This window comes from Haliotis rubra, unplaced genomic scaffold (assembly GCF_003918875.1).
Source record: "Haliotis rubra isolate DU_JTF1 unplaced genomic scaffold, ASM391887v1 Scf28, whole genome shotgun sequence".
NCBI classification, from domain to species: domain Eukaryota; kingdom Metazoa; phylum Mollusca; class Gastropoda; order Lepetellida; family Haliotidae; genus Haliotis; species Haliotis rubra.
In genome coordinates this window covers 1,390,347-1,462,435 of record NW_025766891.1, presented here as the reverse complement: position 1 = coordinate 1,462,435, position 72,089 = coordinate 1,390,347, and the positions used below count along the sequence as shown (strand labels likewise).

Here is a 72,089-nt window from a genome sequence, read left to right as displayed (position 1 = left end):
TGACTGCTATTGAGAGAATACCCACACGACTTAACAACGACATAATCTGCTTCTCAGCAGTATGTACCTCTCCGACTGCGTAAGTAACGGAATAAAACAATAAACACGTTGACTGAAAACTGGTTTCCAAACAAACCATTTCATTGACGTAGTTAAATCTTCTGGTCGAAGGGTATATAAAGTCTGTGAACACTTTGATCTATCGGTAATGAAATACAATGTACCTTGATGTCGATGCATTGCTGTGACTGATTAACGTTGGCGGAAAGGGCATTACAGGAGGCGGAATATGTTGGTAGTGATGTCCTGTTGTGAGATTCAAGCGTCTGTCAGTACTTGAGGGGGGGTTTTCTTAGAAATCCCTTTTCTGCTAATGGGGCAAGTTTGGGGGCCAGGAAGTTGTTCTAGGCATTCACTTATGACCTACACTATGAACATCGAAGGGGGTGTTGTATTTGAGATAATGAGTGATTTATACCACTTTCATTTCATTCTTAGACCTTGGTCGTATCATTTGGTGTATGAAGTTTCCACTTACAGTATCATCAAGACGAGGGAACAGTATAGAGTAGTTATGTTGTTCGTTTGCTGTTGACCGAGGCACTCGGCATTTGGTCGGTGGACTGTAAATAATCAATGCTGGACCAGAAAATCCAGTGACTGACATCATGAGCATCGATCTATGCAATTGGGATACAGAGACATGCATCATCTGAATAGTAGTCCTGATCAAACGATCCCGCTGGTGGCCTCTTATACAAGCGGGTTGCTGAGGATAAATTTTAAGACTCACCTTTACAGGTCTACATGAACATGTCAATTAGTAATATGGTTAGCGACGAACATAAAATTTAACTTCAAATCGCAAATCATGTGAAAATACTAAACATAGATAGAAAAATCCGAGGAAAACCCAGGTATATAAAAACGAAACAATGACACTACATGACCCGACCCGTGAAGATCTGGGGTAGCATAGGTCTTCAGCAACCCATGCTTGCCACAAAAGGCGACTATGCTTGTCGTAAGAGGCGACTAACGGGATCGGGTGGTCAGGCTCGCTGCACATTCATCAGTTCCCAATTGCGCAGATCGATGCTCATGCTGTTGATCACTGGATTGTCTGGTCCAGACTCGATTATTTCCAGACCGCCGCCATATAGCTGGAATAATGCTGAGTGCAGAGTAAAACTAAACTCACTCACTCACTACATGACCTATAGAATGATGTTATGTGTAACTTGTCGACTTTTAGACGTGTACATTGTAGCCACAGTGCTGATCGTTCTTTCGAAGAAATTGTTGATGTCAGTACGATATAACGTCATCCATTGTTGATGTCAGTACGATATAACGTCATCCATTGTTGATGTCAGTACGATATAACGTCATCTAATGTTGATGGCATCAAAATTTCATTGGAACAGAAAGTTGCCGTCCGTGAAATTCCCCACAGGCTTTACATTTCATTAGCTTTTGCTCGTTGTCTCTCCTATCATGTCAGTGTCTAGTACAGAACAATCCACTCGTAGCTTTGATTTAAGGAATGTCATCCCCGCGTGTATAAATATGGAAGTCTGTTGCCATTCACAATAGACCGATAATCCTTAATTCTTCCTTGCTCATTGGCTAGTTTCGTGTCTTCGTTTTTTTGAGGGGCCATATCCAACATCTTCTCCGGTAGTGGCATGTCTTTGCCTATTAGCTCAGCCATACACAGTTAGAGCTCCTTACAGCAATATGATGTATCTGACATACTGTTGAAAACTGCGTAAACTCAAGCTCACTAACTTAAAATAGACTCACATTAAGAAATCTGAACCGCGTTGTTTTCCACTTATACAACTTTTATAAATCTATTTTCCTGATTTCAAACTTACAACAGAAATTTCATATTGTATCTGTTTCACGTGTAGGCAGAATGCCAATTTGAAACTACCGTCATAGAATATATAAGCATGCTCTTCTAACAATCAGAAACAACTGAAGGTGACGTCAGTATGTTCAGCTTGAGAAATAGTCGAAAGCAGACCACCCATCATAAAATTACACATGTCTTGAAAATATCAGAAAATGAGGATTTAGTTCATGTTCAGTAAATAATTACAATCATAATTACATATCATACTATGCTGACTGAACGAGTAGCAATGATAAGAACGACGACCAAACCCGTTGAGGTGAATAATTGCCTTGATTTTCAAGCTTTTATCTATTTTGTTCGCAGATTAGTGTCAAATTTGTCCTTTTGTTCGGTACGCCCGTGGGGAAAGATTCCAGTCACCAATATTAAAGGAAATCAACTTTCAACCACGATTAAATTGAACAAAATGGATCAAACCAATGACATTTTTAAAATTCTAATATGCAAGTATGTCCTTATATTGTAATGATGATATATTAAAGCAATAGGGACAATTTAAATCTAATTCTATCTATTTTTTTATATATCCCATGGCCCTGTAATAAGATGATCAATTAGACAGCTGCAGCACTCCACTTAAGGTCCATGTGTTACATACATATCCGATGCCAATTGAAATGCATTAATGAAAATGTCTTCACCTACAAAACAAAGGTGAAAATAATAATTGTACACATTATGATCATTAACAATTATTGCACTACAGTATTAATGACCCGGACAAGTCAACAACTACATGCTCAGATTCCTAACAAGTAATTACGTGTGTGTTATGGATAACATTATCCACCCTCACATCATCCTTAAATAATAAACAGGTGGCGCTGCCTATGTGGTACTTATCTTGGTAAATGTATACGATGGTTGCATGCCAGAGGGCCCGGAGTCTCCGAGTCCTGCTGAGAGACATAAGGTAGATTTAGCTCAAGAATCCTCTGTAAGGTGTTTTGATCCTTGTGATTCCGTTTCCGTTCCAAGTTCAAAAGAGACAAGGCAGCAGTTAATAGGCTGTTTAATCTCATCTCCTTCGTGAAAGTTGAAACAGTTTCAGGATATGGTTGCCTCGGCAGCCGTAGTTCCTGTATAATGTTACACGTTCCTCTTCTCGTATCAAAGTCACAATTACACGTAATAAAACGAGTAGCTGGTAATATTTTTATATTTATGTGTTCGTTAATCAGTCATACCAGTTTAGTCTTCACGTCTTTCTGACAGCAATTCTGACGTCATTTGTGACGTAAGGTCGTCAATATGACGTCAAACTTGAAACGTCATACCTGTAGATTGGTGACGTTATTTTGGATGTTTCACATACGTTGGTCGTGCTCGTTACATGTTTCCAAAGGGATCTTCGAATTTCGAAATACGGAAGAAAGAAGTATTGAAACTCTCTATAAGATTTTACGAAGAATGCTTAAGAAATTCATGCATTAATCTCCCTTTCGCTCGGAAACTGAACGAAATCGGTTCTCTAAGTTTTGATGGTGGAGTTTAGCGTACGAATAACATTTCAAGCAATGTAACCATGATTCCAACTATCCTTCTCATACACGTGAAAGAGTGAGTGAGTTATTATTTAACGTCACATCGGCAATATTGCAGCCATATCGTGAGGAGAACATATTTAATTTTGAAGTGGTACACGTGAAAGAGATGTCGACCTTGATTCTGCAGTGCCTGAATGTATTATATGATCACAGTCGACTCTGCTAGACACAAGGAACAACAAGTCACAAGGCAATTTGTAGGAACACCTCGAAGGCGCCTCCACACGAATGCTATATATGAACCTGAGACATGTCTAGTACGTTGGCAAAAAACCTTGTTTACCATTAGTGGCGTCAGGATCAGTTCAAATGGCTTCACAACCATGCACATGTCAAATGAAATAAGAGCGACAAATATATTTATTTAGTCACATTCGGGAAGTCGGGAAGAAGTACATTGTGACCCAAATAGTGCTGTTTTTTCCAAGGTAGGATAGAAGAGTACGTCATACATAAGACAATGCCCATAGATTCAGCGTCCAAAATATCCTTTTTCTAAATGATACATCCTCAAATTGAGTAAAATAGCAAGCCATAGCTTATCGATACAAAACTATTAACAGCAATAATCTGTAGCTGCCAAATATATTAAACTTCACCTGAGCCATACTATCATTGAACAGAAAACGGTGTCGTGAAAACGATTGTTTCACTTGTGTAACAACATGTAAGCGGCTGGTGGCCACACTTGAACATTCTGCGGTATTGTAGTGCTGGCCCAGTGGGACAGCATTCCGCATTCTGACATTTAAAGCTCCCAGACACACAATTCTGACTCATCGACATGATAATAACAAGAACCATTTACTTCCTATGGCGCTGATGGGGAATTCAGCCTCCGACTCTTCGCACGCTGGACAGACGTTCGATCCACTAGATCATGGATGCTGTTAACTGAACAATAAAAAAAAGTCAAAACCCTTTTAAAGTTCATTTGGGACTTAAAATACCTGGATTGTTTATCAAGATGACAAGAATGGAGTCCTGGACAGACAAACACGTGGCAGAAAGCATGAGCAAGTATACATGTACCAGCACCCACGTCATGTAGTGAGACCATGCGACAATTCTTGTAGTCAGGGCACATTGACATCGGTAAATATATATTGTACAATGACTCATGCGATTAAATGAAGCAAAGAGTATACCAAAGATGCTCATTGTCAACTGGTATGATCAAGAAGTAATTCATGTACGATCACTAACTGAAAATCCACACATCACCACGTGTAAGGTCAGGGACTGGAAACTGTCAACAAGCGTTTGAATTTAATTCTGTAAAAAAAATAGCTCTCGTTACTATATCTTTGTCGCTAACAAAGCATCAAATGTAACAATTAAGGTACATAATAATACATCTGTGCCATCACATTTGTTAAATTGCCAGCAATAAGGATAAAAATTAGGAAGAAATATAACACCCGGGAAATGCCAGTTCCTTTCCACCGTAATTGCACGTGGCTTGGTACAACGAAAGAGACATCGCAAGCTTCAAACAAATATATGATATTTTTTTTCTGTGAAAACCCTGGAATTCCAATCGACATTTGCCATGAAGCTACAGCTTCAAGGTGCTCTGACAAAATCCCATATATCACTTGCAGATATAAAACTTAGATGCCGCCCACGTGGTTGGTCGTATCCGGCCTTCTCCTATCGACTGATATGTATCTGATTTTTTTTTTTTCAAACTTTCAACATTTTTGCCGTCGTCATTGGATGGTTACTTGATATTTTCTTAATTAGTTTCCTTCCAGAAATAATCATGTAGACAGAATCGACCCATACCAGCGGTTCAATACGTTTGCTACAGTAATAGAATAACGTGATTCCAAGTTTAGGAATTCATTACAGGGGGAGGTTATTAATAGGACACTGCTGTACCAGAATAGGTGCCGATGAACGTTGTCGCTCTTTTATCGAAATCCTTGCGTCATCAATGATCATTTTGTCGGTGCTGGTATTAGTTCATGAAGTCAGTTTCATTTTGTTTGGGCTTTGTAATAATACGTCTTTGAATATGGTTTTAAGAAGTGATTGGCGTAAAGACAAAGGTCTTCTTTATAGCAAAGATGTTGACATCCATAAATCTCTCCTGAATGTAATCATATGCACGTTTGTGAAGGTTATATATACATGGATACAGATATCATACTGGTCAAGAGAACCTGTGAAGATCAAGGGTAAAGTTGGTCAGCAACAACTCATGCTTAAGAGGCGCTTAACAGAATAGGGTGCCGAGTTGGTTGATATGTTGTGCTGTCGTCGTATCCCTACTGCGTTCATCGTCAATGACTGGATTGGACTGGACTCGATTATTTACACACTGCCATCAGCATCAAGGATGATCCTGTTTACAATGTACACGTATATGCTTTTATATTGGCAATCGGAATTATTCGTGTATTTAGGGTTTTCAATCTGAGTGGTATAAAGAGATCACGATAAAATAAACCATGTCAAATAAAGTGAGTGAGTGAGTTTAGTTTTACGCCGCACTCAGCAATATTCAACCTATATGGCTGTGGTCTATAAATAATCGAATCTGGACCAGACAATCCAGTGATCAACAGCATGAGCATCGATCTGCGAAATTGGGAGCCGATGACATGTGTCAACCATGTCAGCGAGCCTGACCACCCGATCCCGTTAGTCGCCTCTTACGACAAGCATAATCGCCTTTTGTGGCAAGCATGGGTTACTGAAGACCTATTCCACCCCGGATCTTCACGGGTCCCATGTCAAATAAAGAAGAACGGACACTGATTAAGTTTAATAATTTCACACATATAAGAATTTTTCAGCTGATCCTTCGAGATTAGCTTCTGGTGTTGTAGGCTTCACATCATGATTGTTATTGACGCATTGCGTGAGTGAACATGTAGACAAGTCCCAAACAGCACAATCTACATTTAACTATCAGTACCTGTCGGACGTTGTTAGCAATGAAATAAAACAATATAGACGTAGACTGGAAATTGGGTCCCTAAGAGAGCCATTTCATTTACGTCGTTAATTCCTCTGGTAAAAGGAAATCGACAGTCCGTGTGGACATTTTGATCTGTTGTAATGGTGGTGATGTCATGTTGTGAGGTTATAGCTGGTGAGAGTCTGTCTCCCAGTGCCTGGCAGCCTCAGTGTTTATTTGATGCTTATATGGTTCCTGCATCATGGCTCGGACCACGCGTGTTTACAATACAGACGGTGTTGTACACATAGTTGTATGGGCATTGGCACACCAATGGTGTTTATTCGTTGTGGGTAATTTCCCAGCAATGCCTATTTTGCTTGTGGGTCTTGCGTTGGTGGTCAGGAGAGTTCTTGACATTCGCTAGGGACCCACCATGTGAAAATGTGTGAGCAGTGTACGTGACGAGATATAAGTATCAATATATTTTCCATCTTGTTCCACTGATATAATCCTGGACATGAGTTTCTACTTAAACAGATACATGCAGTCCTGTGTTACTAGTACCAAAATGGGATAATTACATCTAATGTCGGTTTTGGAAGGCTGTACATACATGGATACAGATATCATGCTGGTCAAGAAAACCCGCCAAGATCAAAGATGGTGGTCAGCAACGACACATGTTTGTCGTAAGCGGTGCTTAAGGTGATCCGACGCGATGAAGCAATCTATAGCCTGTTTTTATATTGTATTGTCATGTATAGTTGAATTATTTTAGATTTAAGTACTACTTTTAAATGCATATATATGATAATCTTGTTGCTTTACTGTCCTTCGTTGACAGAATTTTATAATTTACCTATAATTGTTAACATATTTATAACTTGATTTAGTCCTGATATGGCTGAAATACTGCCGATGTGACTTAAAATCGTAACTCACTCACTCACTCACTCAGACGCGCTGACATTGCTGATACATTGTATTTGATTCTGTAACATATGGTTCCTTCTTCACGGCTCGGACCACGTGTGTTTACAATACAGGCGGTGATGTATACGTAGTTGTATCGGCACTGGCACACAAATGGTCTTTATTCGTAGTGGTTAATTTCCCATCAATGCTTATGTCGCTTGGAGAGCTTGTTTTGGAGGTCGTAAGGGCACCTTTGTTGCCATTCACAAGAGACCATCATGTGAACATGTGAGTGCAGTGTGCGTGAGGAGATAGTCAGTGTCGATATCAATATCTTTTCGATCTTGCTCCAGTTATAGAGTCCTAGGCATGAGTTTCTACTTTTACTTAGAACATCTAGATCAGTAAACAGTTACATGTGTTTTACTAGTGCCGAAATGGGATAATTACAAAGAATACCTGTCCCAATTTTCCACCCATGTCAAATTTAGCAATTGAAAATTTTGGTTGGTCAACTGAACCGAAGAGACACCAATCTTCTACCTGGATAGGATAATTTTGTACATGGCTACATTACAATATTAACACGAGCGAACAATTATATGTTGTCATATCTTTTTGGCGTTGTTAAAAGGCGCACTCGGCAATATTCCAGCCATATAACGTAATTTTGTAAATAATCGAGTCTGGATCAGACAACCCAGTCATTAACCACCCGATCCTGTTAGTCGCCTTATACACGCATGGTTTGATGTTGGACTAAGTTTAACACGGGTATTCACAGCTTTTCACAATCAATCAATTACTATGACTATTGTGGAAAGGATAGACATAAAGATTAAGGTCAAAACAAAGAAAACACAATTTGACAATACCACATATATACACAAAATGCCTAATGTTCAAAGACTAATAAAAATCATTACCACTACCTATTACCAATGCAGGTACAGATATGGTGTGTAATAACTTCCCGACACTTGAATATAGGCATTTTAGCGACTTGATCGTTCGTTGAAGCAATTGCTGAGAAAATATGTTATATGACGTCATCTGTTGTTCAAAACATCAAAGCTAGATGACATTACATAACCTGGACAGAAGGTTGCCTTTAATGTCATTTAACGAAAGAGCTGACATTTCATACTTTTATGTCTTCGCTTGTTCTCTGAAACTCTTAATGACACACACATACATTCTCTAATTGATGTTAATGAATTGAGAACCCAATGAGTTGTTTTCTAGTTGTGGCGAGATTTGCCAAATACGTAATTTGTTCGTGAACTGCTCTTTTAACCTACATAATCAAGATCCATGAAAAGTTAAAATGCAGTTATGTGTTCCCACTCCAAGACAAAAGTGATCTTGTGTAATTACTTTCAGATGTTAACTTCAGTGCCTTTTAGCTTTTCGCAACACTGATTGGTCAATTGAAGCCACGTGATTCATTGTTGATAAAAAGATATTTCATGACGTCAAAATGTTATTACCTTACCTTTAATGGCAGATGGCTGTCCCCAGTTCACATTTCTGTATGGCTATTTAACGCATTCTTTTTCATTTTATTTTTCTCCCAAAGAGCAATAAAAGGTTCCACTCGGAGCACGGATTTACGGAATAATTATCCCTTGTGAATGAATTCCATTCGCCCCCTGCCATTCACTCGGGGCAGATAATTCGTAATTCCCTGAAACTCGTTGGTTATTCTTTAATTGGCATGCCAATATATTAACGACTCCGTGGGTCTTCTTCTATTTCTGACGCCGTACCCAACATCCAACAACTGTATCAGTCGTGACCTGGCTTTCCTCGTTCATTATGTGAAGTTCAGTTGAACGCTCTCGGAAGTGGCAGGTAACAGGTTATAGAAGTTTTCGTCAAACCAGCGATTACGTTAAGAAAGCTGATAGTGCTGAATCCTCGATTCGAACCCAAGTTCAGATCGATCCTGAACAGAAAAGGAGAGTTACACGATTGGAAACAGACATTCTAATGTACCCACAAATCACGCTTAATCGATTAACCCATCTACAGACAGCAAGACTGTCCAGGACGAGTCTCTCTCACTCTCTCCCTCCTGAACCCGAACCTCCGCCCCCCTAATGATGTACCTGCAAGAGATAAAAGGTATTGCGATAAGTAGATTTAGTGGTCCATGGGTCCATGGTAACTTCTATAATAGAATCCAGTGATGATTTTCCCTGGTAAAGGGTTTCGGGTGGAGAGGGTTACAGGACATAGCCGTGTTGGTCATGCTTTTCTGTCACTTTATCTTCTTAGAAATTTAAGCTTTTGTGCACGACAGCGTGACATAAAAAAAGCTTCCAGCTGAAGCGGGTAAACATGTCCTTGCCTTACTTGCATGTTATCTAATGCCGCTCTTCAATATTCTAACGCAGTGGGGTGGCCTTAATGGCCATGAATGGTCACTCATCATGAGTTCGATTCCCCAGATTGATACAATGTATGAAGCCCATTTCTGGTGTCCCCTGGCCGTGCTATTGCTGGAATATTGCTGAAGGTGGCGTGAAACTAAACTCACTCACGCTTCAATATTCTAAAAGATCCCGGTTTTTAATTTATTGTGTCTGGTCCAGTCAATACAGGAGATGGCACAATTCCTAATATTAGTAACCTTGTCTGACAATCCGATCTATTTAGGCGTTTCATACTACAAGTTGAGGCAGCTGGTGACCTACAATATTGTTATCCTGGATGTAAAAATTTTAGGTGTAGTAATTTTAAAATAGCTGTGGAAACTGGGCGTTATAACAACACTGATTATAATCAAATATTTTGTATATCATGCAAATCTAAAGGTCTTACCTATATTGAAGATGAATTCCATGTACTGTTCATTTGTGAGTCCTATTCACACCTAAGAGAGAGGTTTATTACCAAATGTGTTAAAAAGCCTTATACTGTATATTCTTTAGCAAATCTTTTCAAGAATACTAATGTAGACACTGTAAAATCTGTTGCCTTGTATCTATTTTATGTTAAAAGGATTATTATAAACACACATGAAAGCACATTGTGCCCCTGACTACACTGACATTTCCTTTGAATGTATTTTGGGCCTATGGCCTTTTACTGCAAATAAACTCTGTCTGTCTGTCTGTCTGTCTGTTATCCTGGATGCCCGTGGGTGTCACACTCCCCACATTCATACGGGCTGTGTTCATCCATTTGGTTCATGTGGATCACACAGAACCAACGGTAATTAACCACGAAATAGTCTTCAGTTTCCTTGATAATTAAGTATCCCACTGATATTAACAACAGAATCTCTTGATGCCAGTACGACTCGCTAACTCATGAACAAATTCAATAACGTTCTGATTTTATCTTTAGCCAAGAGCTTTGTCAAATGGCAAAGGAAATACCACTTAATCTCCAGGTATAAAAAGCTGACTCCACGGATCTGGAGAACTAGAATTTGTCATATTTCGTGAACATCAAATGGAACCCACCTTCATGTTAGCGTCTAATTGCCGATAAAGAGAGATGCTTCCAGCGCGTTCATTGTGAGGCACCAGGATTTCTTTCAGGGGAATCAGTTATTGGCCAATTATTGACGACGGTAATGAGGGAAGCGGAGGCAACCCGTAGGCTTTCAGCAGGGGAACTCGAACTCAGTCAGTATCCTTCTCAGTCTATTTTGGTGTGTATATTTTCGTCATCTGGGTAACTAACCTACTGAACCTGTGATCTTCAAGGCAACACCTGTGATTTCAACGAATGTAGCAGCAAGTCGATACCTGTTTTTCTGCGACCTTTGTAATGTCTGCGGTATTTCTGGCAGAGAATCTCTGACATTTTCTGTGTGTCTCTCCTGTCTTTTGCATGCTGATTACATTCGACAGATAACAAACAGTCATGCTGGTGTCAGGGAATACTCATGTGGTATGTGTCAGCCTCGGTCTTTTGCTTGTTCCTTATGTGATAAGGGTTAACTATAGCTTTCTGATTTGCAACTGTCTTGATTGGGGAAAATTGAAAAAAAAAATGTTTACGTAAAGCGTTTGCGGAAAGGGTAAAAGAAAGAGAAGTACCAAATGATAGGCTGCCAGAGTCATATGATCAGAAAATCGAATAACTACATCGACGTAAATATTATTTGTCAGCACCATACCCGTGCCCTTTGGCTTACCAATGGTGATAAAGGTCAAGAGCCTATCTTACATCGGGCTTCCCTCCCACATTATACATGTAAGCTACACGCAGTGAAGTACTGATGTAATGTAGAGTGCAACCCTTCATTCAACAACACTCATCTAATCCTATTTCTTATCTGGTTGATAACAGTATTGTAACAAGCACAAACAGAATTCCTGGCTCCGCTTGTGTCCAAATGAGAACGATGAATTGCAAATGAACTCAGAATCGGGAATAGTGCAGTAAATGTCAATAACTGGCATAGCAATGAATATTCTGTACTAGTGTTTGTTATTTCCATACATAATAGTGGAAAAAGAGTTGTTTAAGAAATTATCGTGTTGTTATGTGTACAATTTGACACCTGGGCACCGGTAGGAGCAACACGTCCTGCACGTGTACATATAGTATACGCCTTTGACGACAACATGCTCCACTCAGCTGATGTGAAACAGTGGATTTTTTAAGGTGGATGCTTTCTTTCCATCTGAAAAGTGTAAGTCTCCTACAAGCTTGAAAATGATGTCCTGCGACAGGACTCTTGTAGTTACTGTTGCGAAAGCAGACAGGGACCTTTTAAAATCATGTAGGGTTGATAAATTAGACAGTTTTCGAAAAAATCAAGTCAGACGTGCCTTGGTTAAAGACCATTCTGCAAATAAAGACTTATATTGTTCAATGTCAATCAGGTGTTTGCTTGGATAGACGTGTCCAGTAAGGTCCGGGTTGTACATATTACTTGGTTAAACCTCTCCAGAGATCATCAGGCGTCTGTTTGATAAAACCAAACGAGTCAGTGAGGGGGCGTGCACATTGTGTGTTTTGCATCCCACCCCTCAAGTAATGCCGGTTTGGGTTGCGCTTTGCTAAACCTCTCGGGTTATATAGGACCAGAGAAATCCAAGGAGAAAAGTCACACAGTTACAGCCGGAACGAACTGGCGTCAATTTGAGCCTTTCCTGAATTACTGAAAATGAAACAGCAGAAAAAAAGTCCTGATGGAGCCAAATCTTGTCCGATTTGCCATACGTTACCAGATAATTCAACATTCCCGCCAAATGTCAGGAAATCCCTATAGTGTTAAACAGACCCGAGGCTGTCTCTGATGCTGTTATTAGGAAATAACTGCCCCTCAAGGCAAAGAATTACGCAAAGAATCTAATACTTCATGTACGGATATAGCCATACTGTTTCCTGTAAGGTCTTCAGTTCCTGTGCAGTCAGATGGGATGTCCATTAAATAACCTGTCATTTGGAACATGCAGATGTTATAGAACAATGAGTTTGTCTGATGCTGTTGGAGGCTTTCAGAGTACCATGTTGAAACTGTCTCACTCGCTAGTAGCAGCATGACTCCCCGACATCAAATATGGTTCCATCCAAATGGCAACATCGGAATTCGCAAGTACATTAGTCATTACTTGAGACAATGTGATAAAGGCTGAGTGTTGCTTTACAAAATGGTAACAGCCATCATCCTTTAAATATTTTCTTGTTGTATGTTAGCATAATGTATTTTGACCGTGTGTGTTAACCTGTCACAACAATGTTCTTGGAGTTCCAATCTTCCAACGATTAACGTTTCCCTGGCGGTCCTTCGGTGACTTCACTTTGATAATTCATCCATCAATAACCACGTAATTACGATAGATAATAATCGTTTGGTTTTGGGGCCAAGTTGGTGCTTCACTTATGAAACAAACCTTGCTCATCACGTACTGTAACATACAAATGCATGTCATAAAAACATACACATGTAGAGTGAACTACGTTTATTACAAACGTTTGTACTCATAAAAGCTTTAGACAAACTGCGTCCGTTGTCCGGGCCATTTGCTATATATATTAGTCGACATTCGTACTGAAATTCGGTTATAACGACCTGAAATCAGTGGCTCCTCTGAGTTGGTAGTTTACTGCATATTATGAGAGGCGTATTTGCTCGGGGATTCAGATGTAGTATTTTACAGACACGAATTTTCAACAACCACCACTTGTGGTTCCGAAATAGACAAGGTTCCATATACTCCATGTGGTTTCAATGTGTGATTTACTGATTGTGTGTCGTCGTCCCGGTCGGTGTTCATCGGTTTTAATTCATTTGATTATTGATCTTCCACACCAAGGCTCTACCAGTACGGAAGGCCATTTCTGAGAACATCTGGCCCCGATTTCTCGAAACAAACTCAAGTCTGAGTTTTGACTTAAGTCAGAGTTTTTAATGATCCCGTCAAATAATTGTCACAGCCATCTATTGGCCATGTGGTTGTCCAGTTCCCTTCAATGTACTTCTACAAACTGGTTATTTCAGGAACATAGTCCCAGTCTTAAAATCAACATATACTCCTCACAAAAAAATAAGCAACAAGTATTTTTAGTGTAACATCCTTATCAATCTCGATAGCGATTTTTGCCGACATTCAAAGAATACATAACCTTGAGTGACTGTCAAATTGATTTATCGGATAACATTGACAACATCACCGGAACACTACCACCCTCAGAAACAACATGCGAAATGTGTGGCATGAATGTGCTCCACTCTTCACACATGCACCCTGATCGGTGTAAACCTACCTGTAATCATTCTTCTGGTACAACAAGAGGGTCCTAACTTCATTTTTATGGATAATAATGTCCGCCGATGGATGATAATGCCCGAGAAAGAGTTATTAACGATGTTGTTTAGATCAACAACATCACACATATGGACTGGCCTGCAAGGTCACTTGATCTTAATCCCATTGAACATGCTTTGGACATTATTGGAAGTCGTGTTTACGGTCTCCATGTTCACCCTCATGCTCGGGATGACCTTGGGCAGGCGTTACAGAGATAATGGCAGAACATTCCACAAGAGCAACTTTAAAGGCCCATTTGGTCAATGCAAAGACGTGTAGAAGCTTGCATTTGTGCTCATGGTGGTCATACGCGTTACTGAACACTGCTTCACTGTTCACAACTGACTTGAAACTTAACGTTAACATTTTGCTCCATCAATGCAGCACATTTTGCACGACTGTTTCGCGGGTACATGCTTTTGATGATTTGTAAGTCTATTATTGCTCAATGACATTTCATTTCATTTTGTTAATCCTGTGTACATATGTTTCACCTTTCTATTGCATCATTCCATGATTTGCAATGTCTATTAATGAAAATGTTATGAGACTACAAATATGTGTTGCTTTACTTTTTGTGAAGAGTATATTTTAACCTTAAGTAGATGCATGTTCACTTTCATATAGTTGTCGGTAAAAGCAAGCCGCAGTCCAATGATACTTGTCAATATGGCCCAGTCCAAGTCGCCCAGTACTAGCTGTCAATAAAGGTGGGTCACCAGTCCCATACTAGCTGTCAACAAATCAATAAAGGTGCGTCACCAGTCCCATACTAGCTGTCACCAGTCCCATACTAGCTGTCAACAAATCAATAAAGGTGGGTCACCAGTCCCATACTAGCTGTCAACAAATCAATAAAAGTGGGTCACCAGTCCCATACTAGCTGTCAACAAATCAATAAAGGTGCGTCACCAGTCCCATACTAGCTGTCAACAAATCAATAAAGGTGCGTCACCAGTCCCATACTAGCTGCCAACAAAATAATAAAGGTGCGTCACCAGTCCCATACTAGCTGTCAACAAATCCGATACTGTTGTCAGCAAAGACGAGTCCCAGTCCCATACTAGTTGCCAATAAAGGTGAATCCCAGTCACAAACAGGCTCAACTGGCTCAGTATCTATCGACGAAATCCTTCACTCTGCATCGGTTGTATATTGAGTGAGTGAGTGAGTTTATTCCAGCAATATTCCAGCAATATCACCAGGGGGACACCATTCACTGGAACATGAACATGAAATCTTTCTGAGCACTAATTATTTCGTGCGTGGACTAATGGCAAATTCCAGGAAGTTGACGATTCAAATGAATCCAAGATTAAATTAGCTTACAAAATGGTGCCCTTGCACGAACAGTACGCATGTGTTTAACGGGGACGATTGGTTTCCTCGGATCATTTTAGAAGTAAGGTTGTTCTTCTGTTATGTGACACCTGATTAAATGCACTTAATCAACCTATATTTCATCTGTGGAATCATGGAGTCACGAACTGGCTTGAAATACCCTTGGTGTGTGTCAATGAAAGTCTACGCCATGTTTGTATTGTTTCCTGGGTAATCAGTGCAGGTGTTTCAGAGACAACTCATTCCTCCACGGCAGATGTGATGCTCTTTTAACAAATATAAGTAAGACTATTTTTAACAAATATAAGTGGATGAGGGGCACCTTTCGACTTTCAAACCAGACAAGAAATCTGCGCAGCATGCCATATAATTTTACTGGCAGGAGCTGACCTTTTATGATTCAAACGACTGCACGAGTACATTCCATGCCGTGAATCACTGTCGGCTGCGAATAAAGAATGATCAGAAGTCCATACAACAATCTACATAAGATATTAAACCTTGAAAGCTGCAATTTCATCTACCTCTTGGACTGATTTATTTACTCCAACTATTCTGCGTATAGATCTGATAACACCTTTATAGAAAGTTGCGTCATGTCGAGTTTCTGCTCGACGTCAAGAAAAACTCACACAAGTATAGCTTATTTCATTATCTCGAGGACGAATATAATCATTGGGATCGGAATGCAATAAACAAAGAAAGGCGCACTACATGATGTCGTTTCTGACAGTCCAGACCCGCGAAGATCCGGGTTAGAATTGATCTTCAGTAACCCATGCTTGTCTACCCGTGAAGGTCCGGGTTAGAACTGGTCTTCAGTAACCCATGCTTGTCGTAAGAGGCGACTAACATGATCGGGTTGTCAGGCCCGCTGACTTGGTTGACACATGTCACCGGTTCCCAATTGCGTAGATCGATGCTCATGATGTTGATCACTGGTTGTTTGGTCCAGACTCGATTATTTACAGACCACCGCCTTGTTGCTGGTGTATTGCTGAGTGCGTCGTTAAACAACTAACAGAGTTGACAGATCTGACAGTCTCTCTCGACCATAACAACAATCTACATGAACATGAGATTCATCATCACCACATGCCACCTGATCAGAAACAAATCTGTTTCGGATGGTACTGCCACGTGTCCCCCCGACTAGCGCAACATTAGTATCTATCTCGTCTGTCACAACTTTCGCCATGTCCTTCCACAGACTGACATCAAATTCCATATGCTGACGGGAAACCTACAACAACTAAACATTGAACAAGACATCAAACATCAATTCTGTGTTTTTAGCTTCTTCACCAATTACCACGTGGGTGGATGCATGGGCTCCGAAAAGTGGGTTTATATCATTTGAATGCAGAGGACCAACTAAATGGGACAAAATGTTCACAACACACATCCATAATACATATTTACTTATGTTGTACAAAACGTACGACCCGTGAAGATGCGTGTTAGAACTGGTCTTCAGCAACCCATGCTTGTCGACATGTCATCATATCCCACAATGTACCAGTTCCTGTTCTCTGCAATATCGGGTACCTCATAAGTCCTTCATTATTCAAAATTTTAGGGACCTTCAACAGTTTCATTTACCTTCACCAACTTCATTTCATCTAATTTGTTCAATTATTAAAAATGTTGAGTAACGTTGACTTGACAACCAAACTCGTGATGTTCATTCCACTACTTGTGTTTGCAAAAGGCTCCCCATATGACCACCAACACAATCACAGATGACGTCACTATGTATTGTTGACAACTGCAACCTTAGTCAGTTATTTAGATACGGATCCAAAAGTAGAACATGCCTGCTGCAAATTGGGACCAAATATATTATGAATGCTTTAGAAGCGTAGGGGATAATGGATGAATGGAGAAGGTGAACCTGCTGAATGTCGTTTACTTCAGTATGTTATGTTATTATTGGCTTAGTGAACAGAATTAAAAACAAAGAAACAGAATGGGTTTTTTAGTTGTATCTACTACGCTTTAAACATTACCATTATATATAAAACTAACGGTAATACTGGTATACTGGCCCCGGAATCATGAAAGTGTCTTAAGTCCATATTTTGTCTTAAGTCTTAAAATTTGGACTTAAGACTAAATTTAGTCTTAAATTTGGGATCACGAAGCTCGATCTTTAAGAAAATCTAAAGTCTAAGACCAGATTTGATCTTAAGTCCTAAGACTGCCCCTGAGTAGACTTAAGACAATATTTGTAACAGTAAAGATGGCTGAAGTGATCCGCCTCGTTCGTAGGATTCGTTCTAAGAGAAATAGACGGCATATTCAGAGGACTTTTCGGGATCGTTTCAACCCTATGGAAATGTATAGCGACGATCAACTCTTTCAAAGATACAGATTTCGTCGTTCTGCCATTTTTTCCATTGTTGATTTAATCAGCCATGAACTTGCACATCCCACCCAGCGTTCTCACAGTCTCCCACCCATCATTCAAGTACTGATATTCCTTCAGTTCGTTGCAACTGGTGCTTTTCACCTATTAGTGGCCCAGTCGTTCTCTGTCAGCAAGGCCACAGCAGGCAGGTGTGTCCGAAGAGTGGCAGATTCACTCTGCAGACTCTCAACCCGATCAAACGCGCTTTCCATGCTATTGCCGAAAAGTAATACGTCCAATAATCACATCTGAGCATTAACATGATAATCTAAATAAACATATGCACGATAAGGATACATATGGTGCTTTCCCGAGTCAACGGAGGCAGCCATTTTGATCTAAAATTAGCACACGACACTGATGCCCCCTATAAATAAACATACCGTAAATAATCTACATTGAAACTAAAACCTTACCGAAACCTGTCGGCATTCATCTCAAAACAATGAGAGTACAAAACTGGTCATGTATTTAATCACGTCACTGAACTGAAAGTGACATTTTTCACACATTTATGTATCTACAGATCGGTGTACAACTTGTCACTCTAGATATAACCATATTACATCCGCTTCAAAAACCATATTTGACAAATGAAATGAGCATAAAACAGAAACAGCTGATGATAGTTATCCGAATGTAGTCACAACTGCTGACCACTATCCATTGGTAACCAAAGGAAACAGTCACTACTGCTTACATGAGCGTTGGTTGTGTCCAACAAGTTGGCACTTGCCACATTTCTTATCACACACACTTCTTTTTGACTTTGTCAGGTATTCAAGTCTGTTTTGTTTCAGCATTATCTGTTTAAAAGCTTCTCTACCCCTGTGTGAGGTAGAGCGAAAGTACCACTTGGTAGCATAGTCATTCAGTTTCTCAAAACCTTGCTGAGAGAAAGTAATAAGATTACCATGGAGTTTGATCATTTCAGGAGCATGAAAAGCTAAGATATGCATGTACGGAGTAACATACTTACTTTGATACACATACGAAAACGTTCTGACCCAGTTCCTCCATTTGTCACCTAATACTTGATATTGACTTGCGTGAAATGATTCTTTTGAGAGAAGCTGAGATATTTGTGACAACTTGGACCACAAAAAGTAATATCATATATCTTAGGGTGATCCGGTATGAACTCTGACACCTTAAGGCTTTCAGAAATCTTTCTATGCTCTGGTCCAGTAAAGTCCCAGAAAGTAAACCTTACAGTTTCTTTATCATTTCTGAAACGAAATTCAATCCCTAAAGTTTGTACAAAATTCTCGAACTTAAACACATTTCCACACTTTGACCTGTCATATTTTCCATTGCACCTTTGAATGGTGTCCCTCGTTCTAAGCTCAGTGATGAGATGTTTCACCAGCTGGTCAGATACTCGAAGATATAAATGTAGCAAATCTGGTACTACTCTGGTTAAGGCAATAAAACTGAATAGAGGTGGATGAAGACAGTTGAAATTCTTATTTTTTTTGTTAGACATTGTTGAAATTTCCTCTACTGTCCTGGCGCCTTTCTGAACATCAACAAGTGACCACTCTCTACTCATATCATGTCTGTCAAAGTTAGGACATTTGCACCAAACACAGCTGTAAGTGCAGGAACATGAAGCAAGACCACACACCATGTTTAGAAACTTTAAGTCTCCACCTAGGAAATATGTAACATGAACCAGGGTACCTCCAATGTTCAAAGTGTTTAATGCCTTTGCTTCTGTGACTATATCTTCTAGGGCTTTTCTGATATTATCATAAGTTTCATTACCTGTAAACATGGCTAACAAATAGTTTCCTCTGACTGAAGTACATAGGTCTTCATCCAATATAGTAAAACCAAAATTTATTACCTTTTTTCTCCTGCCTAGTTCAGTGCCATCACCCGTGAGTTTAACATTGACAGATTGCTTCGAAAGTATAGCCTGACCCTTCCCCGATGCAACAATGTTAGATACACAGTTAGTAAGTCGATCTCGCAGAGATTGCTGAACACCAACAGTATCATTTGGTGTGTCCCTGATCTTTACATCAACATTGATTTCCTTAGCTCTTTTGACAACTGAATGTAACCGTGGCATGTCTGGTACAACCATTGATAATTCATGATAAGCTTTGTTCGATATGTTTTCAGAATCCTTAACATACAATAGTGCATCTAAATCCGTGACAGAGCCATTCTCTTCTTTAACGTCTGAAACTGAATTCTTATCCAGAGATAAACGTAACCGTTTGCCATCTTCCTGTCTAACGTCTACAGAGACTGCTTCCATGTTGTACCTCCCAACAAATGCCAAAGACTTCCTACAGTCACCCAATAACATCTTTTTTCTTTTATGTATCTGAGATCTAGACAAACATGTATTAGGTTCTAAAACCCTCAAAGGTCTGACTGATTTACTGTTTTGATTTTGCAATAACATGCAATATAATTTTTGAATCTTTTTACGCAACACATTTTTTGAGTCTGGAGTTTCTTTGCCTGGTGAACAACTGAACGGTATCTTTTGAACATAATCGTCCTCAATTTTCTTTCCTGTAACAACTGCTTCTGCATAGCCGGACGATATGCCTCAGAGACATCAACTGTCAAAATATACTTTTCAACTTTCCAGTCTTCAAATAATTGCCTATACTGCATGCCCCCCTTTCTTTTGGTTTTATCATGCTTTGAAATGAGTTTTTTCAAATAACTTATAAATTTGGGTAAACATTTGTCTAAAATGACATGCTGAAAGTCAATGTTGTTATTTTGACATACAGTCGACAAGACTGCCTGGCATATATTTGGCTTAAATGTGTTAACTTTGGTTTGTTTTCTAAACTCTTCATACAATCTTGATTTTGTGATGCTGACAGATATTTCAAAATCACCAGACATACCCAGATGAAAAGGGGATAACAGAATAAGTATCGAAGTGAGCAGAAGGTTAAACAATATCATCATAATTGAAACAAAAGCAAAAGCTGAAAGTCAGCTGTCAGAACAGAGGACATCACATCTTAGTGCCTTAGGGTAACCCTGAGAAGGTTGAGATCGAACCTGTTTCCCTTTTCTCGAACAAATTTGATTTTGAACATGAAACCTCTATGACAAAGTTTCTTTCTCATGTCTAGAGTATATTCCTCTCGTGGCTTTCTTTCGTAGTACCTGAAAATGATGGTCTCGCGGTTAATGTATACAAAGTCTCCAGTCTGGTTTATTATCCTGACCCACCATTCATCACCGAACAAAATATCCGGACTGTGTACATCAAGGAACTTAAACTCTGCTCCTGGGGTGGACCCATTCCATGACCTAACCTCTCTTGACAGATCTAGAATGTCCCTAGCTATCTCAGGCGAAGATATTGGGATCTTTATAGTAACCAGAGAGTCTACCCCTCTCCAACAGTGCAGCTGATCTCTTAAAGATGATAACAGCTGAAATTTGAAGATGTCATTTGGACAAGAACTAGACAGACATGACCTTGTAACGATACTACTATCACTGACCCATTGGTCATATTCCTTGGCCCACCCTACATAATGTACCAGGCTTTGCTGTACCCCATCTACCACCCTAGTTTCCAACACTTCCACGTCAAACAACTGCTGGTCATTCCAACTGGGCGATCTAGTCCGCAGCTGTGCGCTGAACGTTTGTCCAGGAGGTCTGTAATCTGGCCTATGTCCACTGCTACTGCAGCTGCTGCGTAAAGTAGGTGGCATCCTGTCTAAACATAAGAAACTCTATGAATAAAAGAGCACTATCAATAACACTATCAATTATATTATCTATTTATATGAAGAGACAACTCATCTAAACTTGAGTTTCTTAACTATAGCTTTATTGTTAGCTGATCAGGGTGAGGGTTGTTGGGAGTGGGGGACGTAGGTGGTTGTTTGGTGGGGTTGGATAAGAAATAAGACTTTGCTTTTTTCAGTCATGCAGATGTTTATGTCACTTATGGATTTGGGGTTGCATTTTCTATGATATGCGTTTTGAGCAATTGTGCGGTAGAATACTAAAACTGTGTCAACATACCTTGACCAATATGGTTTGTAAATTGTAAAATTGATAATGGTCCAACCCGTAATATACACCCCAAGGGCAATGCATTAAACCCCCTATATATGGCCATGTTGATAAAATCTTGCAGAAATATTACAATTGATTAAAGCTGAAGACAGTTGGATCATAATAAACAATCCTATAAGAAGGTAATCAACATATAATTTATTTAGTGCTTTTATACACAGTACACCTTTGACTGAGCTTCCTCTCAGTGTTCTAACTTATCCAATCCAAAGGTAATTTTCAATTCTAGCAATAAAAGTGTTCAAGCTCTAGAGTGAAAATCGTACATATATTTTAAAGAATTTTATCAAATTAATACAAACCCACCAATATGAAAAGCCTAATGTGAAGGGTGGTTCAAATAAAGTTCAGCTATCAATGGTAGTGATACTGAAATGATGAACGAAATATGATTATTGCATTATTACAAGAATAAATAATAACAAGTTGACATTATAATCGAATAGAACTGACTATCTTTACATCACAGTGGAGAACCCTGTCATGAAAGGTATGTAAATTATATCTTAAAATATAGATAGACTGATTTAATTCAAAACTATCAAAATCAGAGGTTAATTAAACATTAATCAAAAACACATAGCAATCTGTAGGGCAGAAAGTTTTGATTTCAGGTGCCCAGAAGCAAAACACTAGCTCGAGTTTAAACTAAACTTTAGACTACAATGTACAAGCAAGTTGAAAGTCTGTTAAAAGACAGGTTATCCTAATAATTATTCAGAAATTCACATTGCTGTTGGTCAAAAATAGAAAACTCTACTAATGTTTGGTTATAGTCAGGAATTCCTTACAGGCCCCCAGGGCTAGCAGTCTCCGAATTTCATTAGCCCTAGATAATTTTGACTACCCTCAGGGCTACGGTCTAGTATATTAATTTCTAGCCATGAAACTATTCAATGAACACACTTTAGAGTTTTCTGTATAAGTTCAACTTTTTCAATCACAAATAACTTTCAAATTTTATTTTTGGCATTAATTCTATTCAAAATTTCAAAGGGATAATTATGTATATTTCAAGTAAATATATTCAATAAGAATATACCAATTTGAAGAGTCGTTTTTTCAATACAATAAAGTACAAAAGTATTTTGATACTATTTATTATTATGATATTATTATGAATCTTCTGAAAACAAAAATAAAATATAATATCATGAATGTATCTTGATGGAAAGTATTATGTTTTGATTACTTTAGTAAATTTGCTATTGATGAAAACATACCACTTGTAGCAAAAACTGTACAGTACGACGCTGCACTAGTCAGACTTCAACAAGACAGCAAGCTGAAACAAACAGTATAACTCAATCTGTCTTCTGCAGAGTATACAAGCCTAACAGTTTATAAATCATAATTTGGAAGGGCCCATTCGAGAATGTCATTTGAATTCGAAAATAATATTTTAGGTATATTGTTGAGCTTTTTGAAGAATGTAAATAAAATCATTTAGAGTAATCTCCCTTTGCATCACCCCTTCTAGTAAAATAGACGAGTCCCACGTTTTGAGAGATAATTACTTGCTTATATTTGTGATTCCTATCATTGTAAACATGTTTAAAAGTTCATATTTGTATTCTAGACCTTTTATTTAACAACAATTCAATAACTTTATACTCTTAACGTACCTTTTAGTGTCGTTCTTGTCGACAGAACGTCGAGTCGCTGTTGACGTGTGGCGTGCTTGGGATAACGTCATAGAAAGGGGCTTGAGAAAGCTTCAATTTGATTAGCAAAATTCGTATTACGGCGCCAATAATTGACCAATCAAACAGTGCCTTATATATTACGATCGGAAACGATGTCGGAAACGTGAATCAAGTTTATCCAGACAACCACGACATACTGTGGTATTTTAAGAGCGCTTCGAAGTGAGCAGTCGAGGCCTCGTAGCCTATGACACATCACAATTGCACCAAAGCTATTTACGACACCAATGTTAGTTTGTTTTATCCAGTGTAACTAAATAAAACACCAAAACGTTATTTTAAATCAGTTTTCAGTTGAACCAGTAACCAAATATATGTTGCAAGTTTTAAATAGAGAGGATAATATGAGATTCGTGAAAGTAGGTCACGCTTCCAATATGGCCAATGAAACATGTGATTTGGTTTGCAACATGTCATTCACCTTCCTAAACGAACAATATGGTATTGTGCACAGGATACAGGTAAGACATGTCAATACATGTACGACATTTTGATAATTTTCTTCCGCTTGATCTGCTCCCTGTCAGTAAACACAAATTTGAAAGCTGGAAGGTTCGTTCAAAGACGAAACGAAATAATTTGTAAATGGGTATTTTTTAAAGAAGTGAATGAAAAATTAAAGCAAACAGTTCATTCAGAGAGCAATATATTTACGACATACTTCGCCATAAAGAATTCGTTTCGAATGAACCCACCGAAACTGGAGAGTTGTTCGGGGGGACAACTCTGTCAAATTTCCCTGACATTTTCTAAAGGGTGCTATTAGTCTTGTCTCACAGTCCCTGAACTACATTATTTTCTCTTCCACCCAGTCCTTCTAGCAATGCTAACGCCCTAAATAAAGTACGTCTAGATCTCCCCAGGTTCTCCCAAATCACTGGGGCTCCTTTTCCATTTGAATGGAATTACTTTTTTCGATCGAAATTACACACTAGTATATTCTGAGATTAAGCATGAGTCTAGGGGCTATTTCCACCAATATGTGAAGCTTCATTACGTCACCATTCGAGGTTTCAATAGATTCATACTTCGGGCGTTTAATTACCACAAGTACAGTAGTTCACGGAATGTGCTGTTTCTACCCTTACTTTCTTTCGGTCTAGCAATATCTAAAGTGCAATGAGTTTCTAAACAATGTTACAATTGAACAGTTTACTGACTCAGACTGAAATGGCGACTGAAAAGATCTAACTTCGCCTACTAAAGTAGTTCATGCCGTGCGGGGTTCTCTAAATGTTAAATTGCCTCAGACAAAAGTCATGAAATGAAAAAAGACTGCACACAACCCAGACGTTGCAGCCTTATGCCTGGCTGAACTACATAAGATCCTACCATAAACCTTTAAACACGAAGATACAATTAAACAGTCGGGCAGAGATGGATTCTCCTTTATTACACTTGCCGGTGGCCATACACCCACGCCAAGACACTGATAATAACGTCCTGTTATAAGTACAGTTTAAATACACAAACTTCGACCTGTTAAGATATGAGTTGCAATTGTCTTCACTTTGCTTGTAGTTTACAAGAGGCGACTAACGGGATCGGATGGTCAGACTCGCCGACTCGGTTGACACATGTCATCGTATCACGATTGGGTTTATCGATTTCCGAATTGCTTAGGTAGGTGCAGATGACGGCAATCACTGGATTGTGTGGTCCAGAACCGATTATTTACAGACCTCTGTCACATACCTGTAATATTGTTGAGTCTGATCTAAAACGACAATACTAAGATGCTTCGGTGAAAGATCAAAGGCGCCGACAGTACTTTATCAGACGATAATGTACACTTTTTGCAATAAGTTACAATGTATTGGCGTCACTGCGCCATTCTAGTCTGCCCCCCTCGTAATTGAACAATTTTGCATTACATCACAATGTAAGCGACGTCACGAGGCATGTCAGTTGTCATCGCCTCGTACAGCCTCCCACAGTAAATTTCTCCGTTGCATCCCGTTTCTTGGTTTGCAGTTGCTTCATGCAGCTAACATCACTGGTGGATTCATTAAGTTTATGTTTTTCGACGGTTAAAATGTCTCAATTCGACTCACAAGTTTTCAGCGACGCGGTAACGTTCGCAATGTTTGCATTCCCACTACGCAATCGTGGAATGTCGCTTGACTATTCAGCTTCATCTGGATGTACTGATCTAAACTTAATTTGGTAGTAGAAATGCGACATTCATAGTGCCCCATATGGTTTACGTTAATCACAGATGTAATTAAAATAATTTAGAGAAGATATCTAATCCGAACGTAAACCGTCATCAAACTGTTTATCATTTGTTTTTCTCTGGTAACGTTCGTCTTAATGTAGGGGGACAGACACATCAATAGAACAGCACGCCAGTTAGCCCTGTTTGAGGATTCTGAATTTAGGTCACCGACACCGTCGTTTGTTTTCTGCCTTAGATTAATCGTAATTATCCTTAGAAAGTATTAAATTTGGCATCTTATACCCCGTGCGCACGCACCAGTTTACGCACGTGAGCTAATTTACACGCCATGTAAAAAATACACACGTGTGTAAACGTGTCATGCGAACGCATCTACACACGTGGGTACATGTATGTTTTGATGTTTAAACATCAGAAGTCAGACTCACAAGCTATCATTCCAACCTGAAAGATGAGGACTTTTGTTACATACCTCATTTTGTACAATAAATTGGTAACATACTGTCTTATTGTCAGCGCTGTCATCATGGCGATATTGTCGAGCCATGACTCCAACGTGTTATTAAACTCAGGAGTTAATATATTCTGTTTCAACTCCTAACACTAGACAAATATATATGACACCAGTATCTGATAATCAATAGAGCCATACCTAGACTTATGTTGATAAGTAACTGTAAAGTGTTAACCTTGTAACGTCAATTCAGCGATTACCACTTTATATGTTATATCCGTTAGATAATAAGTCAGCAGACAAGTGGCTAACTTACAGAAATGAGTTGAATATAAGAAAATGAATGGAAAGAATAATTTGAGACTGACATCCGATTTTTATAATTTTGGTCTAAACGGACCATCATACCCTATCACTGGAATGGAAAAGTACGTGCCTCGAACTTTCATGTGTCGAAGTTACGTTTTATCTTTCAGCAAAATCTTGGTCACTATTTAGTCATTTAGTGTCGAACCCTGATAACTCGAAATGTTTATTGAGGTCTCGTCAACGTCGACACAACAGTATTCAATTTCATCGAATGTCAAAATTCAAATTACATCATAACTCTATGATTCTGGCATACATATTCTCTTCACTTTTGGAAATTGGTATCAAGCAAAAGTTGTGTAAAGCATACACAACAAGCAGTGTCCAGTTATACGTTTCAACAATGGTGACACTAAAGTATTGTCAGAGAGACATGTACTAGGGTCGATCAAAATGTTCACAGAATTCAATATAAAAATAAGAGGTAGAGAAAGTTATATTTTGCAATATAGTCTAAATGCACTTCAAGGCACTTTGCGTCTTAATAGTTCTGCAAGCTGTCAGTGCACTGAAAATAGTCTTCTGATTGGTCCGAAACCAAGCAGCTTCTCTAACAGCCTTAAGCTCGTCATCATTGAAAAATCTGGTTCCACGCAAGGGAGACAAGAAATTACGAAACAGATAATAATCACTAATTGGCAGGTCAGGGATAATTCAGCTGTTCGAATTTGCAATCACGGACGATAGCTTGAGCAACACTACGTTTGTGAACAAGTGCGTTGTCATGAAGAACCAGTACACCGGCAGTTATTATCCGGCGGCGCATAACATTGATTGCGTTCCACAGCTTCTTCGTTAAGTCATCATAGTAGGACCCAGTGATTGCTCTTTGAGTGCTCTGTAACCAATTATCAAAAGTTCTTGGAAACAGCTAAAACAGTGTCTATTGGGGTGCCCGTAGAGGGATAACTTTTGAACTTCTCTGGCGCAGTCTTGTGTTCCGCTGCTTTCACTCTGGTTTCGTATCAGGGTCGATGTAGTGAATCCGAGTTTCAGCTCCGGTTATTGTAAGTGCATGAAATCTGTATGGATTTGCCACGTACATGTCGAACGCAATTTGTGCATTAAGCTTTCGGGGACATATCTTGCACTCAAGACAGGTTCAAATGTTTATGGATTATATTGCAATCAGACCCGTGAAGATCCGGGTTAGAATCGATCTTCAGTAACCCATGCTTGTCGTAAAAGGCGACTAACGGGATCGGGTGGTCAGGCTCGCTGACTTGGTTGACACATGTCATCGTATTCCAATTGCGTAGATCGATGGTCATGCAGTTGATGACTGGATTAATTGTGTGTTGATTACAGACCACCGCCATATGGCTGGAATATTGCTGAGTGCGGTGTAACACTAAACTCACTCCTACATATTACAATCACGTCCATGGGAAATCCCACATTCAGACGTTATTTCGTCCACCCCTATTCGCCGATCAGACACAATTAACAATCTCAACTTTAGCAATGATATCATTTGTGAGGACCGATAGGTCTGACCTTGGGTCATCCTCAAACGACGAACGTCCACGCCTGAACTCAGCAGACCATTTGCTACAGCGGAATATTGAGTATTGGGGGACATCCTTTCCATAGGCATTTGTTGTGCGTTCTTGAATGTTAGTTGCGTTGACTACTCTCCTTTTTGCGAGAGTGAGTTAAGTTTTACGCCGTTTTTAGCAATATTCTAGCAATATCACGGCGGGGGACACCAGAGTGAGTGAGTGAGTTTAGTTTTACGCACCGCTCAGGAATATTCCAGCTATATGGCGGCCGTCTGTAATTAATCGAGTCTGGACCAGACAATCCAGTGATCAACAACATGAGCATCGATCTGTGCAATTGGGAACCGATGACATGTGTCAACCAAGTCAGCGAGCCTGACCACCCGATCCCGTTAGTCGCCCCTTACGACAAGCATGGGTTACTGACAATCAATATTCTAACCCGGCCCTTCACGGGTAGGGGACACCAGAAATGGGCTTCACACACTGTACCCATGTGAGGAATTGAACCCGGGTCTTCGGCGTGACGAGCGAACGCTTTAACCACTAGGCTACCCTCACCGCCCTTCTCTTTGTCAGAGACACCCAGTGCCTGCTCTGTAATCTGGTTTGGTATTTTCCGTGATTTCAATAGGGTATTAGGGTACCTCTGATTACACTACCACTGTAACCCTGTTTTAAGATGCAAGAAGCTTGACCAGCTCGTGAATCATCTAAATGTGCAAGCCTATTAACGCAACTGTCTTGCAACTTTGAGTAGTGGGTTCTATGACAATTTAACCGTCCCTCGTAAGATGCCAAATGACTTCACTCAGAATATCAGTTTCTACCTTCTGACCACCAAATGCACATGCCAAAGCTGAAATGATAGTCGTTAAATGGTTATCTGTTTGACACATATTAACAGTTCGCTGTATACGATCAGATCATGGCATTATCCCTTTGATAAACTGTTACTGTAGCAGCGAGTGAGTGAGTGAGTATGGGTTTACGCCGCTTTTAGCAATATTCCAGCAATATCACGGCCGGGAACACCAGAAATGGGCGTCACACTACTGAAACAGAGTAATATAGTATACATACTTATAATGATACCAAGGAAATGTCCAGTCTTCTACATCTTTTATCTATTGTTATATCAGAAAGTGTCCTATGTCCATATGCGTATGTTTTGAAGTCAGACATTCTGTTTTTCATAGTCATCTGTGTAATAGGAATTACCCTTTGGATAATAAATCCTGGTCTTATTCTTGCCCGGTTTTAAAATCCGTTTTCATTACTTCACGTAGACATTGTAGAGTAATATTTGATTGCTTGTTTGTTGTTTAACGCCGCAACCAGCAATATGCAAGGTATATTGCGGCAGCCTCTAAAATAATCGAGTCCAGATCAGAGAATCCAGTGATCAAGAGCATGAGCATCGATATACGCAATTGGGATACGATGACATGTGTGTACCAAGTCAGCGAGCATGACCACCGATCACGTTTGTCGCCTCTTACGACAAGTATGGAATATCAGCAGTAATATCATTCATATTTTAACCAACATTTAACAAATTAAGGGATAGTCATAGTATTTTGTTGTGTTCCTTGTGATATTTGTGAAAGTTAAAAATATATTAACTGTTAATACATTGAAAAAAACATCGCTTGATGGACATTATGACCTTTTAGTATAGGCGTAGGGTATTACCTGTCCATTATCTGCAAGAGCATATGAATAAATAAGGAGCAGGCTTATTTGGCCCTTTTTTCAGTCCTCTAAACGGGCGGTAGGATAGCCTAGTGGTTGACGCGTTCTCGAAATCCCGGGTTCGATTCTACACATGGTTACAATGCGTGGAGAACATTTTTGGTGTCACGCATTGCCTAAAGCGGAGTCAACTCATTCACAGTCAGGTAGTGGACAAAACAAGAATGTTCCTTCAGTGATTGAACCACGGTAACACACCCTATCGTAAAGAATGACGGTTCATATTATGTTCAGCTTCATATCAATGGAGAAGATTTGTCTCCAGTTTCTAATCTCGCTTTGTGCATTCAGGCGCTGTGATACATCGCTTACATGATCTTATTAATTGCCTATATCTGATAGTGAAATAATACTTAGAGATTCATGTTGCACAATTGTCAGAGATAACCTGCTATCATAGTGTGTGTGTGCGTGTGAGTGTGCGTGCGTGCGGGAGACGAGACGGGACGAGGGAAAACAGATCTTGTTGGTGAAGTATTGACAAATGCTGAAACTGATAGTTCTGGAACAATGGAATTATGTTTCACAGGAAACACGATCTAAAAATATTATAAATAACATCAGGCACATATTGCGTCAGATTCAACAGTATCACATTACATCAATGCCAATCAATATGGCATCCCTACTGTTCGTAATACTGAAAATCATTGGCAAGGTGCCCAATCCAAAGTGCTTATACAGCTCTAATGTTATTATCAATCAACACATTAGATCTGATAATGAAGACTGATGGAAGACCCTTGCTATTTATATCAATTACATGTTTTGGTGATTCATGCCTTTGACCAGTAAAACTGTTCTCTTTTCTTTGAAAAAACGCAATATGATAAGAATGATTAAATGTCAGTGGTTCCAGACACTGTATTTTATATTGTCAGTTCAATGCTCTCTCCTTTCGGGTCATCAAATTTTACAATGATGCACTGGAGTCGGTTGGTGAATCATGGCGAATTAAAGGAAACCACTGTCTACCACAATACATCAGACTGACGGTGGATTGCTGTGAAACGGTTTGTCGAGGTGCTATACACGGAACACCATTAGGAATCGTTTACCCTGAAATTAGTGTCACAAATGTGTAGTCATCGATGTATTGATTGGGAAATAGGGTCCATGTTTAAAGACTGAATAGTAGGGGTTACCAGACTGGAATCATCTTGATGCCAACAAATAGATAAATCTTGCTTTCGTTAATCAGAGTGATCTATGTATTGATTAACAAAATCATATTTAAAGATTAAAGAGTATGGTTGACCATTCTGGACGCTTCTTCATGTAAACAAAAACATAATTCTTGTTGATTATAGTGATCTATGTATTGATTAACAAAATCATATTTAAAGATTAAAGAGTATGGTTGACCATTCTGGACGCTTCTTCATGTAAACAAAAACATAATTCTTGTTGATTATAGTGATCTATGTATTGATTAACAAATCATGTTTAAAGGTTAATCAGTATGGTTCACCATTCTGGATGCTTCTTGAGGGCAACAAAATGATCAATCTTGTTTTCGTTGATTAAACAACTTCTTACAGTCTCATGAATCTGTAAATTCATGTTGCGATTGTTTAAAACACGAAAATATGTTTTATAAAAGTGCAGTAAGATTTTGACAGCATGATTAGTCGTAGCACCTGCCTGAAAGGAAGATATCGTGATTTTACTCTACGTTGTGTCATGGCTAAAATGTCTTATACTTCTTTGAATCTACTGGCTGATTGGATTTTCAGGAAAAGATGGATTGTTCATATAAACTGCTCCGAGCGTGTTTAGATGTTTGGATGAAGATGGTTTACTGGTGATGTTGTATATCAGCATATATGTCTTTACATTGTATGACACAAAACTAGTGTCAAAATGTAACTGTTTATAACCATCTACTCATAAACAACGCAACGCATCAATACAAGCGATCACCACGTACATGATCCGGGTTAGATTGGATTTTCAGCAACCCATGCCTGTTGCTTGAGGTGACTAAACACTACACCGTCGTTTTGTTCCATTGACATAGTGCTGTATGGGCATAGGGCAAAAAACTCTGGAAAATCAGTTAAACTTGATTAAAGCTTCGAGTTTTTCAAGCGTAAAATGGACGGGAAATTGTGTCTTTTGATCCACCTCGTACAATTAAAATGGGCTCGGATGGTCAGGCTCGATGACATAGTCGACACATGTCATCATATCCCAATTGCGTAGATCGATACTGATGACATCAGTCATTGGATTGTTATATCACAAGAATATTGGCCGCTGTTATATTAGTTTGGTTCGTACATTTATCTCGGTTACTCATTGAGTACACCGATACTCATTAAGTCAAACACTGGATTGTCTGATGGAGAATCGATTATTTACAGACCATCGTCATAATGGCTGGAACATTGCTAAGTGCTGCGATAAACAACATGCAAGTAGCTCACCCGTGCACCAGGAAGATTTCTTGTTGCAGAGAGACTGTTTAAAACTACTGCCTCCTTGAGGTAACGACCCTGTTGCTCTGACGGGAACAAGTTATATCAGGAAAGGCTTGTGTTAAGAAATATCAACCATTCTGAGCTGTCAGGAAAAAGAAGGTCCTCTTTACACATCGTAAAGAGGTAGCCTCACAGTTGATGCGTTCGCTCGTCACACCAAAGGCCCGGGTTCGATTCATGGATACAATGTGTGTAACTCATTCATGGTGCCCCGGAATCATGCTGAATATGACCCGTGAAGATCCGGGTTAGAACTGGTCTTCAGCAGCCCATGCTTGTCGTAAGAGGCAACTGACGAGATCGGGTGGTCAGGCTCGCTGACTTTGTTGACACATGCCATCGTATCCCAATTGCGTAGATCGATGCTCATGCTGTTGATCACTGGATTGTCACGTCCAGACTCGATTATTTACAGACCGTCGACATACAGCTGGAATACTGCTGACAACAACACCTCAACCAATCATACTGAATATTGTTTCGGTTTAAACACCCCAAAAGGTAAAACTGGAGCAATGTCACAAGCTCATCACAGCAGGAGTGAATGAGTATAGTTTTTACGTGACTTTAGCAATATTCCAACAATAACATGGCGGGCGGACACCAAAAATGGGCTTCACACATTGTACCTATGTGGGGACTCGAACACGGATCTTCGGCGTGACGAGCGAACGCTTTAACCACAAGGCTAAGCCACGGTCATATGGCATGTAATACTTTCTGCACCAATTACCACGACCAACTTGTTAGCTTTAAGAATAGCCTGATTTAATATACCCTGTGAGACTAACCCGATTGTTTTCTGCACGTGTTCCATTTTCCACCGTGCTTAAAGTACACACTGAACAACTGATTGTCGCGAACATATCATTACCTGCAAAGTGATCTAACCAAATGACCAAAGCCATCGAAAAATCCAAACGTGATTCCCCATCAGTCACCAGCAAGAATGATTACGTTGATATATTTATTTTTTTAAAACCTCAAAACCATGAGGGTTTTTTTTGCTGAATGTGTAACTTAATTTTATACAACTTTAAAATCCAGGTCATTTGGTTACAGCAGATCGAGTCACAATGCTTTGGAAACACTTGCTTGATAAACATAGACAATAAAAGAAAAACTGCCTGAACTTTTAAGAGTACTTCAGAACAAAAAGTATATGTTTATCACATCAAGGATTCTATTTCAATAGCGGCAGGAAAACTGAGATAATAAACTTTTTACTATTTTATGTCGGAATGAAAACTCAAAGCAGGCGGGAGATGGGCAAACTAAAAAAAACCAGACGACCTAATCGAACATATTAGTTAAAACATGATACCAGTCTGAAATGATGTCGATGGTCGACTATTGTGAATTTTATCATCACGAAAAAAACCATTGTCTAGTCGTAATTCTGGTGATCAATTATAGCTCTTCTAACTCAAGAAGTTAATCGAAGTAAGATTAATAATACCACAATAGTCATTTACGTGCCAGTTTCCAATTTGAAAGAATAGTTCAACTAAAAATCCGAACTATAAAAAAACTCAGCGTAGAACTATCAAACTATACTGAGTCAAAAAAGAAACTTTACAAAATGTAATTTGAAAAATAATGAATAATTTGCCTCTGATGATGCATCTATGAATCCGAAATGGGATCCCTATCTCTCGACTCTAGAAAAACGTTAGCAAAACCCACTCAAACCCATCCATTCGTCGTGCAAATGACGTTAGTGTCAAATCAGGTTTTGCACGTGCAGTCGATCACGTGATCTTTGATTCGAAGTTTTCTTCATATGCACGTGTTTGCATTGGCCTCAAGAATTGAAAAAAACACTTTTAAACCACAGTTTAACGGTACTTGAAATGCCACGATTGTCAAATGTGCAACGTGAACGTGCCGTTGGCATGTTGCAAGCGGGAAGATCAGTTATTGACGTCGCAAGAGCAATGGGATGCAGCCGTCGTACTGTGTATGACTTGCGAGGTCGTCTACAACAAACTGGCACCACTTCTGATCGCCCAAGGTCGGGTCGTCCACGTGTGACGTCACGAGCAGAAGACCGTCAAATCGTCCTACGTCACCTACGAGACAGATTTCTGCCGGCTACACGAACCAGGGCTGAGATGTTTAGAGGTCGACTGTCCTCACAGACCATTCGAAATCGGTTGCGGGCTGCCAATCTCCATTATCGACGTCCATATCGTGGGCCAATATTGACGCCATTTCATCAACGTCAACGTCTGCTGTGGGTCCAACGTCACCTCCGATGAACCCAGAGAGACTGGAATCGAGTCGTGTTTAGCGATGAATCCAGGTTTACCCTCAGATTCGCGGACGACAGGCATACACTCTGGAGACGACGTCGTGAACGGTATGCCCAATGTTGTGTACAGGAAGGCGACAGATTCGGGGGCGGAAGTTGCATGGTGTGGGGTGCTTTCTGTGGGAACAACCGTTCCCGACTTCTGGTCATCCGTGGAAACCTCACAGCTGCTGCTTACCGCGACCAGGTGCTCACCCCTGAACTCGTTCCTTTCATGGCGGCTCATGGCCCAGGTCTACAGTTCGTAGTTGTGGTAATACCAGTTATGTCAGTGATCGTGCTAGACACCATCAGTAGCAAAGCTTCATAAACAGGTTGAAAGAATCATCTATCTCCGCTGGTCTGGGTGCAGTGTGTGATGACAGTGGTGAGCTCGCCCCTTTATGTGGAGTATACCCACATCACCCACAATCTATTCATTAATTCTATCACCAAGTTTTATCATTCTTTTACTCCGACATGGTTGCTAAACCGGTGTCTGCACAGGACGTCGACCTTTGGGTGACATGTCACAGTTCAGGTAAGAGAAAAGGTCGACGTCCTGTCCATTTGACATTATATCAATCAACAGGGGATTAAAAAAGACAGAGATAATCCAGTGTTTACATAAGGTTATAATCCGGATTATGCGGTTGAAAGCAGACAACAGGAGAAAAGTATTATATTTCGTCCATTTTATTTCTGATTCGAAATCATCCCACATGAAGCAGGTGAGATGCAGCATCTGCAAAATCTTTGGTGTTGATGAGGCCATTCCTAAGATCATGTTTTAGGACGTCCAGGCGACGTTCCAAATCCCTGTACTTCTTTTTCTTCAAGGGACGTTTTTGTCCACCGCCGAACTGCAACAGGCGGACTTCAGTGTGAGTCTGCTCCTTTGCAAGAAACTTGATCATTTCAAAGATATTGGGGTGCGCCTTCCCCACCAATCTCTTGAGACGAGTGTGCCACCCTTCTAAATGGTTGTTGGTGCGGGTTTCCTTCACCTGTGAGCAAATATCAAATGTTAATAATGCAAAACATGGTTCGGATCAGATATATTTATTTTACATTTATATTTTCTTTGTAACATATTGATATTAGGCATTGAGAAAATGCTTACCTTCATGTCTACTTCGACATTGGGATGTGTGACTATGGACACCTTTCACCTTCCTCACTATGTCATTGACGGTTGTCGCAGTGGAGTTACAGTTCTTTTCTGTGCACTTCCAAGATATCCAATCTCTCTTCCTCTTATTCACACGGTACATAAAGCCACCAACACACAGGTATCTGCCACCACGAGATGTAGGAAGAAATCGCTGATTCAACTGAGCATTTGCCATTTCGAAACTGAATGTAAACTACCTCACGTTCTTTCCTTATATATATCCAAATTGAATGAAATGTGTTCATCATTGTAAAAATCACTCTCATATGATAACATTGATGACATTTTGTGTGAACTACGTGGGTGAACTATGTTCACGCCTTTTGCACGCCCAAGTTATCGACAATCTTCAAACAACACCCACTGGCGGATTAGCGTGACTCTAACAACACCTTCGACATCAAAGTTAGCCGCAGGTCGACTTCGTGTCCATAGCGAAATTTCAAAAGGTCGACTTCGTGTCCATAAACCGCTAAACCCCCTCTGATCACAATATATGGACTCTCCCATACCCACTTCACCTAATCCTGAGTAATCAACCAGGCATGACATACCCACATCACCTAATTAATTTTCCGTACCTAACGGGTTAACATTAGGTGAAGTGGGAGGACACCCATAATGTAGGGCTTGTTCCCATTGCGCCTACAACCCACTTCGCCTAGAAACGTCCAGAAACTGCAGCACTGTCTTTCTTCCAGTTGCTAACTGGTCCTTCAAGCGAGTCAGTCTAGCGTCCAATTTCTTGTACTTGCGGGGACGTGAGCGGACTCCAGCACCATGGTCTATCTGCAAGCGAAGTCGTCGGTCAGCTGACTCAATCTTCTTGATTTCCTTGACAAATTCATAGAGGTTAGGATGGGACTTCTTCAACCTCTTCTTTAGTCCCAGATGGAAGCCTTCCAAGTGGTTGTTAGTTCTCGGGCCAATAGTTTCATGTTGGTTCCATATCTCTTTTGGAAAGCGTGCGTCGTAGTCCACCCAGTTGGCCGTGACGTAGTCATTGAATCGCTGGATGGATGGAGTGTTGGGTCCTGCATCCATTACAGCCATCGAGGCATCGTGGATTTCACCAATAGGCAGCAGGGGCAAGGCACAAACTCTGTTCACATGAGAGCGGACTGGTAGGTTCTGGTCCTTGTAATCGAGAGCCAGAACATAGTCAACAACGTGACGCCAAAGCCCCTGACAGTAATGGAAGTAGCATCCACGGGGTGACGACTCAGGGAACACTTCTGCAATGGCACAAATGACGGCAGCTTCAAAATAAGTCTGGATTACTTCTGGCCACTTTATTAAGGCTTTATTAAAACAACAAATCAACAAACAACAGTAAACATATTCTTTTGACGACACTGAGCAGGAAATGTTGGCCATCCCATTCACTGAATGAGGGGTGGATGAGTTGCCATCCTCAATTACTGTAGGCGAAATGGGATGTAGGCGAATCTTAATGACTTTAACATTGCTTGGGCAATACTCTCTTTGGAGATTCAGGTTACAACTCGACATAAAGTCTCAACTTACTCGACACCAGCCTCCACCGAACCTTACCAGAAAAAATACTTAGTACATTACCAAGTAAATTATTCAATACTAAGTTACAATATCAAGTTATGCAATAGCTTGGAAACCAGTCGGTATTGATTAAGTTATGACATTGAAAGATCTCTCAGTCGTAACCGGAATGCAGATGATATATGTCTGGTTAATCTTTGTACGTACTTTTTGTAACTGATTGTAAATAATGAACATTTATCTCAAGACGTAACGTGTGAAGATGATTAAATATGTAAATCTGAACAGATGTAATCACCGTCGCTATCATCCGTGTTCAAGTCAGGACCGACAATGGCATCATGCTGATAATCGTAATACTATCAATATCAAATGTCATTTGCGCAGAATCACTATCACACAAAATGACGGTTATGCTAAGTAAGTGTGTGTATTTACATTTTGAATTGGTCTTCAGCAACCCACGTTTGTCGTAAGAGGCGACTAACGGGATTGGGTTGTTAGGCTCGCTGACTTGGTTGACTCATGTCATCGGTTCCCAATTGCGTAGATCGATGCTCATGCTGTTGATCATTTGAATGTCTGGTACAGACTCAATCATTCACAGACCGCCGCCATATAGCTGGAATTAAAAAACAAACAAAGAATAACATGCGATTTGTCCAGAGACGGCCTGACCACCGGATCTCCAATTTTGCCTGAAATTACGACAAACGGAAGTGCTAAGTTTCTATTCATTGAATGTGGCGACGCGTGGGCTGGTAAAAATTTGATCAAGTATTGTATGTCCAGATTGGACAGCTCTAATAAATCTGATTGCCGCGTAAACAAAACTCACTCAATCTCCACGGGCTCCCAGGGGGTCGGCTGTTGGAAATTAACCCATATTGAAACATGAAATCCTTTAGATTGATTGTTGGTTTACGTTGCTAAGCTATTAGATTTGTTGGTTTAGCCGAAATGTTGAAGTATTTGATGAAGCGTTTGAAATATTATTTTAGAGTCTTTGAGGTTAGAATTTGAAAGATGGACACAACAAGGGTAGGACAGGATTTACTGATCTCGTTCGTGCGGATAAACGAAATTGTCAGAGCTGAGAGTGACAACTAGCTACACCCACTCGGGACTGTAATGGATGTGTCAATTAAAGGTTGTGTGGACGGTATTCAAACCTCTACTGATTGATGTGCTGTGACAATAGATATTTCACGCCGCACTACACAGGAATCTCTGCTAAAAGCAGCAGAGTCCATTGTCGTACTTCCACACTCTTATAAGCAGAGTGTGTACATATTTATGTATTTATGAACCACCATTAAACATGACAACAAGGTTCGCGATAAGGCTGACACATATTGGCATTCAACACATGCGCCGGCAGACACAAACATATGTACAGACATGTGAACTAGTCACCTAGGGGACACCTCACTGTGCCTGCACCTATTGTTCGAGGTAGAGGTTCAGTCGGTCGTGGTAGATAGGTTAACAATAGGGGGATTAACTATAGTTTTTTGCAGTAAGGTAGACCTCAACTCCTGAAATACTCTATTCACATAATTTATTCATGTACATGCATATAATAACATCCATAACATAAAATATTTGTTTCATTTGACATTATATCCATTTAGAGAATGTAATTCTCTGTTCACATAATTTACTCATATACATGCCTATAAGAACATACACATTTACATTTAAACCCCAACCAAATGCGACACAGCATCAGCATATTCTATGGCACTTTTCCTCCTGGTCAACAAGTCCTTTTTTTCATTTTCATTTTTTGTGTCGAGATTTAGGTACTTTCTTCTCTTTGGTGTCAGTCTACAACCAGCCTGAATCTGGAGAATAACAGTCTCGGTATGGGACTGCTCCTTCTTGATCTATCCACGAACTTGTATATGTTTGGATGGTTGGTACCTAACTTGTTTAGCTTCGAGTGCCAACCTTCGAGGTGGTTGGTTGTCCTGGAACCAACTGTATGAAAAAGGTTCCAAATACTACGCCCATCTGCTTCGACCCACTGTTCGGTTGCGTAATCAGTGAATTTCACAATACCAGCATCTTCAAGGTCAACATTCTCAAGGGCATTCAACCAGATGTCGTCTATGTCACGTGGATGGATGAGAGGCAGGGCAGTGACATGACGGATGAGTCTATTTACACGTTTTTGGTCAAAGTGAACATTATAAAAACAAACTGAGAGAAGTCGTAGATTGAGTAAGACAATTAACATTAGTATTCTGATCAAAGTATTTATGTACAAATAGTAACAAAATCATAATTAGTGTTAAAATATACCACTAGCCACTACAGTAAAAACATCCCGTTAGTCTATGGGATATGTCAGTGGATAAGACAAAGTTGTAATCACAGTCACGCCTGATTGTTTCGTCTGATAATTGGCATGTCTGACAAATGGGATGCCTAACTTATGGGAGTAAACCATTCAGTGCTAATTAACCCTCTGGCTTCCATTTCTTTGTTTATGATTAATAATTCCTGGCTTCCACTTGTCCATCTACCATTTAGTGCCAATTAACTACTGGTCTCCCTTGTTATCTCATAACTCTTGTTTTAACATGTACATATATAGCTGTCTGTTTTCTAGTTCTTTCATTCACCTGATGAAGGAGTAAGAATATACTCCCAAACGTCGTGTCCATCACAATATGGTATTGAGTCAAATTGGGAATTGCGTCAGGCACTGGTGCGTCAAATTTGGAAATGTGAAACGAAAAATTAACCAGAAATCACCAGGGAAAAGAATTAGGTATGAAAGCAAAACAACGAAATATGATGGAATTAACAATTGCATTAAATATTGACAGAGCTCACAAATCAATGCAAACATTACAAGATATCACAACGGAAGTGGCAGTAAAAATCAAGTGTAATGGAATACAAGAGAAGTGATTATGGTAACAAAGACAGTGATGGGAATATTCACCTCTCCGCAACAGTAACCCAACTAGCATTTAGGCAGAGTATACAGGCTATAATGCTCATCAGACTGAAATCTCTTTGTTCGGTACAGTGGCGTGGGCCATCAGCCCTATGTACAACATGGTCCATACATTGTCAGGGAATTGATGCAGGTACTACAAGGCTATGTGACGGTACAATAGATTTTGCATATTACTTGTATAGGTGTATCGAGAAAGATATAGCATTCCACGAACAATGATGCATACTTTTACAAGGTAATTAAGACAAAGTCTTGAGACGTAGAGGATGTAACAGACTATATCCAATGCTACATGTTACAATGATACCCATACATGGGTTTAACAAAGTACAAATGTATCTGGGTATGAAGGTAGTAGTTTTACACAGTAAATAAACAGGTACATTAAAGGCGGAGATTTGAAGCATGGAAAATAAAACAGACCATATACAAGTGTATCAAGGCATGGGAGCTGTAACAGTCCATGTACAGTGATGCATAGCTTTACAGGGCACTATATGAGTGTCTCAGAGAATGGAAGATATACCAATCCATATACAGTGCTATATCGTTTTACAAGGTAATTATACTAGAGTTTTAAGGCAAAGTCTTAAGGCGTAGATGATATAACAGTCCATATCCAATGCTACCTGTTACAATGATACCTATACAAGAACATCAAGACATGGAGAATAGAACGGTCCATATCCAGCAGTCCATGTAAAGTACAGATGTATCATGGTATGGGGATATAGTTTTACACAGTATATAACCAAGTGCTTGAAAATTTTAGATTTGGAGCATGGAAGATATATCCGACCACATTCAATGATACACAGTTATATACCGAGCGCTTATACAAGTGCATCATGACATGGAAGGCCTAGCATCCATATATACTTAAACATAGATTTTATACAAGTGTTTTTAAAAAGAGAAATTATGGGATGGAAAACATACCTGTCTAAATAATGTGATACATAATACGAGTACGAGTACAGCAAGGGACAAGGATGATATACCAGTCCCCGTACAGTAATATATACTTTAACAAGGTACTTATACTAATCCAGAGCTTGAGGCGAAGATTTGAGGCATGAAAGATGTAGCATGCCAGATTTCTAATGACCGAGTCTTGTTGAGATGACATGAGTAAATTTAACTTTGCCAGAGTTGGAAATTCAGAATATTTAAGGCGTATAATTATATCTCTGGCGACGATTATCATAGACTTCACAAGTCAGCAAAAAGTGGTATCCACGTGTCCAGTGTTTCAAATTTTGCATAGTCTTTCATTCCTTGGTATATCGAGATATCTGCCAGTTTCAATAGCTAGTTTATGGGAGCTGCAGCGAAACTGTGCAAGTGAAATTCTAAATTTATTTATGGTTATAGCAGAGAGATAAAGCTCAGGTTGGAAAACAAACAAAGAATAATTATACTATTTGTGGCTATTAACGATATTGTCGTGCCACTCCTGTTCATAGGTGCATTTTAACCTGTGGGAAAACTCAGCAATAAAAGAGGGAACACAGTCTACCTGTTGTCTTTCCCAAATATAGCCAAAACCATGATTATAAAGTAAGGATCGTATTTGAGACACCCAGGCTGTCTTCCCATTCAACGTCAATTGCAAAAGCATGTCATAATTCTTTTTAGGGTAGCGGTGATCTGGCATACTGATAAGTTTTACCCAATACCTGATGTGAATAGGCTGTGATATAGAGAGGGTATGTGCCACATTGACCTCGCGCAACTTCATTAGATGTTCCTGTTTTTACACCCAAGACACGTTTACAGGCCAGAACATTGACTGATTCAATTTCTTTACTCACAGATAATCCCCAAACTTCAACACCATACATCAGGATTGGAAGAACCTTGGAGTCGAAAATACTAAAATGGAATCTCAAGGCAATGGTTTGATTTGTGAAAAAGAGCGTAAGATGCCAAAGAGAGCCCGTTTTGCTGGTAAAACAATATTGTCAATGTAGCTTAACCAGGATAAGCTTTTGAAAAACAACAACACCTAAATAATTTATATGACGGGAGACGTTGCAGCTGAGCAGTCTTATAATACCACCTTTCGTGTTTAGACAAAACGCCACCACCTTTAAATACAACAACTCTTGTCTTATACATATTAATAGCTAGACAATAGATATTACAATATTTTCGAGAGTATCAATCCTCCTTTGTAACCCAAATATGGTGTCAGAAATAAAGAACTACATCATCAGCAAATAAGAGTAGAAACACGTGTATTTTATCTGGGTGGAGTTGTATACCATGGTCACACTCCGACTCTATAGCTAAAGCCAGATCATTAATAAGCAGACTGAAAAGTAATGGGCTTAAGATACAACCCTGTTTTAACCCAAGGTCGCAACGGAAAATATCTGATAGACTGTTATCAAATTGTACACAAGCATATACATTCTTATAAATAGATTGGATACACTTATACATTGTGGGGGATATACCATTTGTATTCAGCACCGCCCAGAGTTTAGACCGGTTAATTGAGTCAAACGCCTTGGAAAAGTCAACAAATAGGGTATATATTTTACCCCTCTTCTTAGACAGATAACGTTCAATAATTGAAGATAGGACAAAAATATTATCGACTGTCGAATATCCATGTCGGAATTCCGCCTGAGACTCAACCACCTTATCATAAGCATCTGACCCTAACTGGAGCCTTGCATTTATAACCGAGATATACAATTTGCTGAAAACACTGAGTAATGTAATACCCCTATAGTTTCCCGGGGAAACACCTGTTTTAAAGACTGGGATAATGTGGCCTACTGTCCAGGCCCTAGGGGAAAAGGCTACATCGAACATTGAACAGTAGAGTAATAATAGGTACCAATAGATCGCTTGCACATTGAAACATCTCTGTCATTACCAGCTGCTTTGTTATTCTTCTGCTTATTGATGGCAGCTACAATCTCATCATGACAGAATGGAGAGTCAGGAATATGTTGAGTAACGTCACCAAAGTCATTATTATGTATATCATCTACATTGTCCACATCAGTAGAGATCATGCTTCTGAAATACAAGAACCATTCGTTCATGTTTATATCAGGTTTTAATTTTTGTTTGTGCCCTGACAGTTTTTTGACATTTTACCAAAAGATTTACTATTATTCATGTTTCTGGAAATACAGTCCATAATGTTATCCTGGTAACACTTCTTCTTAGTTTTTAAAGCATTAGCATATCTTTTTCTAGCATGTATATACTTGTCTAGCGATTCTCTTTGGTTATTCATACGAAAGAAGCACACAAAGCAGGGGTTCCTTTCACGAAGCAACTTTTACTAAGGTTAACCTTAACTCCCATTCTCGAACATTGCAGTAAGGTTACCTTAGTGACTTACGATCATCTTATTGCTTTGTGAAAGGAGGCCCTGGTCGTATTGTGCAAAGTTTTCATGCTGGAATAGATTCTGTGTGAAGTTAGAATCCGCATGATCAACAGAGCTTAAGGTCAGTTCAGTTTTAGGCGTTCATAAATACGGGCTGTTCCTTAATAGCATTCTTCACATTACGCTAGAACAAATAGGAATAATTGAGGGAATTATTCATCGACATTGGACATTTACTAGATAAACAGCTGCTTCATTTTAAGGTTAAACTTCACTATTCCTTGGTATTTTACATTAAATGGGAACCAGTCATAATATCATGAAGATACTGTTTGGCATTCAACACGGGGGTTGTCCAGGTACCTTTAGAAGGGCTCACTGGCAAGAACCTGAATATCATTATCTTTTATTGCACAAAGTCACCATCCATCATATTAGTGTCACCATCGTGCAGGTATTGAATAAATACGACATGCTGCGTCAAGGTTCTATAATGCAGACAGATTTAAGAAACATCAGAAGACACGAGTTTCAGAAATATTGTTTAGAACCTGCATTTCCAGTAATTCCAGTCGCCTGGAGCGTCAATAATATCCGATGGAACACGAACACATGATATATATCAGTTCCAAGATTACCAGTCTGTGGCGTTGTAAATCTTTCCCGAGTAATATGAAGCATTAAGAAGTAATTCACTCTGACGGTAGCGGGGGACCTTCCTTCATCGATGAAAAGTGACGAAATAAATTTGATAACAACAAAATGTAACGAAACTAATTTGGGTAATGTTCAGTTTGTGCGGAGGAAGCACTGTGATTTTTATTTTGAATGATAAGGGACGAAATAGAATAACGTCTTATCGTATTTGCATCCACATGCCCTTGGGATTAGTTGCTATGAAAACGTAAATCACAGATTATGGAAGCAATACTGTTTCCAATAGGAATATCATTAACCATAGTAGGCAGGGACAGGACAGGGGGAATACCATCTTTGGTCTGACTGTTTGGGTATCACATTATATTTTCTTGAAGAACGAACGGGATTCCAGGGGCGTCTTGTAGGCGCAGAGTTGCCTTCACTAGACGCGCAGGATGCTGTGATCGTTGAATCAAACCGTGCATTCGGTATAATCATTGATCAAAGTTTGGCACCATACCCGTGCTGTAGGGTTTAAAGGCAAACCTAGACGGTTTTTGTCGTACAAAATAGCATTATCGAATCTCACCCACTCTCCTCTTAGAAAGGGGAATAAAACATTCGCCATGGTATAATATAATAAACGATCCCTCGTAGAGGTACAACGCATCTATCAATCAATATTTTCTGTCCAAACACGGAATTTTAAAAGATATTAGTCTTCGCAACAACGTTCAGGTCAACCAGGGTTTAAAACAAGAACACAGTTCAATGTAACACATGTTAAATCTGAGATTACACTTTCCAAGTGAAGTACAGATTCTTGTATTTTTCTTGGTTGAGTTTAATTCAGGAATAGACCACACCCACGGAGTCATGGAACCTTATCGCCAGCACACAAAGTCAGCCGTCTAACCCATTCAACCACCGCGGCTTTTAGGGCAATGAAAGTCGGACAACTCTTAGTCTAGACCACGGACTTTGTGTTCCCCTCTGATAAGTGGAAATTGGAAAGCTGCAGTGGCTGAGCAGGTTAGACGGCTGACTATGTGATAGCGATCAGGTGCCTGTCTCTGATGGTGTATATTCGATTCCCGGACGGGACTCCAACAAAAATATTAAAATCTGTGTAATCCCAGGTATCTTGAATTAAAGTTACAGGAAAATGTTACTTCTGGTATCGATATACACGATATAATGCTGTTTTTACTTCTTTTCGCAGATGATATGGTTCTTTTGAGTAAATCTGAAACTGGTTTACGATCTCAACTTAATAGTTTATTAGAATATTGCAATATTTCGGGCTTATCTGTAAATATCGATAAGACCAAAGCTAAGTACTTTCAAAAGTCATATATTTTATCAAAGCAGATTGTCTATTATGGTAATGTACCCCTTCAAAGTGTTGCTGAATTTAATTATTTAGGTTTATTATACAAACCTAATGGAAACTGGGGCGGTGGGGTAGCCTAGTGGTTAAAGCGTTGGCTCGTCACGCCGAAGGCCGGGTTCGAATCCCCACATGGGCACAATGTGTTAAGCCCATTTCTGGTGTCCCCGCCGTGATATTGCTGGAATATTGCTAAAAGTCAGTCAGTCAGCTAATGGAAAGTTGTCCAGGATATTTCTGTGGATTAAACTTCTTTTTCATTTCCCTCACAGCGTTTCGGGTCCATTCCAGGTCCCTTCATCAGGTGAACGGACAGTTGAGGCTATGACGTCGTCACTATGAAACGTTGTGAGGGATATAAAAAAGAAGTATAATCCATAAAAATATCTTGGACATCTATGTACAACTTCTAAATGCCACTGAAAGACATCTAATGGAAACTTGTCACCAGCAATTAACATATTATCGGATAAGGGCCTGAAGGCGTGCAATGCTTTACTCAAAGAAGTCAGGACCAATAAGATAAATGTGAAAGTAGCGTTAGAATTATTTGATGACTGTGTTGTACCTGTTTTGCATTATGGTTGTGAAATTTGGGGATGGAAAGAGGCAGAATGTATTGAAAGAGTTCATCGTAGATTTTGTAAAACTATTCTCAGTGTTAAAAGTAGTACAAGTAATTTATTAGTGTACGGTGAACTCGGAAGATTCCCACTTGGCATACAGCGTGAATTACAGATGGTTAAGTTTTGGCTTAAGGTTCTGCAATCAGAGAATTGCAATATGAGGTTCCAAGTGTTTTCTATTTTAGATGAAAGATCTGGCTGGTATTCTAAAGTAAAAGATATCTTAATGAGCAACGGTTTTTATTATGCATGGCTGTCGCCCTTAGAGGTAAATGTTCCAGTTTTCATGTCTTTATTAAAACAACGACTACAATATAAATTTATTACTTACTGATACCAGTTGATGAGGAATTCTACTGCTTATATGTTATCCAAACAATTCAAGGTCAAATTTGGCTTTGAAATGTATTTAGTTTTAAAGGTTTTTAATTGTAACCACAGAACTGCACTATGTAAATTAAGATTATCATCTCATACATTATTAATTGAAACTGGTAGACACGGTACTAATAAAATCCCAAGAGATGAAGGGATGTGTACTACCTTTAATCTTAATGACATAGAAGATGAATTTCACTTTTTACTCAAGTGTCCATCGTATACTCACCTAAGATCTATCCATTTAAAGACATATTACTGTAAACATTATTCAGTTTATAAATGTGTACAGTTATTATCATCAGAGAATATTAATACTCAACGCTCTCTAGGTAGATATGTGTATGAAGCATTCCGTGTAAGAAACAACTTTTAACTTATCAATAATGCCACCCTCACCATCCGACATAACTATTATCTATATTGTATGTATGGCCAGAGGCACATGTGGCTTGCGTCAATAAAATCTGTCTATCTATGTATGTTTATAAGTTACATTTGACCACTTTCTCAATGGCATTGTGTATTCATAAGAACACAGCCCGTCGGAAAGATTCAGCGGCTGATTATGTCAGTATCCTTCCCACCTACATCAGTTGAGATTACTGAATGCTGACAGTCGTTACAAATGTAAACACTTTAATTAAGATGTCTCGAGTCAGGTTCTCTACTTACTTTGATGAGTCACCCCTTGGTTGTTTCGATGTGAGCACGTCACAGGTTAAATGTATGACCAATATCATATACTAGTAGTAGTACCCACACAACTAAATAACTACATGTCATTCATGAGTGAGAGTTAGATGTCTCGAGTCAGGTTGTCTACATACTTTGATGAGTCACCCCTTGGTTGTTCGATGTGAGCACGTCACAGGTTAAATGTATGACCAATATCATATACTAGTAGTAGTACCCACACAACTAAATAACTACATGGCATTCATGAGTGAGAGTTGAATGTCATCAGTATATCCATAGCAACGAGAACAAGTTGTATATTTCAGTACACTCACTACCTAAAAAGCTCACGATCTTCATGATCACTTTTTATGCACAAGCGAAAGAACCAACAAACCAAAACCAAAACAACAACTAAAAACCCCAAACCAAATATCAATTCCCGATTATCCCCTGAGAGATTCCAAAGCAACAAAACCCTATCAACATTCACAAGAAATCTCTGCTAAAAGCAGAGTCGATTGTACAACAGTGACTATATCACGAGCATGTATTTGTTTCAGCAGTATTACAGCTGTACGATGTTGTTTGTAAACAAATAGAGTCTGTTCTGTTCGGTCGCCTCCGTGACGTAGTGGTTAGAGCGTCCGCCCGGAGAGCGGAAGGTCGCGGGTTCTCACCTGTTCTGTTTGATTGGCATTTTAGAATGTTGACGGATAATAGAAAAGTATAATACTTTATGGATAACAACTATATTTATTTACTATGATGCGACGTTTCGGTATAGCTTGTTATACCGCTGTATAGTATATAAACATGAACCGACTTATATACATGTAATGGGGATTAAGTAAGACAACATGAGGGAATATATATAATAGAGTCTGGACCAGACAATCCAGAGATTGTCACTAATACGATGACAGAGCATGTGTTTATGCATCACTATGAAATAGTGAGTGAGTGAGTCTAGTTTTACGCCGCACTCTTCAATATTCCAGCTATATGGCGGCGGTCTGTAAATAATCGAGTTTGGACCAGACAAACCAGTGATCAACAGCATGAGCATCGACCTGCGCAATAGGGAACCGATGACATGTGTTAACCAAGCTAGTTAACCTGACCACCCGATCCTGTTAGCTGCTGCCTCTTACGACAAGCATGGTTTGCCGAAGGTTCATTCTAGCCCTGGCCTTCACGGGTATGGAATAGTGATCATACCAGGTGTTCGTGAAAAGGTGAGCGTATCCTGCCCCACCGGTGGCACCCGTCATAAGTCCAGTCAATTGTTCACCTGAAATAATCCGGGAACGTGAAGTCAAATTAGGGAATTGCATCGGGCATAATGTTTGTCACTGATGCATCAAATTGTGAAATGTCCTTCACATGTCTACCATACAACGTTTTGAAAGCTTTACTGAGGCCTTGAATGTTTAACCTTGATCAAACAACCTATGAGAAAGAGTGGTATGACTCTCTTTCAAATCATGGTCAAATGAGCATACTCGATTGTACCTCAAAAAGGCTGGAGCTGTTAGAATATTGCTCGACATGAAAGGAAAGTTGACTTATAGGAGGTGAGGTGAAATTGGGTTTAACGTCTTTCTTGAGAATATTTCGCTCACATGACGACGTGCATGCGTGTGTATGTGTATGTGCGACTGCTTGTACTAGCCCAGACTGAAGCTGGTTTTATAGTGCTAGCTCACTGAGATACCATGCCGCAGTAAAGCATGAATACCCCACCCAGACACATGAAACTGACTCCGAGCCGACCAGTTCTTCTTGTACCCATTAATGCCGAGCGCCAGGCAGGGACCAACAAGTACCATATTTTAACGTATTTTTGGTATGACGCGGTCGGGGATCGAACCCGCGACCTTCCGCTCTCCGGGCGGACGCTCTAACCACTACACCACGGAGGCGGTCTGACATATAGGAAGAGTAAGTGAGTGAGTGAGTGAGTTTTTATCACACTCTTCCTGATATATGGCGTCAGTCTGTAAATAATCGAATCTGGACCAGACAATCCAGTGATCAACAGAATGAGCATCAATCTACGGAATTGGGATACGATGACATGTGTTAACTAACTTAGCGAGCCTGACCACCCGATCCCGTTGGTCGCCTTACAATATTGGGAAGAAACGAGGTGAACAATGTAATGAATGAATACAAAAGTACCAAGCGTCCACAGATAGGGTATGCCTACCTGGGCTACCAGTAAGACCATTTCTTTTCTCAGACACCAGCGGATGTTGTGATTACGGTTTGTTGCTTATTACAGTCAAATCGAGTATTGCTACATTTTCGATCTTGTCTCGAACTCCGGATTATTTGATAATTTGAGAATAAGCATAACTGAAAATAAAACGAAGAAGCCGAAAATAGTTTTATTGCGAGCGGGTGCAAGTGAGAGCAGTGCATGGTTGGTTAGAGAGTGCCTGTTAATACGATAGGCGGCATTTGTAGGTCAATAATCGAGGTTTCATATCAGAAGAAACTCAATTAAATCAGACATAAACATCGAACGTGTAGACCAGACCGTCTCTGGCCCCCATAACATTCTCCTTCTGATAATGGAAAGACTCAATTTACTTTGATCAACAAATCCTCATTTATTCCAAATGATACACTGAGGCAGTTCAGAGGCCATATCTTTGATTGCTCAATACAGCGAAAGCAATTGGTCCGGGAACTTGATTATCATCACGCGTGCTTATGGCTGAAACAAATCCACATTTTGATGAGCAAATGAACTGATGTCATTTACAGATCACCTATCAATTTCGCGAGGAGATGTATTGGAACACATCCTTCCGCATCAATTCAGATGATGTGCATCCCAAAGTATTAGTGATAAAGAAGGCCTGGCTTTCCATTTTGACAATATCATATCTGCCATGTTCCCACGAAGAAGTCAAATAAAGGTCTGAACCGAAGTAAAAGTCAGTCATGAACTGATATTGATTTGCTCCAATCTGGTGTCAAATTTTAGTTTCATAACTCTCTATTTCTAGTCTTGTAATTTGATTCTATCCAGGCGGTAAAAAAGAAAAATCGTTAATTCTACAGTTCCGAGTCGGCGTAACATACTTGTGGGAATGAAGATAAATTATTGACAAGTTCAATATTCGGTTGATGAACTACGTGACAAGATTGTTGGCGTGTATGAACGATGGGGAGAGGAGCAAGATAAAAATGCTGGGGTTATGAAAGAATATTTTTTCTGTTAAATTGGTTACGCGATTTATAAGGTTCAGATGCTGCTCCGTCAAGCGATGAAGTATCAAAGATGTTGGTTTGTTGTTTCACGCCGCACTCAGCCATGTCAATAATGAGGTCAGGACCAGATAATCACTTCTATACATATATATACTTCTATATTTGCTCCATTAATGTAGACTTACAACAAAGAATGAATATGGATTATGTAAAACAAACATTAACATTCGAAAATGAATTAGACGGATATCTAGAGGGATAATCGCATAGAGCAGGGCATTAAAGCAGGTGGATAGACACTGTGCCCACGTGGAGAATCGAACCCAGTCCCCGGCGCAACGAGCGAACGCCCCAATCAATAGGCCCCCACCCACAGCGAGACAGAGACGGATAAAGAAGGGCAGAGATGACAGACATATACAATTGCAGGGAAAAGGCCTGCTAGACAGACATGGTATCAATATAGAATGTCCTTTTCAGATGATTCTTCATGCAGTTACTGCACTCTAATGGCCGGAAGTGCACATAATCTAAGTAAACATATATTTCTTCTTATTGCCATATGATTAATAGAAGTAACATAATATTCAACATTTAACAATGATTTAATCTACTTAAAATGGAGAGATTACAGAGGATGTTACAGATTTTCCAACAGCATGAGTGAGTGAATTGAGGTTTACGCCGCTTTGAGTAATATTCCAGCAATATAACGACAGGTGACACCAGAAATGGCCTTCCCACATTGTACCCATGTGGGAAATAGAACCGAGACTTCGGCGTGACGAGCAAACACTTTAATCACTGGGCTACCCCACCGCCCCTAACACCAAGAGCTTCTTTAATATATCGATGCATCAGCTGAGGTGAGCCTTAAAAGCCGTATCGTGTTTGTCGCCCCTTATCACAATTTGGGTTGACAAATTTCTTTTATCTTTTATCAGTTGGGATACGATGGCATGTGTCAGTCAAGTCGGCGAGTCTGACCTCCCTAACCCGTTAATCCCCCTCCAAGCATGGGTTAGCTGAAGATTAATTATAACCCTTTACCGGATTGAAGAAAATCAAGTTTATAGTTATATAGATATCAGATAGAGACGGTAACTGTGAGAACAGCATAGCCAGTTAACCTTAAAGTGAATGGAAGAGAATGGTTTTGTGTCGCCTTTGACAATATTCGGTATGATTCCGGGGCCTCAGGAATGGGCAAACACATTCTATCCATGCGGGGAAGAGCGAAGGCAACTGCTAGCCTACCACCTTTATTGTGTGTATAGAGATCCATATTTTTTCCTGACAGCGCAAAATGTCTGATCTTTCGGGCAAGCCTTTCCTGATACAACTTGTTCCAATCAGTGGCAAATGTTCGTTACCTCAACGAGAAAGTATTTTGCAACAGCCCTTTTCCATCAAGAAAGCTTCCTGGAGCACGGATGTTCCTTTAGCATGCTGTTGAACGCAGAGCTCAGCAATGTTCCAGCCATCATGACTGCGGTCTGTATATAAACGAGTCTCGATCATCGTGAACATTGGTCTAGGCAACTGGGATACGACGACATGACATAGTGTTAACAAGTCATCGAGTCTGACCACCCGATCTTGCTTGCGAATCTTACGACAAACATGGGCTGCTTTTCTTCTTAACAAATACATAACGATTGCAAGTCTACATTGATGTGATGCAATTATTTATAAGTAGATGGTTATACATGACAACTATAAATGCCATTACTCGAAATCACTTATATTTTGACACTCGTTATTTCTGCAACAAACAATGCAATGACATAAATGATGCTAGTCTAAATCGCTGGTGAACCATTTTCATCCAAAAAGAATCTTGCCCCCTGTAAATACGCTGAGGACAGTTTGTATCAGTTATACATACTAATCACGAAATCTTTCTTTAAGTGAGTGAGTGAGTTCAGTTTTACGCCGCTTTTAACCATATTCCAGCAATATCACGGCGGGGGACACCAAAAATGGGCTTCACACATTGTACCCAGGTGAAGAATCGAACCCGGGTGTTCGGCGTGACGAGCGAACGCTTTAACCACCAGGCTACCCCACCCCCCTTCCTTTAAGGCAGGTGTTAGGGCTAATCATGCTGTCAAAATCTTACTACACCTTTATAAATCAAGTTTCGCGTTTTTAACTATCGCAACATTAGCTTGTGTTGCACAAAGTCGTTGTATAATCAATGAAACCAGATTGCTATTCTTTTTGCCGCCTCCGTGGTGTAGTGGTTAGAGCGTCCGCCCGGAAGGCGAGAGGACGCGAGTTCGATTCCCCGCCGCGTCATACCAAAAGACGTTAGAAAAAGGTACTTGCTGGTCCCTGCCTGGTACAGCAAGGACTGGTCGGCTCGGAGTCTGTATAATGTGTCTGAGCTGGTATTCAAGCTTAACTGCGGCGTGGTATCTCAGTAAGCACTATAAAACCAGCTTAAGTCTGGGCTAGTACAAGCAGCCACACATACACACGCATGCACGTCGTCATATGGCCAAATAGTCTTAGGTGCGACGTTAAACCCCATTTCACCTCACCTCACCTTTTGTTGTCAACAAGGAGAGTCCAGAATGGTCACCCATACTGTTTAATCTCCAAACATGATTTTGTTAATCAATATATAGATCACAACACTTGTGTGACGCTAATTTAAGGATGAAACTTTCAGATGGTGATCCGTGTATAGTTAAGAGAGGAACTGTTTCACAGCAATCCACTGTCAGTCTGACATATTGTGGTAGAAAGTGATTCCCTGTCATTCGCCATACGACTTCAGTACATCACTGCAATATCTGATGAAGAGAAAGTAGAGAGCATTGAACTGACACAATACCATACAGCGCCTGAAACCACTGACATTTAATCATACTTGTCATATCGCGTTTTTTCAAGGCAAGAGAAGTGATCAAAAGCATAAATCACCCAAACCATTTAATTGATATAAATAGCCAGCATCTTCCGTCAGTCTTCATTATCAGATCTAATGTTGATCTACATAAGCACTTTGAATGAGCTACCTTCCCAATGATTTACATCCAGTTTTCGATGTGAAGTGACAATTTGTCTTTCAGTACAGACTGAAATTGCGAACAGTGGGTATGTCATATAAATTGACATTGATGTAATGTAAGTTGCCATGTGAATTGTCATGCGATACTGTTGAACCTGTGACAACACGTGCCTGGATGTTATCTCTGCCACAGCGTGTTTGCTGCGAAACTGTCACGTTCAGCGTTATTCATTTGTGTCAGAGATATTGTTCTTAATTTAAATATCGAGCCTTTTAACCAGCTGTCTCGCAAACTGTTCATGTTTACGTTTGTTCAAAGACACGAGGATGTAGAAAGCGTATATACATCGACTGAACTGTTTATGGTGTAAGATGACAATGGTATTTTGAGAAATGGCTGATATTTTATTAATTAAACCACTCTCTTGCACCTTACGGTCAAGGATACATCTTATAGTTTATCTTAGTGAGTCAGTTCCTCTCTCAGCGCCTGACTGCTTCCTCCTCATTCATCACAGATTCCCTCCTGATTCACTCTTGATCCACTTCCTGACTCCCTTCTGACTAACCTCCTGATCCTCTGCTGACTAGCCTCCTGATCCTCTGCTGACTAACCTCCTGATCCCCTGCTGACTAACCTCCCGGTCCTCTTCTGACTCCCCTCCTGATCCCCTGCTGACTAACCTCCTGATCCCCTGCTGACTAACCTCCTGATCCTCTGCTGACTAACCTCCTGATCCTCTTCTGACTCCCCTCCTGATCCCCTGCTGACTAACCTCCTGATCCTCTTCTGACTCCCCTCCTGATCCCCTGCTGACTAACCTCCTGATCCTCTTCTGACTAACCTCCTCCTGATCCCTCTGCTGACTAACCTCCTGATCCTCTTCTGACTCCCCTCCTGATCCCCTGCTGACTAACCTCCTGATCCTCTTCTGACTCCCCTCCTGATCCCCTGCTGACTAACCTCCTGATCCTCTTCTGACTCCCCTCCTGATCCCCTGCTGACTAACCTCCTGATCCTCTTCTGACTCCCCTCCTGATCCCCTGCTGACTAACCTCCTGATCCTCTGCTGACTCCCCTCCTGATTCACTCTTGATCCACTTCCTGACTCCCCACCCGATTCCCCTTCAGATTGCCCTTGATCCATTCGCATTTTGATTCGTAGTTTGATTCCCACCCTGCCTCACCTCCAGATTCCCCTCCTGACTCACCTCCCTGTACACCTGCTGTCTCACCCCCAAGTTATCTTCTGGCTCACATCCTAACTGCCCCGTCAAATACCTCCTGAGTCCCATTGCCATCGTATTCCACGAAGGACACTGAATCATGCTGAGACGAAATCTATAGCGCCCTAGACACACGATGGACCAACTGCCCTATTTACTTTTCTCCCTGTTATTCAAGATGGGTAACATAATCATGGGCAATACCAGGGAGGACATTCTAAGTAAAACCTGGTTCTCGTACACCTGATGTCATCACTAATTAGCAGTGAACAATTCCATTCTTTTAACCACTGTTTTATCTTTAGCCCCCAATACAATGTGCTTCGGTGTATAATTGAGACTGTTTATTTTCTCTGACGCCAGCGTCTTCTATTGTCTTGACGCCACTCTTAAACGATCATCGACAATAAAGCATTACAAAAACAGATATGCCAACAGGCATATATTGTTGCCAAATAACGAATGCTTAAAAGCTGTGAAGTCGCATAAGGTACATAATGTCATGGCGATTTTGTTATAACGAACCATCGCTTTTTCATATCTTTTGAATACATTTATTCGATCGTGCACTTACTTCCACAGAATGTAATGGGTAAACGAAAGGATACATTAAAATTTTGTTTAATCTCATTTCAAGTGTTTTTATCGTGAACATCAGGGTTGACAAGCATTAAGTCATCTGTAGGCAGATTTAGAATCAGAGGGTATTTAAATATGTATCGATCAGATAAACAAGTTAATAGATATTCCAAATTATGTAACGCGAATTCTATAGTGAAACAACAATTTGATCCGATCACTTGACAGTTAAACAATTATAACATCAGATTCATTTTCCAGTTAATAACATGCCCATTGTTGATCGTGTTATCGGTTTTGGTTAAAATACTTTGTGTAATCATGAAAAAGCTTTGCATTACGTAAAACGTACACAACTGCCAATACAATGGATTTAAGAGAATGATAGGAAACCAAAGAATACAATTAAATGTAATGAAATTCACTTGATGAGTGCAACAGTTAATTACAAACGGTCTTTATCAACGGTTTCTATCGGAATGATACGTGATTAATGCTCCGTCTGTTCACATTTGTTCCTGGCATGCCATTGTGATAAATCTGATGTACGGGAAGGGTTTGCTCTCTAGTCATGCATGAATTCCCAACCATTTATAGGATTAGAATTAACAACTGTTAGTTACAGACTATCATCGAGGAAATACCAGCAAGAATACTATCTACATTCGTTTTCTCTCTGTGCATTACTTTTTTATGACGATGTTGGTTTTCCAGTGATTGACATCATGAGCATCGACTGTTGTAATTGGAATACAATGACATGTTTCAACCAAGTCAACCAGTCTGACCACCTAATCCCGTTAGACACAAGTTACGGCAGCTATTGGTTGCTGAATATCAATTCTAACCCGGATCGTTACGGATCTGTAATGTGAAACGATAACGGCACATACATAGTCCACCTAGGTCCCGAAAGATGCATAACATGCAGGATTATTCCATGCTGTTCGAACACCCGACCACACATGATTACAAAGCGTCTAAATATGATAACGTCCACACCACTGCTTACAAATGATAGTAAAATATTCCTGGCAACTAATTATTGTTAAAATACAATGTGATGAACTGTACCTTAACAGAGACAATGTAATATAATTACACCATTTTTTAGCAATGAATTACACTGCCATATGACCGCATAAGCGAAAAGATGAGTTCAAGCATTTTATCTTCACGGGCATTAATGTGTCACACGTAACTTCACGGGCATAGTTGTGCCACACATAACTTCACGGGCATTAATATGCCACACATATCTTCACGGGCATTAATGTGTCACACATAACTTCACGGGCATAGTTGTGCCACACATAACTTCACGGGCATTAATGTGTCACACATAACTTCACTGTCATTAATGTGTCACACATAACTTCACGGGCATTAATGTGTCACACATAAGTTCACGGGCATTAATGTGTCACACGTAACTTCACTGTCATTAATGTGTCACACATAACTTCACGAGCATTAATGTGTCACACATAACTTCAACGGCATTACTGTGTCACACATAACTTCACGGGCATTAATGTGTCACACATAACTTCACGGGCATTAATGTGTCACACATAACTTCACGAGCATTAATGTGCCACACATAACTTCAACGGCATTACTGTGTCACACATAACTTCACGGGCATTAATGTGCCACACATAACTTCACGAGCATTAATGTGTCACACATAACTTCAACGGCATTAATGTGTCACACATAACTTCAACGGCATTAATGTGCCACACATAACTTCACGGGCATTAATATGCCACACATAACTTCACGGGCATTAATGTGTCACACATAACTTCACGGGCATTAATGTGCCACACATAACTTCACGGGCATTAATATGCCACACATAACTTCACGGGCATTAATGTGTCACACATAACTTCACGGTCATCAATGTGTCACACATAACTTCACGGTCATCAATGTGTCACACATAACTTCAACGGGCATTAATGTGTCACACATAACTTCACGGTCATCAATGTGTCACACATAACTTCACTGTCATTAATGTGTCACACATAACTTCACGGGCATTAATGTGTCACACATAACTTCACGGTCATCAATGTGCCACACATAACTTCACGGGCATTAATGTGTCACACATAACTTCACTGTCATTACTGTGTCACACATAACTTCACGGGCATTAATGTGTCACACATAACTTCACGGGCATTAATGTGTCACACATAACTTCACGGTCATCAATGTGTCACACATAACTTCACGGTCATCAATGTGTCACACATAACTTCACGGGCATTAATGTGTCACACATAACTTCACGGTCATCAATGTGTCACACATAACTTCACGGGCATTAATGTGTCACACATAACTTCACGGGCATTAATGTGTCACACATAACTTCACGGTCATCAATGTGCCACACATAACTTCACGGTCATTAATGTGTCACACATAACTTCACTGTCATTAATGTGTCACACATAACTTCACGGTCATTAATGTGCCACACATAACTTCACGGGCATTAATGTGTCACACATAACTTCACGGGCATTAATGCGTCACACATAACTTCACGGGCATTAATGTGTCACACATAACTTCACGGGCATTAATGTGTCACACATAACTTCACGGGCATTAATATGCCACACATAACTTCACGGGCATTAATGTGTCACACATAACTTCACGGGCATTAATGTGTCACACATAACTTCACGGGCATTAATGTGTCACACATAAGTTCACGGGCATTAATGTGTCACACGTAACTTCACTGTCATTAATGTGTCACACATAACTTCACGAGCATTAATGTGTCACACATAACTTCAACGGCATTACTGTGTCACACATAACTTCACGGGCATTAATATGCCACACATAACTTCACGGGCATTAATGTGTCACACATAAGTTCACGGGCATTAATGTGTCACACGTAACTTCACTGTCATTAATGTGTCACACATAACTTCACGGTCATTAATGTGTCACACATAACTTCAACGGCATTACTGTGCCACACATAACTTCACGGGCATTAATATGCCACACATAACTTCACGGGCATTAATGTGCCACACATAACTTCACGGTCATTACTGTGTCACACATAACTTCACGGGCATTAATGTGCCACACATAACTTCAACGGCATTATTGTGAATAGATACCAACCCCGCTCTTGCTGTACATACCTTCATTGTTTCTAAGTTTACCCGCCATAGCCGTAAGCCTGATCAAACGTGCGTCAAATTCAGAGCTGAAGCCACCAAAGTATTATAACTAACCACGACTATCTCGAATACATCAATATCGAATGTTCTGATTCTATCCTATAAAAACCTCAAATTGGAATACACACCCTTATGGTTTAAAATATCTCTACAGAGTGTGTTTCGATTAGCGTCTTGCATCAGTATTGTTTAATGGAAAACATTTTGTTTCCAGCAATCAGAAACACACTTCTTTTAATCATTTGCAGAGAAAATATATTTCAAACCACGTAAATTGTTAAAAGATGTTTCAAAGTAAATATTAAACCAAATCCATATTTCAAAGTAGAATTCGTCCTTGCTATAGATCATGGTAATATCTTATTTTTATTCTCCATTAGAGATATTCATAAAGTTAACAGCTATCATCTTTCATTTCATCCACACAACAGGATGCTATATCGCATGTAGTGAAACGTGTGGACGTACATACTCCCTGGAAACGTAGCATGAATCAATTGCCACAACCGAACAACAGTGTTTTGAAGTGTTTCATTCGAGAACATGCCTCACCACTTAGTTTCGAATTTCGGGGCATGTTTAAAACAAATATTAAATATTTGTTCTGTACACGCGATCTATCTTTGAATTAATTGTTCTAGACCTAAAACATTCTACACTCAAATAAAAAAATAATCCAGATACCAAGGAAGATATTTTTGCATCGCAAACCTAGTTACGGGGAAAGACTTCACATAGATTTGTCGAGCAAAGAGACTTGTTCCGAAGAAGGTTGTTTCATAGTCTCTTCTACGCTAACCATCATGTTGTATTAGACAAGAAAGTAACACTTTTAATTTTGATAGATAATTTTGTGATATATTAAATTTCGTTCCAAGATGAGCCTCTAATTTCTATTACTTTTCACGTTCTAAGCTGAAACAATAAATCAGCTTGACATTTGTCCGAGAATAATTTCTTAGAGTGGCATTTAGGGCTGGTATGATGACCACATGCTTGATAACGGTGTTAGAATCTACACCGAAACGTTGCAACCATTGCAATGAAAAGAACTGTCTATCCATAACAAAATCGTTCCTGTTCGTGAATATCTTGCTGTGAAAGCCCAACAAACAACAAAAAAATGTTATATATACTCATGGAAACAAATAAAGAAACACATGTTCCTTTATGTATTTTCAGAATTTCTCCCACAATGCAATACATACCTTGTGAAGAAACCCAGAAAAGAATAAAGGAACACTTGTACTTTCATGTGCTCCGTTATTCGTTACCACGAGTATATATTAACTATTATCTTATATAATTACCTAGTTTACTGATCAACAAACATTACTGGAATGTCAGTACACTGGCAAAGAACAAAACATTGGCAGTGCAAATTTCAATGGCAGTACAATATAATTTGCCAGTAGTAGTACCATATGTAATAATAATCAGTGATAATACCGGGCTTGCAGTAACAGTTATCAAGCTTCCAAAATAGTCCAGGACTGGATATCCATGGTGAAGATAACGATGTTCACATCCAGCTGGTCCTGACGTAATGTGAGATGACAGAGCCACGGGTCTGCCCCTTATATGGTCGTAAAAAGCTGTCGGAAGAGTCCTTACACACTTCTTTGCTGTTCTACAAACTTCCAGGTGACATTTAGTGTTTAGCTTAGATATAGCAACAAGCACATCACTGCCCTCCACTGAATCCATACAGAAACAACAGTTTTAGAATGTATTTTACTTCCATATAACACCAAATCAGAAGATAACACCAATTTTGGTTATAACCCCACATTAGGCAGTAAGTTATTACAAGTGAGTGAATGTAGAGGAAGGGCGTAGTGTGACAGGAGTGCTGAGTGATTTTAGTTTTACACCGCATTTAGCAATATTCCAGCAATATCACAGGGCGGGACACTGGAAATGGGGTTCACACACTGTACCCATTTGGAGAATCGAACCCGGATTTTCGACGTGACGAGCGAACGCTCTAACCACTTAGTTACCCCACCGCCCAGTAGAGGAGGAGATATATATTACATGAATAAAACAGTGCATTATGCATGAAGGGGTATCGGGAGATAGCCTAGTGAATAAAGCGTTCGCTCGTCACGCCGTAGACCCGGGTTCGATTCCCCACATGGTACAGTGTGTGAAGTCTCTTTCTGGTGTCCCCAGCTGTGATGTTGCTGGACTATTGCTAAAAGCGGCGTAATTCCACACTCACTCACTCACTCACTCACTCACTCACTTACTCCAGCAAAAGGGGCGTGCTGTGATCATGGCAGGAATGGATTGATCTCAGAATGACATCGCTCTAAATGGATTTGGTCAAGGGGAGTGACCTTCTTCTCCTCCCCCTTCCGGCACCACCCAACACTAACGTAATTTGCAAACAAAATAAATGTCTCGTGTAAAGCGATGAAGGCCTGTAAAACCAGACAAAAAACTGATCTATAAACCTTGATATCCTTGGACACATGAAATGTTCTTCCCAGCCATGAGGAGATAAGCACTTTTTGTATGTCTTGAAGCGTCACTAAAGACATATTCCCAATAACTCAAAAGATAAAAACCCGGATCCTTCCCCATAAAAAGTACAAAAACGACGAATATATACAGAATCCAAGCGGCAGGTTCCAACATGTCTTGTCATGCGCTTTTAGCCAAGTGTTGATAAATGTTTGTTTTCTGCCGATAACTTAGGAAGTGAGTTTAGATTTACGTCGCTGTTACCAATATTCCAGCAATTTCACGGCGGGGGACACCAGAAATGGGCTTCACACATTGTACCCATGTGGGTAATCGAACCAGGGTCTTGAACGTGACGACCCCACTGAATTACTTTTCACCGTCTAGAGCACCAAGTTGATAATTTGTCACTGCTTGGACAGTGGGTTGAGCAGACATATGGCTTTATCATTGTAACCAGCTAACCAGCACGCTGAACGTCTGTGTTAATGTTCTTACGTTCCTTGATGTCGCCTCTGTGATATAGTGCGTACAGCGTCTTCCCGGGGTACGGAAGGATGGTGTTTCAACTGGCAACGATGTCGTCGTGCATTGGCTGCCTCAAGCCGAACAGGTTTGCATCGAAATAAACTTCGATACGACATGTAATCTAAATATCATCTTTCAATTTATTCCACCGTTGCTAGTCTAATGGGGTTATTCACAATAACGCTTGTGTTAAGGATGGGATTCAAAGTTGTTAAATGCTGAAACACTGACTTATGACAGTCGTAAATCTACGACCCCTTCGTGACATTCGCTCCAAGATTGCACATCATAAGTATAATAAATCTCTGCGCTCATCTAATGACAACGAAAATTGACCTTACTCCATCCACAACATCAACCGAATCTTACTCCATTTACTTTACCCTCATCCACCAACAACAGCTACCGAAACTAACTCTTCTTACTTTACCCTCATCAACCAACAACATCTACCGAAACTACCTCCACTTACTTTACCCTCATCCACCAACAACATCTACCGAAACTAACTCCACTTACTTTACCCATCCACCACCAACATCTACCGAAACTAACTTCACTTACTTTACCCTCATCCACCAACAACAGCTACCGAACCTTACTGTATTTACTTTACCCTCATCCACCAACAACATCTACCAAACCTTACTCTATTTACTTTACCCTCATCCACCAACAACATCTACCAAACCTTACTCCATTTACTTTACCCTCATCCACCAACAACATCTACCGAACCTTACTGTATTTACTTTACCCTCATCCACCAACAACATCTACCGAACCTTACTGTATTTACTTTACCCTCATCCACCAACAACATCTACCGAGCCTTACTGTATTTACTTTACCCTCATCCACCAACAACATCTACCGAACCTTTCTCCATTTACTTTACCCTCATCCACCAATAACATCTACCAAACCTTACTCCATTTACTTTACACTCATCCACCAACAACATCTACCGACCCTTACTCTATTTACATTACCCTCATCCACTCTCATCAGATCACTGTTGTCATGTTACGTTGATAACACTTGATAACACTATCGTTGTAACTTGATAACACTATCAATCAGGTGAGCTTAATGATAAATCCAAGGACAGGTATGTGTTGATCATGCAAGCGATAGATTTGTCTCTATTTGGATAATGTGAAAACACCGTCAAAAGCGATATTGACAACTGTGTCATGTCAGTTACATGCATGATCATGTGTTTAACCCGGCTGCACGTGCGCCTCAAATGTCGAGGGCAAACTTGAAAGAGACTGAGGATGAACTTACATAATCTTGAAATGAGTGAGTGAATGAGTTTAGTTATACGCCGCACTCACCAATATTCCAGCTATATGGTGGCGGTATGTAAATAATCGAGTCTGGACTAGACAATCCAGTGATCAACAGCATGAGCAACGATCTGCGCAATTGGGAACCAATGACATGTGTCAACCAAGTCAGCGAAACTGACCACCCGATCCCCGTTAGTCGCCTCTTACGACAAGCATGGGTTTTTGAAGATCAATATTCTAACCCGGACCTTCACGGGTTATCTTGAAATGACTGTGGTCGAGTTAACGAAGTTGATTGTCGATCTACATGTTGTGGAAATAAAATTGAATAAGAAATAGCAAATGACTTATAACGCAGTTTTCGAAAGGGATTAAAAACATACCAAAAAGCCAAGTGATGTTGATAATTGTAATTTTGAAGATCACTTTCCAGATCGTCCCTCAACAGCCTGCTACCGCGTAATAAACCAGTGCATTCAGTGCAACAGTTAACTGTTAAAGTGCATAACAGTACGGAAACAATTCAATAAGGTCCTTTTCTCCCTTGCCGCGTTCACCTGTATTATCACTGCTTTGGAAAGGACCTTGTCAAAGATGTTTTGTGTTTATGAATGAGTGAGTGAGTGCGCGCGTGAGTGAGTAATTTATTGAGTGAGTGAGTGAGTGAGTGAGTGAGTGCCAGCGTTGGTTAAAGGCAATACCATTCCAATCGTGTCAGGCTCTGAATTTAGCTTCGCAGCTGTGTAAGTGGTGAAAGGTCTCAGACCCGCATAACAACGGGTCTTCCTCCCATATCAAACAGACACGGCATGATATCACTTTTCAAAGAATCGTGAACCCTCTGCCACCTTAGACTTTCACTGAAACCTCTGGCATCTATATAACCCACTGAAAGCATAACCAACGCCCTGTTCCTAATTCCCATTATTTTCCACAAAGCAAGATCAGCGTTAAGGCGACCCTAACTCATAGGCCCTATAAATAAGTAATAAACTTTTGAGATAACCCCCGACACGAAATGCTTCACAGTTCCATAAATCATGATGTATTGTACTGTGAATCATTTCGAGTCAGGGATCATCTCAATTTTGTTTTATCTTTAATACTCGCAAAGAAACAAGGGCCTGTGCCTTAACTCCCATGCTTCAACACTGACGTATATATACTGAGTCAAAAAAAACACTTCACATTCTTTCTTCAGGGCACTATAAAAGAACAAGAGATGGTAAGATGGTTAAATTGTTATTATTTCATTGCTGAGATCTGTGTGATGTACTCGATACACTGACAGTGCCATAATCAGTTCCATTAGGCTACACCGCCGTTCCAAAACATGCTTATACAGAATGTCAAGTCACAAGAATAAAAATGCGAAATTTCTCAGTTCAATATCGTGTATGGCCGCCCCACGCATTCACCACTGCCAAACACCGTCTCCTCATCGACTGCCTGATGCTTGTGAACACGTGGTTGGGGATTCTGCGCCATTGCTCTTGCAAGGAAGCGCCAGGTTCCTGCAAATTCTGAGGTTGGTTCCTAAGACCACGAAGCCTCCTCCCAAGTGCATCCCAAACGTGCTCTATTGGATTAAGGTCAGGGGACCTCGATGGCCAGTCCATGACGTTGATTCCAGCGTTTTGAAGGAAATTTCGTGTCAACATCGCGGTATGCGGCCGAGCATTATCATGCTTGAACTGTAGACCTGGGCCATGAGCCGCCATGAAAGGAACGAGTTCAGGGGTGAGCACCTGGTCGCGGTAAGCAGCAGCTGTCAGGTTTCCACGGATGACCAGAAGTCGGGAACGGTTGTTCCCATAGAAAGCACCCCACACCATGCAACTTCTGAGGGTAAACCTGGATTCATCGCTAAAGACGACTCGATTCCAGTCTCTCTGGGTCCATCGGAGGTGACGTTGGGCCCACAGCAGACGTTGACGTTGATGAAACGGCGTCAATATTGGCCCACGATATGGACGTCGAGAATGGAACATCTCAGCCCTGGTTCGTGTAGCCGGCAGAAATCTGTCACGTAGGTGACGTAGGACGATTTGACGGTCTTCGGTTCGTGACGCCTCACGTGGACGACCGGACCTTGGGTTATCAGAAGTGGTGCCAGTTTGTTGTAGACGATCTCGCAAGTCATACACAGTCAAACACCGTCTCCTCATCGACTGCCTGATGCTTGTGAACACGTGGTTGGGGATTCTGCGCCATTGCTCTTGCAAGGAAGCGCCAGGTTCCTGCAAATTCTGAGGTTGGTTCCTAAGACCACGAAGCCTTCTCCCAAGTGCATCCCAAACGTGCTCTCTTGGATTAAGGTCAGGGGACCTCGATGGCCAGTCCATGGCGTTGATTCCAGCGTTTTGAAGGAAATTTCGTGTCAACATCGCGGTATGCGGCCGAGCATTATCATGCTTGAACTGTAGACCTGGGCCATGAGCCGCCATGAAAGGAACGAGTTCAGGGTTGAGCACCTGGTCGCGGTAAGCAGCAGCTGTCAGGTTTCCACGGATGACCAGAAGTCGGGAACGGTTGTTCCCATAGAAAGCACCCCACACCATGCAACTTCTGAGGGTAAACCTGGATTCATCGCTAAAGACGACTCGATTCCAGTCTCTCTGGGTCCATCGGAGGTGACGTTGGGCCCACAGCAGACGTTGACGTTGATGAAACGGCGTCAATATTGGCCCACGATATGGACGTCGAGAATGGAACATCTCAGCCCTGGTTCGTGTAGCCGGCAGAAATCTGTCACGTAGGTGACGTAGGACGATTTGACGGTCTTCGGTTCGTGACGTCACACGTGGACGACCGGACCTTGGGTTATCAGAAGTGGTGCCAGTTTGTTGTAGACGATCTCGCAAGTCATACACAGTACGACGGCTGCATCCCATTGCTCTTGCGACGTCAATAACAGATCTTCCCGCTTGCAACATGCCAACGGCACGTTCACATAGCACATTTGACAATCGTGGCATTTCAAGTACCGTTAGAACTGTGGTTTAAAAGTGTTTTTTTCAATTCTTGAGGCCAATGCAAACACGTGCATATGAAGAAAACTTCGATGCGAAGATCACGTGATCAACTGCACGTGCAAAACCTGATTTGGCACTAACGTCATTTGCACGACGAATGGATGGGTTTGAGTGGGTTTTGCTAACGTTTTTCTAGAGTCGAAAGATAGGGATCCCATTTCGGATACATAGATGTATCATCAGAGAAATATTATTCATTATTTTTCAAATTACATTTTGTGAAGTTTCTTTTTTGACTCAGTATATATAGTGCATTCGTAGTGAATAGACATCATTGGGCAAGACCGTGCGCCAAAGACGTTAATATTTCCGTTAAAGTCACTCTGTGCTTGAAGCTTAAAATCACACAGAATAACAAATCCGAGATTGTACCGAACAGGATGAATGCTCTGTCAATGCAGCACCTGCTCAGCTTTAGATACCATCTGCCAACTTTCATCCTGTTGCTAGGCACGTTTGTTTCCCACTCTGAGCATGAATTATATAATAAACCCATCAGGTAACGCATCAACACAGAGATTAGACCCTACAAGGATGATTAATAATCAAAAGGAAATGCTGTTCCAATTTCGTAATGGGCATAAAACCAGCATCTAGACTATGATACAAGGACGAGCTAATGGAATATTTAATTCAGTAGAATCAATTATATAACGTGGAAGTGCGGGAAAACAAATAGCACCTGTCCATATTACACGCAGATATGGCCAGGGTGCACCGGCAACCCTAATAATTACTAATACATTATTTAAATAATTATTTTCTAAAATTAACGTATATCAATGTAAATGTACATGCTATGATGTTGTAATCCATTAAGCTATTTGTATATCATCATTAAACGAAGCAATCAGTAAAACAATCTAGTGAGCGTCGATTCTGCAAAATAAAAATATGTCAGCGAGCCTAACCACTCGGTTCCAATAGTCCACTCTCACAAACGCGTGTTTCTGAAGATGAATTTGAACCCGATTTTCACAGGAAACATGATGCCACTTTCATATCAAACACTGTTCTGAATTAGGTTCTGAGACTGATCATACATTTGTTTCGTTGAGTAAAACAGAGAGAATGTTTTAAGATTTAGATATTGTTAACAATCCCATTAACACAATGTATATTTCTTTAATATATATGACTAACTTTGTCTCATGGCAACGCATTGACAAAGCTTTTAAGACGGTTCATGAGAAACACATTGCCGGAGTTCTGACTTAATGTTCGATGCAATTCCCTCTGTTGACTTTCACAACATTTTCCCGTTTCCTACTTGTGTAGATCCGGGTTAGAACTGGTCTTCAGTAACCCATGCTTGTCGTAAGAGGCGACTAAGGGATCGGGTGGTCAGGCTCGCTCACTTGGTTTACATATGTCACCGTATCCTAATTGCGTAGATCGATGTTCATGTTGTTGATCACTGGATTGTCTGGTCTGGACTCGATTATTTACATTGTCAAATGCTGCAGTCTTCCACATGCACTAGGCTGTTGTGTTTGGGCGTTTGAATCAAACATGGTGCTGGTGTGTTTCAGCACCCTTGTTTTTCGCTGTTTCTAACAATGTTTGATTTCACTCAAACTCAACGAATATTGAATCAGTTCCTTCACTGCATGTTCCAACATGTCGTTTGAAGTGCCTATTAAGCACACAAAAAGCTTAGAGTATAAATGACCTCACTACATTGAAGTTTATATATGACTATCAAATTTTAGGGTGTTCCCATACTTTATGTTTTTAGTATATAGTGGGACTGTGATGAAACCAAAACTTTCTGGAAGAAACTTGAACAGTGGATTACAGAAAGTATTCAGGAAGTTAATCTGAAAAAAACTTGATTTGGTTTGGTATTTTAAGTAAGAACCCATTAGTGAATCACATAATCTCCTCTGCTAAGAGATACATTTATGTAAAAAAGATTTGGTTCACCCATAGTAAAAGTTCCGGCGGAACTTTTCTTTCGAACATTTGTTCCTGTAATAGTGCATGCGGAACAATTATTTCGTTCCGCACACACAGAATTTATTCCGGGTAAAGAGGAACTTCCACACACACCATAAAGTGTCTAAAAGAGGGTTTTGTTTGTTGGGGTGGTCTTAAAAATTGGGGCGTGGGGGGAACGGAAAGGAAAAAAAGATTTTCCTACGGTATTTGTTCCATATGGAACAAATCATGTGGCTATCAAGAAGCAATTATCATGTGTGAAATTTACTTAATTGTTTTTTTATGAAATTACATTGTAGATTCCCCAGAATGCGAACTGATGATTCTAAATGAATCTTGTGTTAAAAAGAGTTTAGTTATTTTGTAACCAAGTTACCTTCATTAATCAGGTTACAGTCAGTAGCCAGGTTACAGTCAACATGTAACCAAGTTACAGTCAGTCAGTAGCCAGGTTACAGTCATTATGTGACCAAGTTACAGTTGGTCAGTAACTAGGTTACATTCAAGATGTAACCAAGTTAGAGTTAGTCAGTAGCCAGGTTACAGTCAACATGTAACCAAGTTACAGTCAGTCAGTAGCCCGGTTACAGTCAACATGTTACCAAGTTAGTCAGTAGCCAGGTTAAAGTCAACATGTAACCAATTAACAGTCAATCAGTAGCCAGGTTACAGTCAAGATGTAACCAATCAACAGTCAGTCAGTAGCCAGGTTACATTCAACATGTAACAATTAACAGTCAGTCAGTAGCCAGATTACAGTCAACATGTAACCAAGTTACAGTTAGTCGGTAGCCAGGTTACAGTCACTATGTAACCAAGTTACAGTCAGTCAGTAGCCAGCTTAGTGAACATGTAACCTAGTTACAGTTAGTCAGTAGCCAGATTACAGTCAACATGTAACCAAGTTACAGTTAGTCAGTAGCCAGGTTACAGTCGACATGTTACCAAGTTACAGTCAGTAGCCAGGTTACAGTCGACATGTAACCAAGTTACAGTCAGTCAGTAGCCAGGTTACAGTCATTATGTGACCAAGTTACAGTAGGTCAGTAGCTAGGTTACATTCAAGATGTAACCAAGTTAGAGTTAGTCAGTAGCCAGGTTACAGTCAACATGTAACCAAGTTGAAGTTATTAGACATCCCGGATGTTGACAAGTTGGATGAGTCCATTTTGCATTCAATAATGACTGGAATAGGTTAGGCCTACGGTATTTGTTCCTGTTCGATGGAATATCTGCCGTATGTGCGGAATTTTTATTCGTGTCATCTATTCTCAATTTCACGCCATTTATTCCGAACCGGAACATTTACTACTCGGAACTAAATCATGTTTACACCTATACTGACTCTTTGAAAAAAAAACAATACCATTCCAAAAGTTGATAATTACTTAAGGATATTGAAAGACATATTCACCACTGAAAACATCATTTCCAGAAGAAATAATAGTTCTGAAAGCTTCTCAACCAAATCGTTTCCTCTTTTCCCAGTGTTTAATCCGGAATATCTATTTAACCAAAACATATTGCTGTTGATAATCATATTTAATGTATTATATCTCTGTTGAACCCACAAGCTGTTATTTATACCAATGTACACATATTATTATTCTGTATACTTGTATGCAACTTATTGGGAACATTTAAAAAAATAACAACAATAAAACAAAACAAAACAAAAACTTTTATTTTGTATCTGGTGTCCCCCGCCGTGCAATTGCTGGAATATTGCTAAAAGCGGCGTAAAACCATACTCAGTCACTCACTTTGTTTTGTAAGGTGAATACATTACCTGTGTACATGTGTCTGTTATATGAACCTGCGTTTGGGCTGGATATGCTCAGCTATTCGTAAACACCTCCTATCATCACCATCACCAGTGATTTATAAACATGAGTTGCCGGAGTCTAATGGTCTCAGCTTTAATCAGAGATGTCTTCTGGCAATGGACATGCCTGTTGCTTAATGTGTGTTCACAGCAAATGCAACAAGATGGATCCTTCAGGCTTCGTTGACACCAAGAGTGTGGACGAAAGAGGGAGCTTTTAGACATAAATATCGGTATGGTTACATACAGATCATATACATGTAATTTCATATTTACAAAACAGTGTTACATGCCAACGATACAAATTCTTCACCAATTAGGAGATAAACGTACTGTGTTTGGAAATTAGATGAATGTTAGACCAAATTGATAGTCTCTAAATTTCATTTGAAGCCGAACGCGTAGCGTGAGGTTTCAAATGATTAATTTAGAGACTATCAATTCGGTCTAACATTCATCTAATTTCCAAACACAGTATGTTTATCTCCATTCTACCATAACCGATTTAACATCGAACATCCTCGTCCTGCGGAAGACACTGCGTAATCCGGCATGGGATGAGAGGAGTTGTAGGTTCCGTTCGTATTTTTGTTAACATTGCAACATAAAAAATATTCTGTCCAAAGAAAACAAACTAGTGTTTATTCAATGCAATAATGTAACACCTAAGAGCTTGGTGTTTATAATCATAACTTCACACGGCCGAAACCAGCCTTTTGTTTTGTGTGCCGTGTTACTCTACCCCCCTTGCCACACTATAATGGGATCGTCTGACCTACTTATTTTCTTGGAAGTAGGCAGTTACGCAGTAGGCAGTCTGGGAAGGTGGCAGAGAACTGAATTCTCATGGTTCAGTTTTTGACATTTTGAACGATGCAACGGGACATGATGGAGTATGAGTGGCAAATTTTGTGTTTCGTCTGACCGTTATCTTGTACATTTCCCATTCTAAACGGAAACAAATATACCATTTACCAGGTAGGTAAATGTTACGAACGTTTTGCAGCACAAATAGGGATAGATAGGGATGTATTTTTACAAGGTTTTCCGATTTATATGTTGGATATTGTTTGTTTATGTTTGGGGCTGTGTATTGTAATTGAGTTTGAATATTTTTATAATAGAAGGTAATAATTATGATAGTGAGGTTCCCTTATAATTGTGAAGGAGAAATCGTATAATTGTATTTTTCGAGTTTTAATAAATGTTTCATCAGCATTTCCATCACGTCTGTTGTGTTGATACTAGTCATGTTGGTGGCCAAGTTGAAGTAGTGCGGCAGTGTTGTATACATGCGCAGTGAAGCGCCGTGAAATCAGACGCATTTTCAATCCAAATTGATACCGTCTGATTTTTATGGCTTGACCAATCAAATTCAAGCATTTCATGTAGCCATGGTAGAATCCTCCATCACTGCTTCGTCTTGTATGTGATGGTAACAATGAATTGCAAGCAAATACCCTATCCAGTCTCTCGTTGACAGCAACACATTTACTAATGCTGAATATCTAGACACCTCTATCATCTTAAGTATATTCAGCGTCATTGTCCCTCGCTGGCCTTGGCATGAAGGATGTCAAACATGAACAATGGCAAATAGCCGTCTGTATGTCTCAGTATGATGGCAATGTGATTATCAGTTGGAGAAAGGTTAGATTGTGTCTGACTAGATGGTTGTGTGAGACTGGGCAACGGCCTTTTAAAAACAGAAGTGAGTAGAGGATTGAAGGTAAGGTTTGGCTGATTGTTTTACGCCGCACTCAGCAATATTCCAGCTATATGGCGGCGGTATGTAAATGATCGAGTCTGGACTAGACAATCCAGTGATCAACAACATGAGCATCAGTCTACGCAGGTGGGATACGATGACATGTGTCAACCAAGTCAGCGAGCCTGACTACCCGATCCCGTTAGACGCCTCTTACAAGCATGAGCTACTGAAGACCAATTCTAATGCAGATCTTCACGAGTGTGAAGGTCAGGGTACAAGCTACTCATAACACACGCGTGACCGCAACCATTCAGTGCATGCACGTGCATTACATGACAAGTAAGAGTCAAAATTGAAATATGATCATTATAGTTAATTCCAGATGGACTGTTGAAATTGAAAATTCTACACCTTCTAGATACTTCTGTCGACTATCATCTGCATGTACTCTCAACGTTCACCCATGCACAAACCACTCAAACACATATGTCTGAATACAGTAAAATACGGTTACAAGGAGCTCAAATTCTTAGTTGAAAGAGGCCAGGGCAAAACATCCACCTTGATGTATCCGTCAGTTCGCGATAAGCGTGTTCATTTCAAACGTAGATTACCATACCTC

General features: G+C 40.1%; 1 protein-coding gene and 1 long non-coding RNA gene across 2 annotated transcripts; both read right to left on the bottom strand.

Annotated features, from left to right (window-relative positions):
* Window positions 1-18,302: 18,302 nt before the first annotated feature.
* On the bottom strand, window positions 18,303-20,594 carry LOC124281178. The gene is made up of 2 exons (XM_046717207.1): window positions 19,147-20,594; window positions 18,303-18,315 (listed from the first exon to the last, which is right to left on the bottom strand). The coding sequence occupies exons 1-2, from the start codon at window positions 20,244-20,246 to the stop codon at window positions 18,303-18,305; spliced, it is 1,113 nt and encodes a 370-aa protein (XP_046573163.1). The 5' UTR covers window positions 20,247-20,594.
* Window positions 20,595-21,618: 1,024 nt separating this feature from the next.
* On the bottom strand, window positions 21,619-34,060 carry LOC124281187. The gene is made up of 3 exons (XR_006899867.1): window positions 33,905-34,060; window positions 22,849-22,854; window positions 21,619-21,630 (listed from the first exon to the last, which is right to left on the bottom strand). It is a non-coding gene; the product is annotated as an uncharacterized LOC124281187 (long non-coding RNA).
* Between the last annotated feature and the right edge of the window lie 38,029 nt (window positions 34,061-72,089).

Excerpts from the sequence above, each read along its gene's own strand:
- LOC124281178 (XM_046717207.1), bottom strand. The coding sequence starts at position 20,246 with ATGTTATTGCAAAATCAAAACAGTAAATCAGTCAGACCTTTGAGGGTT.